This window comes from Trematomus bernacchii, unplaced genomic scaffold (genome assembly GCF_902827165.1).
Source record: "Trematomus bernacchii unplaced genomic scaffold, fTreBer1.1, whole genome shotgun sequence".
In the NCBI taxonomy this organism is placed as follows: Eukaryota; Metazoa; Chordata; class Actinopteri; order Perciformes; family Nototheniidae; genus Trematomus; species Trematomus bernacchii.
In genome coordinates this window covers 22,221,660-22,287,000 of record NW_022987739.1, presented here as the reverse complement: position 1 = coordinate 22,287,000, position 65,341 = coordinate 22,221,660, and the positions used below count along the sequence as shown (strand labels likewise).

The 65,341-nt window shown below is 40.6% G+C and overlaps 6 protein-coding genes across 19 annotated transcripts in view; 1 reads left to right on the top strand and 5 right to left on the bottom strand.

The window, feature by feature from the left end:
* Nucleotides 1-28,727: 28,727 nt before the first annotated feature.
* LOC117495630 (elongation factor 1-delta-like) lies at nt 28,728-38,718 on the bottom strand. 8 transcript variants are annotated; one of them, XM_034147010.1, is made up of 9 exons: nt 38,593-38,718; nt 33,166-33,385; nt 32,773-32,844; nt 31,880-31,936; nt 31,453-31,534; nt 30,434-30,546; nt 30,103-30,321; nt 29,781-29,975; nt 28,728-28,857 (listed from the first exon to the last, which is right to left on the bottom strand). In XM_034147010.1, the coding sequence occupies exons 2-9, from the start codon at nt 33,379-33,381 to the stop codon at nt 28,819-28,821; spliced, it is 993 nt and encodes a 330-aa protein (XP_034002901.1). In that variant the 5' UTR covers nt 33,382-33,385; nt 38,593-38,718; the 3' UTR covers nt 28,728-28,818. The 8 variants fall into 8 exon arrangements, with proteins under 8 accessions (XP_034002901.1, XP_034002903.1, XP_034002905.1 ...); XM_034147012.1 differs by having other exon boundaries at nt 33,181-33,385; XM_034147014.1 differs by having other exon boundaries at nt 33,241-33,385.
* LOC117495628 lies at nt 33,788-38,582 on the bottom strand. Of its 2 annotated transcripts, XM_034147004.1 has the most exons (3): nt 36,950-38,582; nt 36,757-36,870; nt 33,788-35,487 (listed from the first exon to the last, which is right to left on the bottom strand). In XM_034147004.1, the coding sequence occupies exon 3, from the start codon at nt 35,485-35,487 to the stop codon at nt 34,138-34,140; it is 1,350 nt and encodes a 449-aa protein (XP_034002895.1). In that variant the 5' UTR covers nt 36,757-36,870; nt 36,950-38,582; the 3' UTR covers nt 33,788-34,137. The 2 variants fall into 2 exon arrangements, with proteins under 2 accessions (XP_034002895.1, XP_034002894.1); XM_034147003.1 differs by having other exon boundaries at nt 36,757-38,582.
* A 2,800-nt stretch (nt 38,719-41,518) lies between the features above and the next one.
* pycr3 (pyrroline-5-carboxylate reductase 3) lies at nt 41,519-47,196 on the bottom strand. Of its 4 annotated transcripts, none has more exons than XM_034147007.1 (7): nt 47,060-47,196; nt 44,860-44,953; nt 44,710-44,774; nt 43,806-43,985; nt 43,506-43,718; nt 42,120-42,212; nt 41,519-41,985 (listed from the first exon to the last, which is right to left on the bottom strand). In XM_034147007.1, the coding sequence occupies exons 2-7, from the start codon at nt 44,945-44,947 to the stop codon at nt 41,803-41,805; spliced, it is 822 nt and encodes a 273-aa protein (XP_034002898.1). In that variant the 5' UTR covers nt 44,948-44,953; nt 47,060-47,196; the 3' UTR covers nt 41,519-41,802. The 4 variants fall into 4 exon arrangements, with proteins under 4 accessions (XP_034002898.1, XP_034002896.1, XP_034002897.1 ...); XM_034147005.1 differs by lacking the exon at nt 47,060-47,196 and adding an exon at nt 46,254-47,049; XM_034147006.1 differs by lacking the exon at nt 47,060-47,196 and adding an exon at nt 46,593-47,045.
* A 6,724-nt stretch (nt 47,197-53,920) lies between these two features.
* bmb (brambleberry) lies at nt 53,921-60,793 on the top strand. 3 transcript variants are annotated; one of them, XM_034147002.1, is made up of 14 exons: nt 53,930-54,055; nt 55,018-55,250; nt 56,105-56,233; nt 56,340-56,525; nt 56,605-56,827; nt 57,186-57,302; nt 57,416-57,595; nt 58,291-58,497; nt 58,583-58,715; nt 59,052-59,113; nt 59,219-59,313; nt 59,403-59,426; nt 59,475-59,497; nt 60,522-60,793. In XM_034147002.1, exons 2-14 carry the CDS (start codon nt 55,020-55,022, stop codon nt 60,649-60,651), a joined length of 1,740 nt encoding a protein of 579 aa, XP_034002893.1. In that variant the 5' UTR covers nt 53,930-54,055; nt 55,018-55,019; the 3' UTR covers nt 60,652-60,793. The 3 variants fall into 3 exon arrangements, with proteins under 3 accessions (XP_034002892.1, XP_034002893.1, XP_034002889.1); XM_034147001.1 differs by having other exon boundaries at nt 53,921-53,998; nt 59,403-59,497; XM_034146998.1 differs by having other exon boundaries at nt 59,403-59,497.
* An 88-nt stretch (nt 60,794-60,881) lies between these two features.
* LOC117495631 (GDP-L-fucose synthase-like) lies at nt 60,882-64,461 on the bottom strand. The gene is made up of 10 exons (XM_034147018.1): nt 64,403-64,461; nt 63,538-63,695; nt 63,319-63,433; nt 63,032-63,160; nt 62,865-62,938; nt 62,642-62,775; nt 62,238-62,369; nt 62,076-62,155; nt 61,484-61,583; nt 60,882-61,369 (listed from the first exon to the last, which is right to left on the bottom strand). Exons 2-10 carry the CDS (start codon nt 63,693-63,695, stop codon nt 61,314-61,316), a joined length of 978 nt encoding a protein of 325 aa, XP_034002909.1. The 5' UTR covers nt 64,403-64,461; the 3' UTR covers nt 60,882-61,313.
* Nucleotides 64,462-65,340: 879 nt separating this feature from the next.
* Nucleotide 65,341, bottom strand: part of LOC117496043 (leukocyte elastase inhibitor-like) — a 4,851-nt gene continuing 4,850 nt past the window's right edge. The window contains exon 7 of the mRNA XM_034147717.1: nt 65,341. This exon is cut by the window's right edge and continues 474 nt beyond it. The gene's annotated coding sequence lies outside the window, so the exon portion shown is untranslated.

Here is a 65,341-nt window from a genome sequence, read left to right as displayed (position 1 = left end):
CAATCCCGAAGAGCTATGGCCACACCAGCAGCATCGTGTTCCTCCTCCAGAGGTTCGAAGAACCGGCATTTCACAGACGAAAGCTTCCAAAACATTGCCCAGTTTGAGGCCGGATATGCACAGCTTGTTTGGACCGTTTGGAACAGGGGAAGATCTGGGTATACAACCTGTAAGTTTGCATTGTTATTTGTGTATTTATCAAACAAGACTGTTTAAATGTGTAAACTGTGTTGGACTGCTAAGCCATTGACACAGTGCTAACTGTGCTAACTAAGTTGCTAGAGTTTCCATATATCAACTCTAATATCAGCAGATGGCCTTGCATACATGTATCTCATAGCAGGAGAATGTCTGCATTCACACACAAAATACCTATTGACAGTATACTCCGGGTGATTTGCCGGTCAGTCGCGAAACGTAATTACATTATAGCTGGCGTAGCGATCTAACACACGGAGCTAGAGCTAGTTTTGGTCAGAAAAACATTTTTGTGATGCTACGTTGCTAGCGTTTAAATATATCAACTACAATGTCAGCAGATGGCCTTACATGTTTGTCATGGCAGGAGAATGTCTGCAGTCACACACACGGAATACTCATACAGTATACTGTACTGTGATTTACCGTACATTGTGACCGTACATATACTGCATGTAGCTAACGAGGCTAGCTGTATGCTAGCGCAAAACAATGTATTCATGCAAGTTACATTGTATGACCGAACGTAGCAGAATACCCGTATACGATTGCAATTATAAACACGTTATTGCTAGCCTAATATGAACCACTAGCTTTTGTTCATAGTAGTTTTATTACACTGCATTATAGTTGCCTTTCCTCCAAGCTAACGTTCATATCGTGTTAGCTACCAAGGTAAACAAAGCTAGGTTAGCATATTAGCAGGCAAGCTGTTCATTACACAACTACTACTAACGAATCTAAAACAACTAAGTTTCTCTAATATTTTGTGATTTGCATTTGATTTCGTCCAGCCAGATCCTGGCGGACAATCCATGACGGGGAAGGGATTCTACTACTACTGAGGGTGCTAAAAGGCACCGCACCGACTGTGCGCAGGCAAGATGCGAGGAGGAGGAATGGATGATATACCGTGTATATATGTATATTTATGTTCATTTTGTACATTTCTAAAAATAAAGTTTAATGGAAATACTTAGTAGGCCTATCCTTTCTTCCCTGAATTCATATATAGCAAACCATGATTTGATTTCTCATCAAACAGTAGTAGTTTATAACGGGTAAAAATAACTTACTCTTTGTTATGAGAGTAGCTCGTAGGCCACAACGGAAAGACAAGGAGACATACACGAGTTTACAAAACCACGGCACATTTATTGTGGTAAATGCAGAGACAGGTGGTCGAGGGGAGAGGGTCGCTCAGTTCGTCCTTCTGCAGCCGCTTTGGAGAGACTCCGGGCCGCTGGGATTAATAGCACCGGCTACGGAGGTGTCCGTGATCGCGCTGATTACCCTCTTCAGCTCCACCCCACCGTAAGACAAAGGCCCTGAGGCCGTCACACTCTTCTATAACAACAGTTAAAAATATATATGTATATAAAATATACCGCTGTACCGACGCCATGATAAGACTGATGTTACGCTGAGAGCAGCCGGGAAAAGCACTGACATGGGCGCAGCCTCTCTGGTGGTTGACTAATCAGAACGAGTGGCCGAGCTGACCAATCGGAGCACACTAGGCTCACAGGGAGGGGGGGGCAAGAGCTCCAACGAGTCGTTTAGTGGAGAAAGTGAATACTGCTGAATACACATGCTTGACAGAGATGCTGTATGCGAAACCAATGTGAGTTTGGAAAATTGCACAGTATAAATCTATTTTAGTATACCTCAACAATGTAATTATGATCAGTGGAAATGGCCATGACATGGGCCCTTTAACTCTTGGACCTAAACAATGACAATGGACGGTCAATGAACAAGACATGGTTTCTGACATTTTTTCTTTGGGGAAAAGTAAAGTGGGACATGAAGAAAACAACATTACTGAATATATTTATATCATAAATATACCTTCTTTTATTTACATTTAGCAGTGTCTGGAATTATCAATATGGCTTAGTATATTTAAGTTTCATTACATTTTTGTTTTTTAAAGTAGTTTTCAAAATTATACTATGGCTTTATTTTGAGGATATTTACAATATCGAGGGGTGAGAACCAGAGGGGCGCAAGTGACATTTTGGTCAAAAATGAGTTATATATACACTGTCAAATATTACCATGATTTCACAATATTTAGCTGTAATATTTTACAATAAATTACTGTTTTACCACTTTACAGTCTTTACCTGTAATGTTCACAATATAATACTGTAATTTTGAATTTCACAGTGAAATCAATACAGGCACAGTTAATTACTGTGAATGTACAGGATACATTATTACGAGGATTTCACAACATGTTACTGTATTATTTCATAGTAAAATACTGTATTCAGACCATCCTGGCCCTAGGCTCTGGAACACTCTGCCCCTCCATGTGAGGTCGGCCCAGACCCTAGGCGTTTTTAAATCTACACTAAAAACACACTTCTTCTCTCTGGCTTTCTAGTTAGAGCGGAGCACGACTCCTGACTTTTCCTTGTGTTTTTTATTTTTATTTTATTTTTTTATATATATCTGTTGTAATTTATTGTCGTTTATTGTGATTGTAGTAATGTGTTTTTATTACATGTACAGCACTTTGGCTCGACCAAAAATCGCTTTTAAATGTGCTATATAAATAAAACCTGATTTGATTTGATTTGATCCTCTGTGATATCACAACAAATTACGTGATTTTCTTTTATCGCTCTTGCTTGGCTTTAAATACTAATTTCTTTCTTTGGTGCAAGTTTTACTTAAATTGAAAGGGGCACCGCTGCATGTGCCTTAAAATAAACGATGCAACATAATTATAAATCTATGTAAAATTGAAATTGTTGTCTTGGCTTATTGTTTTCAGGTGCTTGGGCATTAATCCTGAGACGGGCTCGAAAGCCAAAAAGAGGCATGGCAATTTAAAGCCCCATGTCAGCACATTCTTCAGAACAATTGTTGACTTCGAGTGGATGTCTGTGTAGACATGTGTTACGTGCTCCCCTCCTTGTTTTCTTTCTGTCTCCCTGCTGCACAGGTGCACCTGGTCTGCCCCTGGCTCCGCCTCTGCCCAGGTGCACCTGGTCTGCCCCTGGCTCCGCCTCTGCCCAGGTGCACCTGGTCTGCCCCTGGCTCCGCCTCTGCCCAGGTGTTCCTAATTCCACTCAGCCGTGTATATATAAAGAGAAGCTGGAGGAGAAGGATGTCTCGCCTATCCTGACGCCGGGAGACACTCTCCTCAGAATACCTCTTTGCCATTTTGAGCTGTAGGCCATATTTTTGCAGATGTGTTTATGTTTAGCCGGGAGGACCTGGTAGTCCAGTTTTCGCGGCTTTATTTTGTTTCCCATAGGGTTTATAATTGATTTCTGGTTGGGGGGGGGAGCTCTGGTTCCGGTCCGTGGTGTGGCTGGCTCGGGTTCCCTCCTTCTGCACTTAGGTCCTTTTGGCCCTGAGAAATGTATTATGGTAAAGCCTTTGGATAGCACTTGAGTCCAAATGGCTGACACCACATGTAAGCAAGTTAGGTCAACCATGAGAAGAAAGCTTTTCACTGCTGAAGAAGTGTTACTAAGCTTATAGGGCGGTGGTGGCAAAGTCCACAGGGACTTGGCTTGGCAACTGGAAGGCCACCAGTTCAAGTCCCGGAAAGACCAAGTGCTACTGAGGTGTCCCTGAGCAAGGCACCGTTCCCTACACTGCTCCCCGGGCGCCGTACATAATGGCCCGGGGAGCCACTGCTCCTAGGATGGGTCAAATGAAGAGACTGTCCGGCAGTGGCTCAGTCAGTAGGGACTTGGACTGGAAGCCGTAGGGTCGCTGGTTCAAGTCCCCGAACAGACCTAAATAAGGAGTGTGGACTGCTACTTGGAGAGGTCCCAGTTCACCTCCTGGGCCCTGCCGTGGTGCCCCTTCCCCCCTCACTCCCATTACTCCCCGGTGTGCAATAGCTGCCCACTGCTCCCACTACTAGGATGGGTTAAATGCAGAGAACACATGTCACTATGTGTGCTGTGTGCTCTGCATGTGTGACCATTTAAAGAGGGTTTCATCCCTCCGATTCTATCTATTCTATTCAAGATGCAGAAGAGCTTGATGAAGATAATTAAATCCAGGATTCAAATTCAATGACAAGGAAACTTAGTTTCTACAGATCCATCTTCAACAGAGAATTCAACTCATCAGAGATCAGCACATGCATGTTCCAGTATCTGTCAACTCTTTCAGGTACTGAGCTGTACTCTGACACATGTGGTGGGCAGAACAGGAATGCTGGTTTTAGTGCCATGGGTCTCCATGCAGTTAAAAACTTGCCCATCTTCATTATTGACCATACATTCATGGAGTCTGGTCACAGCCAGATGGAATGTGACAGTGTCCATGCAGCCATTGAGACCGCCAGAAAAAAAGTGCCTGTAGTCCGGAGGGGTACTACACTCTTGTGAGGATGGCAAGGAGGAACAGGCCATACAAGGTGATTGAGCTTGGGCACAGTGACTTTCTGGATTTCAAGTCCTTCTCACAACACACGGTCCGAAACAGAACCAAAGACACAGAGGGACAAACAGTTTGTTGGCAGAAAATGAAATGGCTGCACTACACAAAAGAGGATCCGAAAGGGATTCAGTTCAAATATGAGCTGTCCGACCAAGCTGCAAGTTGGAAAGCAGGAGACCAGAGGTGCTCATGCAATTGAACCAAAGAAGATGCACACAGGTCCACCTGGGATCACTGCTGTGAAAAAGAAAGATGTACTCACACAAATGGGAGTATCCCTCAATCCTATGTGGACTTCTACCAGTCTTTGCAAGTCATTCAGGAAGAGTAGGCTAGTATGTCGTTTCAAATCTATCTGAAACGTACATGATCTGCATGAAATATGCTGTTGTTGTATATAATTATATAATGATATGGCTATATTTGACATTCCCAATGTTCTAAAGTCTTTTTTGATTTGCCAAACAGTTATTAGGCCAGGTTTAATGTAATGTATTGTTATTCAGTGAAATCAATTGGTTATTTGGGGAAATGGCTAAACAATTAACTATTTGGCAAAATGGTTATTAATGTTTTTTTTTTTTATATAATTACATTCAATTAACTAATATGTTATAAGGATATTTTTATATGATATTTTTATTATAACAATTGATTACTGTTACTTTTCAACTCATAAAAGTAAAGCCTTTTTCCTATTTGTATCAGATACGCCCTTTTTCTTAGTGTATATGAGATACAATCTTAGTTCCAAAAAGGCGCATGTGACTTTCTTCCGAATAAAAAAAAGATAGAAGTATATTTTTTTCAATGAATGTCAAAATATCGTATTGTCATCCACATGTTTATAACGTTTTCATATTAAAGATTGAATTTGATAAACAAAGTCAGGACAAAGTATGGTCATTTTTTGTTTTGTCACTTACGCCCCTCTGGTTCTCACCCCTCGATATGTTCCTTTTCTTTCTTTACTTTTTGATAATTAAACTGATATGCATTAAAGAGTGACGGCTCTCTCATCTTACCCCACTGAGGCTCATTTTAAATCAACACTCATCATTTAATTCTTAGCAGACAAACAACCCAGTGAGGTCTGAACCAGCAGCCTGTGGCAGAAAGACATGAACTCACCTCAGGCTGCAGTCTGAGGAATATTGTCCCACATGAAGTCGACGGGAAGGTCGAACAAGTGTCCCCGTTTTCCCTCCAGACGCACACTTCTTATAGAGGAGGTACCGGTATCTTGACTTCTACTGTTTTTTTTATCTATCACCACTGGATGTGACAGCCGCGGGGACGTTTTATTCTGGTGTACAGTGACAAATTATTTGCTAAATGTTGGATGCGTTTTAACAGTCGGCAGGAGATATAACACATTTCTAATATATTTCCTTGGATTTATTGTAGTCTAACAGTCTGTTGAATCTTGTATGATGTATAGTTTTTATTTCACTTTTGGAAATACGCTAATTAAAGTGGAAGCGCACGAAATTCCTGCTTACTGTAATTGTTGCGTAAAAGCCGCGCAGCCCGTAAATGAATGACGCGTTGTGCGTTTCGCCAGTGAAAGCTGTGTAAGTTTTCAGAGGCACTGATGAGGTCCTTTCTGACGGAGACTCTGGCATCAGAGGGAGCCTGTTGGATTATTTAAAACCCCAATCTGTTTGTTTGAGAGGCGACAAGTTTGGAGAGTTTTGTTCTTATTCTGGTGCGTCCGCGGTGGGATTTTGCGCCTTGGATATATACCCTGCAGATTCACACCTGTCTCCCTTCCTTTGGTGATTACATACATGGTAGAAGAAATGTTTTTATGTAACACGAGTGCCATAAAGGACTGGAGTTTTTTTCTGTCTCAGATATTGCCTCTGATGAATAAAACTACACGCTTGGTTAACATGGACGAAGGCGAGGATGTGACGACCACCATGGTGACCGCTCTGCAGCCGGACAGCGTAATGAGCGCCAGCAACCCGCCTCTCAACTCCAACCATACCTCGGGCATGGAGCACCTCTTTCAGTACTCTTATTCCGAGAGTGACCTGCTGCACACGGACTACCGGACACCGGCACGAGGCTCCATCCCGCTGCCCAAAGCCATCCTGTACCTTCTCATGGCCGCGCTGGTGGTGGTGGCGGTGGCGTACGCGATAGTTGGACACCTGGTCAAAGATGTGGTCAATGAGTTTGTCGGTATGTGACCCCTAGTGTGTGTGTGTGTGTGTGTGTGTGTGTGTGTGTGTGTGTGTGTGTGTGTGTGTGTGTGTGTGTGTGTGTGTGTGTGTGTGTGTGTGTGTGTGTGTGTGTGTGTGTGTGTGTGTGTGTGTGTGTGTGTGTGTGTGTGTGTGTGTGTGTGTGTGTGTGTGTGTGTGTGTGTGTGTGTGTGTGTGTGTGTGTGATGAATTGTGGTAAAATTGTGGAATGTGCCCCTACAAAATACAGATATGAAACCTGAAAAAGAGCCTAATATGGGTCCTTTACATTTCCATTTGGTCTCCCAGAACCCTCTTTAGTGACTGTTTCAAAAAAATATATAGTTCAAGACTTTAAACAATATGTACAACAGTGTTTCTGGTAAACTTCAATTAGTAAACATGTGTAAACTGCTTTGTCATCCCTCTATCAAAAATCCCAAATGTGAAAATCCTTAGCTCTGCTGAGTCAATGACCTTGTGAAGAAGACATTCTGACAAACTGCACTACACTACTACACAGCAAGTGTGCGTATGAGAGAAATACAGAAAGGAGCTGCCGATTCTCTATTTTAGAAGAGCGTCCTGTGAGCGATACATAATAAATGAATGACATCTATTTTTAGGACACGTTATCAACTCAGAAGTGTTGACTTGACCCGATTGTCAGCTCATTACTTCAAGTGACTTAAAGCAAAATAGTATATTTCACTCAGTGAGGTTTCACTGTTGGTGGATCAGTACAGGGAAACACTAACTCAGCAGCTGCAGGGGCCTTTCGGGCCACCAGGGACCCATAAATAATTGGAACATAAAACTCCTTGGATTCATTCTATTATCTCACTAAACAATCCTTACATTTGTCCATAATAGAGCGCCAAAATCCTCATTTATACAATATGTGTTACACAAAAACAAAAAATGTGACCAATTTTGAGACATTTTCGAAAACATCGCAACTTTTTAGAGATAGGCTACTATGCCAAACAAATGCTTAGGATTTGTGTGCACTACACCTTTACATTTGGTGACATAATGATACCAATTGTTGATGGGAGATATGTCACATTTGGGGATTTCGTTGTTGCAATACAACACAATTTGAAATTGTGACACATTTTAAAAATAAATGTAGGGGTCCTTGTTATAAATGGTTAGGCTCTGTGAAGTTAGATCAAATTCTGAAGTTGTTTTGCGGCCGTAACAACCAGATTTGGAGGTATTGATCCACAACAGACTTAGAGTTTGGGGTGTGACAAGAATATTTGTGTTAACGACAACAGCATTAAAGGACATTTTGGCCTATTACCAAAGATTTTGGATATGTTTAGGATATTAGGGCTATTAATTGTTAGGACTACAGTAATTGTTGATATGAACAATGTTAGGTTTTTCGAACATAAAAATACATTTGTAAATCACAAAGTATCGACAAATGTGCATTGTTGATACTTTGTGATTTTGGCAACTGATTTTAAGGTGAACAATTTTAGGATTCTGGCTTTTAACACTAGAACCGCCAACGGGTCAATTTTACCCGCAGCTGTTTTTTGATTGTATGTAACTTTTTTTCAATAAAATATTCAAGTCTCCCAGTCCTTGACTTTTCCTGAAAGTGTGTTATGTAGCACCCTCTGTTGTGAACAATTGTCAATATGAAGTCAGATTGAAAAAATCGCCCAAAAAAATGCCATTTATACCTATATCCGCCAGCGGGTAATATTTACCTCATAGAACATGCAGCGTAAACATGACGTGTTGCTATAGCAACGCCTTTTGTCTACTGCGGTTCCTTATAGATAGAGAGATAGATAGATAGATAGATAGATTGATAGATAGATAGATAGAGAGATAGAGAGAGAGAGAGAGAGAGAGATAGACAGATAGACAGATAGATAGTTATAGATAGATCGATAGATAGAGAGAGAGAGAGCAGAGAGATTTGTACTTAAACAAAACACAAGTCTAGCACCAAGCGTTTAAATCAGCACTGTTAGCGATATTTTATACTTCATGCTATCTGCACAAACACATATTCTATTGGTATAAGTTTCATCCCTGTGCGATCAAAACTCACTGTTCTACATGATAAATAAAAGAACATTGTACCTTGAAAATCAATAGCGGGTAAATTTGACCCGTTGGCGGTTTTAGTTATATGCTACAGCGACCTCTGGCGGTTCTAACACATTTTGGGATCATGACCCCATTGTTGACCATCTCTTTGGGTGCTGTTATGAATAATTGTATTATGACAGCTAATTTCTTAAGTAATAACACATTTGGGGCCTGGAAACCAACTTAGGGTTTATCTTTTGAAGGTAATTATATATTTTTCTTAAAAAATACATTCAAATAAACTGACAGATGTCTGTTAAAACTGTTTTACAGAATGCCACGAACACAGTTGTTCTGCAGTAAAATTAACAATAGATTGGTTTTATTGTTGTGTATGGGAAGAGCCTTCAAATTTAGCATTTTACCTAATGGAGGTAACATTATAACACCTGTCTACTGGTGTGATAATGACTTGTGTTTCAGCCTTCCTGCTTTGTCCTTATCATATTCATAGATGTAGTCACTAACATGCTGGTTGTGTTGCTCCCTGCTTGTAGGTGGAGGCAGGTCTATGGTTGCTGAAGGTGACAGCCATGGAACCAGTGAACCAGGTGAAAACCATAGCTCACATGGGTCACAGTCGGCAGCACTTAGCTTTGCCACAGAGACTTCTGCTGTTCTGTCTGTCTACCTGCGCCTCACCTGACCTTCCCACCTTCATATGAAAACTCACACATACACATTCACACAAACACGCAGGCAACAAAGTGTTTGGGCTCCTGGGCATTTTGCTGAGGTGTAAATGTGGAGGATGTGTGTTTTAAGGCTGCTCACCAGAGAAAGCTGGAAAAGACATTGTCAAGCCTCCTACTCACAGCCTGATGCTTCACTCTTCTGACTGGGTGTAACATGAGAAAAGCAAAAGCGTATGTTAGGGTTCACATAGAAACAAAAACAAATATAGTGGAATGAAAACTGAAAAAATACAGAAATAAAAGGGAAAACTCTGAAAATAATAATATGTAAGATGTAACAATTTGGATAAAACCTTATACTCATGTGGGTATATGAAACTTGCTATTTCTAATAATGTCGACATCATTAATTGTATTAATAGTATAAGTAGTAGTCATGAAAGCAGAAAGAAAATATTTTATAGCCCAATTGTGCTTTTGGGGTTTTCCCTTTCCTGTAGTGTGTTATATATATATATATATATACGTAGGGCCACTTTAAATAAAAATTAAATATACAAAAGAAGAATTAAGAAACGTGAGGTGGTCCCAAGTGGTCATGTATCAGTTCTGTCAGTCTGGAGGAATCCCGTTCTGCCTGCCGTCTGTTCTTCACACTCACTACTGTCGGCCTTAATCTAAGCTGCTCATCTGACAGAACAATGATTGATGTGTCCCAATTCAAACAGGCTCCACCGCTCATGATGGGGCTGCTGCGCGGCAGACATCTTCCCCAGAAACAATTTTATGGTGCTTTGCCTCTAATGGAATTACAGAGGCCGAACCCATCCTAACTTTTCTGTCAGATGAAGTTTGCAGACTTGTTCTGTGCACGTTCTAAATACGGAGTTTGCTTGTTTTTGCATCGTGCATGAATGGGCCTCCGTTTCCTCTGAGGCTGCATCTGTCAGGGCTTGTTTGTGGAAACTGTATACAAAGAAAAGTGACTAGATCTATAGCTGAAATTATTAGTCAATTTAAGTTAATTAATAACAAACTATTTTCATAATTGATTTTGTACAAAAATGTTAAACGTTTGCTTGTGATAACTTACTAAATGTGAGTGTATTTTGCTTTGTTTTACGATGTGTCAGACATAACAGGCAATTTGATGACTAGCCCTAGCTCAATCTGTCGCAAAGCATCAAGCAAAGGAAAACATATTTATACTCTGTTTTATCTCATGTTGAATATAACATTTGATATGTAAAGTGCAGGAAAGAAGTCTCAAAATGTAAAAACTAAATTTGTAAGCTACCTTGATTGATTTTGTTGTTGACTCTGATCCCTTCTGAAACTATTAGCCAGCACAGTGCATTTTCCTTATTCACACTTCCTTAGTCTGTATTGACAAGAGAAAAAGTTACCCCTATGTTATCCCTCTATCTCTCTTCAGACTGGGTATTTAACTCTTGTCGAGACACGAGCCACAAAACGGAGATTAACTGCATCACCAACAATATAACCGAGGTGAGGGAGTTGAACGAGAGGCCCCGGTTGGTGGAGATGAGCTACATATCCCTGAACCACACCAACTGCCTGAGCTCCAACAGATCGGAGGACACGGTGATAACCATAGATGAGACGTTACAACAGCGACCTCCGGACACTCACTCTGGGACCTAACCTGTGACCTTATGACCTTCCCTGAGAGAAATAAAGCTGTTCGCTTTTCTTGTTCAAGTGGATTTACAAGTCTGTCATGAGTTGAAGCTCTATCCACTGTTTTATCACCTGCAGGCTGGTTGTTATACCTGCGTAATGTTTGGCCAGACTGCAATCTGAATTGTCAGCCTGTGCTGGAACATTGGAGGTATTGGATTATGGTATCTGATTGGACGCCTTTCTGCGGAGGAAGGCTACCGTTTTTTGGCAGAGAAAGACGTTTTTTTTTGTCTTCATTATACTGCCCTTTTTTTCAAGACTTAATGAGTAAAAACACTTTGCAGTTCACAGTAACCACAAACAGTATGTAATCACTGTAACGCTGATCAGTGCTTATTGTAATATTGCTAGCATGGTTAAACACCTCCTAACCTCAATACACTCAATGACAGTTTATATTATGGTAAGAATTGTATAAAGCAACTCTAAGGACACCAGATGGCTAATGCTGAAAATGCCTGAGGCAGAAAACTCACAACATGATGAATAAATACAAGTATTTTGTAGTTTCTTGTTATTAGCTAGATGTGACCAGATTGCAAAAAAAATAAAGGTGCAATTACAGCTATTGTTATGTTGGACAAAAAAAACAATTATAGTTGAAGAAGATTTATGATTTCTTAAACTTTCTTGTTAAGTGTCTAACCGCACAGCACCACATTTGAAGCAAAAATGTCTGGATATCTATGTACTGTTTAATATTTCTTGTGAAATGGTTAAATGTCAAACCCTTTGTTAACCTTTCTTACCTCACTGTAAAGGGCTATGTTCTGCTGCTAATGAGTGTGTGACACCAATCAAAGCTACAACTAATTGTTTCGACATGCTTCGAAGTGGAGAAACAGTGAAAGTTGGTCGAGACACACTCTTTGTGGCAACTGAAAAACAGAATATAATCAAAATCTTCAACAAAGATTTTCGGGTTGTTCTACTAGAAGTTATTGATTGTTGGATAGATGATACTGTACCTATAGAAAGGTGAGGTTCCACTCTTTCAGTTGAATATGGGACTTTTATTCTGAAAACTATATGTTGGGTAGTCAATGGCAAGAGATACATAATTATTTGATCCTTTTGAATTGTGTCATGTTTTAGTTAATAAAAAATATATTTTTGGAATTCAAGTGAGTTTGTTGTAGTAACTTTTAAACTGTTGAGTTACCTGCACCTTTCGTGTCCACAATATACTGTATGTCACCAACACAGCCAATACCGTTACAGTTGCAGTTGCTAGCTAGGTAACTTAGCTATGTTACACAACTAATGTAACAAGCTAGGTTACTTAGCTATGTTACACAAACTAATCTAACAAGCTACTTAGCTATGTTCCACAAACTCATGTAACACAATAGAATATTTAGCCATGTTCCACAAACTAATGTAACAAGCTAGGAAACTTAGCTATGTTACACAACTAATGTAACAAGCTAGGTTACTTATGCCGCGTTTCCACTACACAGCCTCGCTCGGCCCCGCTCGGCCTCCTTTGGCCGCGCCCGGCCTCGTTAGGACCAGCTCACTTTGTGGCGCGTTTCCATTACAGTTTAGGAACCGGGTCAGTATCTATAGTAACAGTGTAGGCGGAGCGACGCTGCTTAAAACTGCCGTGACGTCATCTTCAATGCGACACAACAATGGAGATGTGAAAGCGATCGTTTGCTTGTTTTTTGCTGTGTGGTTTATTATCACAAGAAATAGACAAGTTGTTTCGAAAGAGGCGACGTATAGCAAGACGAGGTATAGAAGAAGCTGACGCGAGAGTTCGGGCAGTCCTCCTACGCCGCAGACTACAGGACGACTCGAATCACTACTAACTACAATGCTACTTGGTAAGCTAACGTTCGCTAACTAGCAATGTGTTTAGGCTCACTCTCCCTATACGACCAAAGTATTTCAAGTATTTAATTAATTGTAGCTACCACTTTTACGTATTAAAATATGTATGCTTTTGTTTGTGTATTTCAGAAGTTACCGACCGAGCTACCGAGTGGTGGAATGTGATTGTTCCATCTTTCACACACTCAGTGGAGAACTTCAGGATGCCTGAGGAAAACCTACGTGTAATACCTAAATATTCATTGTATTGTATTGAACATAAATACATCTTTTCTTTTTCACATACATGTGTTTGTCAAATTATTTAAACCAAAAAAATGTTATCAGAATTGACTATTTAGTAAATATTTGAATTTCAAGCACAAGTACTGCCCCCATAATAATAATCTAATAAATTAAGCAAATATCAAAGCAAACTATAAACATAAATACAAAAGTGTAAAACACAACAGAACTATATTCATAAATGCAAGTGTAAAAAATTGTTAACATGGATGGAGGCTAAAGTATCCACAGCATAAAATAATATGATTATGATGGTTTGTCTGAAAGACACAGCCTCAAGGTTCAAGGTTTTTTATTTTGTCATACGAACATAGCTAGTGTAGTTATGACAATGAACATCTTAGGTCACAGGCTCCTCCAACAGTGCAACACAATAACCCAGATCAACAGAAATATAGTGCAAGTAAATATTAAGCGCTGTGCACCGCTCTCTTTGTATAGGTGTTTTCTTTTGTTCTCTTCTCTTTGAAATATGTAAGCAATGTGTTTGAGTCTAGCACAACGAGGGTATTACAATTGAGTAATTTTTCTACATGTATTTATCATGTATTCTTAATACCATTATGTAATGTTATGTTTTAGAGGAGGACCTCAAGCTAGCAAACTCAATTTCAAACAGTATGCAGAGTTGTCCTGCTAAAGAGTTAAAATGTATTATTTAACCAAGTATTTATTCTCTTATTTGCTTTAATTGCAACAGATGATAAAGGTTTCACTGTGATAAGTATTCTCTTAAATCCATAAACCCCTGTACAGTGCTTTGTGGACGATGGTGTTTATGATATTTCTGACTGCAGAGGGACGCCTAGATGATGCCATCTTTCTGTGCGATCGCTGGTGGGTGCAATTATTTATCAACAAGCAATAAGATAAGACATGGCATTGATTCTGCTGGGCCAGTTGCCGTTCCTGCAGGGCCAGATCCTCTCCTCCTCGGTTTGTGCTGTTGATGCAGAGGACGTTGTGTCCTCCTCGCTGTTCCTCCTCGCTAGTCCCAATGTAATCATCTAGAACAGAAACATGACTTGTAAATTCCACAAACTACTGCAGCACAATACTATAAATAGCAACAACAACTATAGAAAAGACAAACTGAACGTAAACAATGGCACATATGGTGTTAGCAAACAATAGCTCTCGCTAATGCTATCTGCCTAGCTAGCCTTCGGGGCTCCATCGGGGTTGTCGAACATAAATGTAAGGATAAAATAGACTTATTTGTTAGAAGTGAGCTTTAAAACAGATAGGGACACAAAGCAGGGACACAAAGCAGGGACACAAAGCTTTCAAGCAAATAACACAGCGTTAGCAAAAACGTACCATGCAGACTCCAGTAACGCCGTTGGAGAGTCCAGTGTCTGTGTAGAGACCTCCTGAAAGACTTTGATATTGCGAGTTGTCCCGTCGAGCACCCGCTGGACCTTATCATCTGCAATATAATGGACGTCGTCACTTCCTCGACCGACCATGGTGTGCTTTTCTTTGCCATTGTTGTAGCTCCTCCGTTAACAAAAATGCTGTTTGTAAAAATGGATTATCTCGCGCGCAGATTGTGACGATTCTCTCCGACCAATCAGCAGCCGAGAGCGTTGACGTCACAAACACAGCCCGGTTGCCTCTGGCCCTGGCCCCACGATTTTATGAGGCCAGAAAAACTGAGAATTAGGACCAGCCGGCCGGTACTAGGCCAAGTGGAAACGCAACCACAAACGGGCCGCTGACGTCACAGCCCTCTTAAACCGGGCTGCGCGCTGTAGTGGAAACGCGGCATTAGCTATGTTACACAAACTAATCTAACAAGCTAGGTTACTTAGCTATGTTCCACAAACTAATGTAACAAACTAGGTAACCTAGCTATGTTCCACAAACTAATATAACGTTATCTTACCTGATCGTTTCATCCAGCTAGCAGGCATTGTAGCTTAAGAGAAAGTACACATCACTTCTGGGCGTGTTGTCTTTTTAAGTACATATTTTCACAGCCTTCTATTTCAAAGGTTTTTACAAAAAAACTCAGACTTTCTTGACCTTTAGTAGCCATAAAAAAGGCATACAAAATATTATTTGTCTCTCGCTGTTTACTCTACTTATTTTACGAAGTACGATCCCTTGGTGGCCTATCTGAATGAGCCGGTCTTTGACTCTCTTTTTTAAGGGCAATATAAGAATAAATGGTATTGAACTCAGCAGCAGTGATGACGTCCGAGATGTTAGGTGTAAAGGCTCACAATTTTTTCACCACCTTGAAGTCGTCTATTAATGGCAAAAGTGTTATTGTAAAAGTCTTAATTGATTTTATATCCAGTACAGACTTTGACCTCTAGGAATGTGCAGAGAGCATGAAAGTTAATTGTTGACCTTGGAAACAATCATTTGACAGGAAGAAAACACTTAAATAAGACCAATATATGGTGTAAAAATGAGATATAATTAAATGTGATATCTACATAACTTTGCTGAAGTTTGCTTTTCTTTTTAGTCGGATATGTTAAGGTTGGTTTTAAGCCCAGGATAACACATTTTATTTTCTTCACTTGCATTGCAAGGTTAAAGGGTCAATAGAAAACACATTTTATTTCTGTGGTGGCCTCCAAAAGTATTAAAATAAAATGTCCTTGTATCACAGAACTGAGGAGGAAAAATCACTAATGCATAGCTTGGAAGTTTTATTACAAAACCACAAAATCCATAGATGGAACTTGTGTGAAATGACCTTGAGGATGCATGCTTCAGTATGTTTTTCCTATATCCGCCCCTCCCTCTCTTACTTACAGTCTCAGAGGTTCTTCGATGCAGTGACCAACTGCTGTGAAGATGCAGTAGAAATACTAATGAGCATGGCACACGGCTAACACGTGTCATACAATATTAATGGAGAAAGGATATCTGTGTCATGAAATTCAACGGCCTCCAAACCATCTCAGGCCAACCCTGGTGGGAGGCCAGTAACTCAAACAAATAACTCAAGGTTGATAGAGTAGATTGCTGTACTATGGTACAGATATCCATGATGTCTAAATGGTTTAATCCAAATGACCCATGTGATCTGACTTTTCCAATAAGTCCACTTTTTTAATGAACTATCTCTACAATGATTAAAGGTGGGGTAGGTAAGTTTGAGAAACCGGCTCGAGATCGCTAGAATTTGAAAATACACAACCGGAGAAAATCTGCCACTTCCTTACAGAGCCCCTCCTCCAACACACACGAACGCGCACATGACCAATGAGGGCACGAGATAAGTTTGTGCCCCGATGGAAGGCTGACAGGCAGGTAGGCCATCCAGTTATTTTAGCCGGGCCGGCTAAAATGATTGGTCGTACTTTTTACAGTATTACGGCTTCCACAGATGACATTTTTTAATGGATTTTTTGTCAAAGCACTTAAGATATTCATTGCTATCGGGATGTTAAGAGCATTCCATGGAATATAACAAAAAGTGTATCTCGAGCCGGTTTCTCAAACTTACCTACCCCACCTTTAATTGCATTGCATCATGTTTTGGTTCATTTCACCCTTTAGAGGACTTTTCATCACTTTGGGGATACTCTGACTGTTCATCTAGTGCCGTTATCATGTCAACTAGACATTTCACTTTCATGATGCATGGGACTGCCTAGAAACCTATCATTGTGTGGCTTGCACTGCAGAAACTGTGCAGGCTCTCATTTGCTGTAATATTGTGAGTGAATCTGCTGTGGAGTTTATATTCTTACATATTTTTTTTGTAACCTTTGAGATATTTAATTGTGCTGATCAACTGGCAGATTACTTAATTTTTGTGATCGAATAATGCTTGTTGTACCTGCCGCGGTGACCAGCACTTTTGTTTATAGGGTCATATGCAGTGGCGTTTTTATATGTACAAAAGTGGTGGGGCACAAAAAACTTAGATGTCTATATATAAGCTTCTGCAGTGATGTGCAGTGAGGTTCATGGCTGGTGAGGCAGTTGACCAAACACAAGCAGAATGAAAACCCCTCCAGATAGAAGGTGAATGTAGAAGACAATGCATTTAATGTGACAGCACATGCATCAAACTAACCGCCATATACATAATTCATCACCTTAAAGGTAGGGTAGGTAAGTTTGAGAAACCGGCTCGAGATACACTTTTTGTTATATTCCATGGAATGCTCTTAACATCCCGATAGCAATGAATATCTTAAGTGCTTTGACAAAAAATCCATAAAAAAAATTCATCTGTGGAAGCCGTAATACTGTAAAAAGCACGACCAATCATTTTAGCTGGCCCGGCTAAAATAACTGGATGGCCTACCTGCCTGTCAGCCTTCCATCTGTGCACAAATGTATCTCGTGCCCTCATTGGTCATGTGCGCGTTCGTGTGTGTTGGAGGAGGGGCTCTATAAGGAAGTGGCAGATTTTCTCCGGTTGTGTATTTTCAAATTCAAGCGATCTCGAGCCGGTTTCTCAAACTTACCTACCCCACCTTTAAATCTTTTCTCTGTCTAAAGTAGTCCTACTTCGGCATTCTGAGGACAAACTCCAGCGTGCTGAACACTATTATTTTGTCACCTGTCAGCTGCCCTTTTCGTTAAAGAGGTGCATGACACAGGAGCTAATGAAAGAGCAGCAAAGATTGCCAGCAACCCTGCCCACCCAGGTAACCATCTGTTCCTAATCAAAGATCTCCTGCCACTTCAGCAGCTTCATCCCAAAGTAAATTGCCAAAATGGCTTACGGGAACCACTCAGCAACATTGTCGCCTCTCTAAAAAAATGTTTAATGTTTTACTAGTAGCCTATACTTGTTTGGATTTTCACGTTATCTTTTTCGATTAATTTAATACTATTCATCTGTTGACCGAAGTACTCTCCACACACTGCCCTTTATTTTATTACAATCCAACACGGTGATTGATATAAATGAGTATGAGAGAGGTAGGCTGTCTGAATGATGTGAAACATACACCTTGTCTACTACAATCCTATGGGTTCATTCCTCTTTATTGCTAATAAAACTGTTGGTACCCAGACTAGTCAATCTACTCTGCTAAACACTTCCATCTAGTGAGCAAGTGAAATCATTGCATCTTCAAAAAATTACGATCACAGAGTTAAATGTATTTTTTAACGTTAACAGTCCTTAAATCAACCGTCGTTAATAATAATTACTGTTCTAAAAGCACTACAATTAAAGTCTGAAAACGATTCATGGATGTAAATTATCATTGTTGTCCAGAACAGTTTCTCATCCCACTTTGAGGTGAGATTATTCTGTGGAATACTTTTTCTATAGTCAAGGATATCAGACCCAATTTCTCCTGGTGTAATTTCAGGTACATTTGTGAGTTAATTTACAGTTATGTAACACACCGTTTAAATTATGTGTGTTCAATAAACTTGTGACATAGGCCCTATCACACCAGGGGGACTACTTTCTGTCAGAGATATCATAACTAGAAATAAATTGCCAAAATGGCTACCTACCTCTATAACTCAGCAAAATAGTTAGCTATTATATTACGTTTAAAAAAAGTTGACGCTGGAAGTGTCTTTGAAAGAAATCCTCACTGTTATGTAGTAGTGAATGTGAAACAGAGTAATATTGAGAAAGAGCAAATCTGACCTCTTCCTATTCAAGATTCAAGATTCAATGTGCACAGTGGCTATAGTGTAGATATGGCAATGAAAAACTGAAGTCACAGGCTCCTCCAACAGTGCAACATGAATATATATAGGACATAGAACAAATAAAACAGATAAAATAGTGCAAGAGAATGTTTTGAGTTGTGCAAGTAAATACAAATAAAATTGAAATAGTGCAAAAAAAGTCTATATACAATTCAATGGAATATGATATATTAGATAAATAATTAGCAAGATGCAAACAGATAAATGTTTTTGGATGTTCTTTCAAAAGTCCAGGTGTTTAATAGTCTTTAATTTTAACTTAAAGGGGACCTATCATGCAAAATGCACTTTTGTACGTCTTTTATACATGAATATGTGTCCCCGGCATACTTGCCAACCCTCCCGATTTTCGCGGGAGACTCCCGATTTCATTGCCCTCTCCCGGTTTCCTCCCGGGGTCATATTTCTCCCGCATTTCTCCCGATTTCTGACAAAATCAGATTTACTCAGGACTCTTTCCACTCGGACTTTAATACAGCTACACCATTGTTTGGTTTCCATGGTAGCGTAGCGCGCGCAACTGAAAGTCTGAGAGGGTGAGGAAGATAGTCACAGCAAACAGAACAAGAATCGACAATTCTACCCTCTGCTCACTCCTTTCCTGTAAAATACAGGTCCAGCCCACACATATGGTGCTACAGGTCGCAAGGCAGTGCACTTACAACTACAATAAGCATGTTAATGTTAATCTAATACAGCTCCCCCCCGCGGTGGTTTTGGAAATGCTCCCGATTTCTGAAGTCTCAAGGTTGGCAAGTATGGTCTCCGGTGTTTCAGGGAACTCACCAAGTGTCAGAAAACACAACCCTCTCTATTTTCCTCCATACCCAAATCTCTAAAAAAGGGGCTGCAACGGATCTGATAAAAACTGATCCAGATTTGAACACTGTCCTGACGTCAGGACAGTGGCGCTACGGCTATTGGGCCAACTCCACCAATCAGGAGGAGACAGTCACGGCCATTGCCGTTCGAAAGCGCTGGAGACGCTGTAGTACATATGCCAGGCCTGTAGATGGTGCTGGTTTGCCCTTATCTGCCCTTACAAACACAGAGCTAAAAAATGTCAAATTGAGCAAAATGAGGCATGGCTAAAATGCATGATCTGTTTGGTATTTTGCACAAAAAAAAGTATAAATATGCCTTATATAGGTATGGTCCTACACTATATTATTCAAATATAGCATGATAGGTCCACTTTAACTTATTTTTAATTTAACTTATTAAACTAGAGCTTTCCCTTGTAATTCTACACGAAACAGCACATTTGCAATTTACTGAAGATATTAGAGAGTAGAAAAGTTCTGTATAGCAGTGCCTCCAACTTCCATCCCACTAAATGCCCAATAGTATGAAGCTGCAGCGTCGGAGGCTGCACTCTCAGGACCGCACTCACAGGACTCTAGTTGTTTTGCAACATCGCCACCTAGCGGATTGGATGACCGCAAAAGTAGACATTGTAATGCTTGTTATTAACCATCTAAAAATGCATGACTTCGCCACTCTATAGAGAGGCGAAGTCCCTCCCCTTCCGGTTGAGCTCCATGGGACCTTATTTCGGAAAAATTATGTTTTTTTTGTGAGAAACCGCTCAATGAACTACATCTCCCGTCTCGCACCACACACTAGTGATGGGAATTATGGCTCTTTGAAGGGAGCCGGATCTTATGGCTCCGTTCCTTTCAAAGAGCCGTTCAAAAGAGCCGTTCAAAAGAGCCGTTGTTTTAAAGGGGGCGGGGTTACTAGGTTTATCTGCGAAATAATCACCAGGATAATGATTGACTGCATTGCCAGACCTAATGTAAATAATCGGCATTGTAAACATGACACAAGGTGGCGCCATATCCATGTCATCATGTCAGTGAATATACTTTGAATTTACCCTCTGTATGTGATAAGTAAATAAAGTTGCCTTGCCTTGAATGAAATTCACGCAACTCTTAATATTAGATACTGTGTTTTTAAGTGGCGATGGAGATTATTTGTTGACCCTGCTTTAAAGGATATTTTGCCTTTACAAATGGTGCGCTTTATCACTGCCTGGGTTTTGGTTGAAGTGCATCCAAATGCTGCTGCGCTTTCACGTTTGGCTCATTTTCCATCCGAAAAACACGTGGTCTACCTGTCCTGTACCACTTGGTATGACTTCTCTCTCGCGCGTATTCCGTTAAGACCCACCCCATCTCACTCCTCGTGCTGAAACCTACCAATCAGAGTAGGGGCGGATCTTCACGGAATACGTTTGGGGAACAAAATCAAGCTTTTTAAAAGGCGAGTGCATGTTGGCAGGCAGTGAGTGCGGACCAACGATTGAACGATAACAAGAACGGCTCTCACCAAGTAGGACTCGGTTCCCCTCGTTCGTACCAAAGAGCCGTTCAAAAGAATCGGCTCGTTCGCGACCGACACATCACTACCACACACCAAGACGGCCCGTCACGTTGGTATATTTCACCTCTTTCTTTCAGAATGAGGCGAAAAGTATTAAAAGAGGTGAAAATCACTACAAGTCTGGGCATGTTGAGAGCTGTACATACACACAAGGGGAGTTAGTCGGTTCCGTAAGAGCCAGCGGAATTCTGGGATTTGTAGTCTTTCTAGTTGCGTATTTTTCATAGTCTTATATTTCAACAGTTTTACGGCAAACTGTGACTTTTTTGACATGGAAATTATTATTTAAAGTGGACCTATCATGCTATATTTTAATAATATAGTGTAGGACCATACCTATATAAGGCATATTTATACTTTTTTTTTTTCAAAATACCAAACAGATCATGCATTTTAGCCATGCCTCATTTCGCTCAATTTGAAAATGTTTAGCTCTGTTTTTGCAAGGGCTGATTCTGTGAGAACAGCACCACCTACAGGCCTGGCATATGTACTACATAGTCTCCAGCTTTCGAACAGCAATGGCCGTGGCGGTCTCCTCCTGATTGGTGGAGTTGGCCCAATAGCCGTAGCGCCACTGTCCTGACGCCAGGACAGTGTTCAAATCTGGATCAGTTTTTATCAGATCCGTTGCAGCCCCTTTTTTAGAGATTTGGGTATGGAGGAAAATAGAGAGGGTTGTGTTTTCTGACACTTCCCTGGAACACCGGGGACACATATTCATGTATAAAAGACGTACAAAAGTGCATTTTGCATGATAGGTCCCCTTTAAGATTGACAAACATCATATGTGTAATTTGTGGCACAATTCAAACGGGATCGAAAGATAATCTTTCTCTCTCCATTGACTTCAATACAAACTTTTTCCGAAATAAGGTCCCATGAGTCCCACCGGAAGGGGAGGGACTTCGCCTCTCTATAGATACTACCCCAGTTCCTAAACTGTAATGGAAATGCGCCATAAAGTGAGCCAGTCCTAATGAGGCCTAGCCATACCGAGCGAGGCCGGGTAGTGGAAATGCGCCATAACAGGCTGCCAGGAGGAGGAATAAGCCCTCCGCTTCCCCCTCCACCTCCGTCCCCCCACAGGCCATGCTGGAGGATGTCTGGCTGGATGTGAGTCCTTCAAATGTTTCGTTTAAAGCCTGCTTCTTCTTTTTGTGTCTGTGCAGCTGTCTAACCCTAATCCTCTCTTTCTGTGTGTCCTAAAGGTTCAGCCAGGACCCCTCCAGGAGCCTGTGGAGGGCCCCCAGCCTGACAGGGCCACAGCCCTGCCCCTCGAGCCCTCTGGTCTCAAGCCTGCTGCGTTTGATGCAGTGTCGGAGACGATCATGGCCCGGATGTCTCACACTCCATACAGCTGAGATATGTGAGCGTCCTGCAGGACACAGGGCCACTGCTGAGACAGTACCTCTCTCTCACACACACACACACACACACACACACACACACACACACACACACACACACACACACACACACACACACACACACACACACACACACACACACACACACACACACACACACACACACACACACACACACACACACATGCACACGTCTAGAATATAAAAATACGTAGGTTTTAAATATTTTAGGAATTTAAAAAGTATATAGTCATAGTAATCTACTATTAAAGGTGGGGTAGGTAATTCACTTCAGAAACACTTTTTGTTATATTCCATGGAATGCTCTTAACATCCCGATAGCAATGAATACATTAAATGCTTTGACAATAAATACATACAAACATTTCGTCTGAGGAAGCCGTGGCGCTGTAAAAAGCACGACCAATCATCTGAGCCGGCCCGGCTAAAATAACTGGATGGCCTACCTGCCTGTCAGCCTTCCATCTCGTGCACAAACTTATCTCGTGCCCTCATTGGTCATGTGCACGTTCGTGTGTGTTGGAGGAGGGGCTCTGTAAGGCCCTGACACACCAGGCAGTCACCAGAGAACTCGCCGACATCCGACACCGACAGATCCATCGACGAGTTCTCCTGCGTCTTGGCCATGTGTCGCACTGAAATACACCGCTTTACTACAGCCGAGCACGTACGAACTGCGCATGCATGAGTGGCAATAACTCTCCTTACCAGCAGCCGGCGGTAGTGTGTATTCGTCATTCAAAATAGGCAACAACCGGAAGACAGAGAAGAAGAACAGACTGGTATACAAACAAATAGCGGGTGCCGTTCCATTTTCACTCTAGTCCATCGAAAACATGTTTTAGAATATAAAAATACATGCATGATGAAATGAGCACATAAAGTGCAGACATACTATGAAATCACAGTTAATAGACCTGCATCTGATGATCGCAGTGTTCTGGCGGGTGTGTAGTTTATTGAGTCAGCAATGTAATAATGGCCACTTCTTGCTAAATTTACGATGAGATGAAAAACCGGACTTGACCAAACAAATCACGGAGCTCTCAGCAGAGGACAGCCGGGGACGCTCCCGCCGATATCAGAGATGTCCCTGCTATGTGTGGGAGGTAAGAGAGGACATTTAAGGGCTATGTTTGATGTCTTTAAGTATCACCTGCTGGTGTTTAGCTGCTGTCCTGTGCCTTAAATCGTTTGTTTACGTCCCTCACTTCCGTTTCGCTTCTCATTTGCTAGCTGAACAGCTGATCAGAGTGGTTTCTTGGCCCGATAGCTTGTGTCCGACACCCGGCCGATTCAACATGTTGAATCGGCCGGGTGTCGATCGTGAAAGGCCAAATAAGGCGTGTCACGGCCGAGGGTTCGGGACACACCAAATTGACTTTGGGCGACAAGGAACCCGTTTTCGCCCAACAACGCAAGACGGCCGATATCGGCCTGGTGTGTAGGGGCCTTAAGGCAGTCTGAAGGAAGTAAAGGGGCAGATTTTTTCCGGTTGTGTACTTTCAAATTCTAGCGCACTCGAGCTGGTTTCTCCATTCTTACCTACCCTACCTTTAAATCTATTCCATTAACCTGAGTTAAAACCTGAATTAGAAGATTCTACGTAACTTCAGCTACTAGAGGTCAGGAGTGCACAACACGATCATCACAATAATATAGTAATAGAAAAAATACAAAATAATGTCTTTAAAAGACCATATTATAGTACGTTAAAAAAAAAAATTGATGTCATAAATAAATAATAGTGTATCACAAAAATATATTACCACATAGAAAATGTATTGCATAGTATGCCATAAAAACATATTAATAAAAAGTTGTTCTTAAAAAAGTCGAACTATAATATGCCATAAAATTATTGTGTTTTTATAATGTCAAATTGAAGGTAGTCATAAATTGTTCATAGTATGTTATAATAAATGTATCATACAGAAAATCACTAAAAAAGTCCTATTATAGTATGCCACAAAAAAGTGTGACACGTTTTTTAAATAGTCATTGTAGTATGTCAAAACAATTATTGATAATATAGTTTGTCACTAAAAAGTCACAGTTTAGAACGCATATAAAATAATTTATAATATAGTTTGTCCAAATAATCATAGTATAGTAACTATAAATAAAGTTAATACAGTATGTCATTTAAAATTAATATTGCATTATGTAATTTATTATATAGTCAGTCTTTGCTCAGGCTTTAAATATAAATAAATAAATCTGTGAGATGTCTGTCTCCACCTTAGTGGTACATGTGCATCCACCAAGCAAGTTCAGTGCATGTACCTTTTAATTTAATTTGGATAGGTATATTAACACTTTTTTTATTCGAGTACCATAAACAAAAATCCTCTTAATTCCAATGTATTGAGGTGGATGGGGAGGTCTAAAGATCTATACAAAATAAACACAATTATCTGTGGCCCACCTAGAGGCAAGAAGTGTCATTTGGGAGAACTAATCCTTTTTTTTAAAAAAACCTTTATTTAACCAGGTGGTCATTGAGATCATCGATCTCTTTTTCAAGGGAGACCTGTCCAACATGGCAGCAAGTAGGTTACAACATGAACATAAAACAACAGATAACACAAAAGGACATCGTATTTACAGGGCTACATTTACATAACTAGAGACATTGACAAGTACCAACAGTATCATTGCACCTATCCGAGCTATAAAAACAGGCAGTGGAAACAATTTGCTCATTTTCAAATCTGTTTGAAGACTGTTCCAAGCAAGAGAAGCTGCGCACATAAAAGCTTTCTTACCAAAGTCAGTCCTAGCACTTGGCACATGTAACAAAGCCACATCATGTGATCTCAGGCAATAGCTACCTGCAACTCTCTGTGTGATCAGAGAGCAGATGTAAGATGGGAGTTTACCCAACATAGCTTTATAGATAAACATGTACCAATGACTGAGCCTCCGTACAGTTAGTGAAGGCAAACCTGCCCTGGCATACAGGGTACAGTGATGAGTAAGTGCTTCACAATTAGTAACAAATCTCAGTGCACTGTGATAGGCGGCATCTAACTTGTTCAGGCAATGGGCAGGTGCATTCATATAAAGCAGATCACCGTAGTCCAGCACAGGTAAAAAGGTCACAGTGACTAGCCTTTTCCTGGCCTCAAGTGAGAAACAGGACTTGTTTCTGAAAAAGAAACCTAGTCTAACCCTCAGCTTTTTCAGCAGATTATCTACCTGAAGTTTAAAAGAGAGGCAATCGTCAAGCCAGATACCAAGGTATTTATAACAGGCAACCACTTCAAGTACTTTTCCTTGCGCAGTACCAATATCCAAAGTGGTCTCTGGTGTCTTTTTAGCTTTTGAAAATAGCATTACCTTAGTTTTATCAACATTTAAAAGAAGCTTTAGTTCAGAGAGCTGAGTCTGAATAATATTAAAAACAGCCTGAAATGTAACAGGGAGGCGTGTGGTGCAGTGGGTTGTGGTTGTGCGTTGGTGTTGGGATCAGGGGGTCACAGGTTCAAACCCCACTGCAGTCAGCATGTCGTTGTGTCCCTGGGCAAGACACTTCACCCCAAATTGCTCCTGTGGGGATTGCCCACAGTATTGAGTATGTAAGTCGCTTTGGATAAAAGCGTCTAACAAGTGACATGTAATGTAACAGCAGCCTCCTTAATGGAGGAAGCTACACAATACATCACGGTATCGTCCGCATAAAAATGTAAAGTTGCTCCATCCACATTTTGACCTAAGCTGTTTATGTAGATGAAGAATAAAAGTGGACCTGAAACAGAACCCTGTGGTACACCATTTGTAATGTTTAACCACTCAGAAGAGAGCCCATCAAATTGAACACAATAGGCACGTTCTCACCAAGTACTTTGCCGTATTTAGTGGCGGCACTCAGTGCCCCGGCACTTATTACCCCAGGGCACTTAGTACAGATCGCGTTCACACCGGAATAAATTCCCTGAGGGAAGATTACGCAAATGAGCCGCTGACGTCACTTCGTCTTCTTCTGCTTTGGGTTTACTGGCAGGCCGCAAACAACTTCACAGCGTATACTGCCACCCGAAGTCCCCGGCCGGAAGTCCCCGGAGTTGGGGACTGGCTTCAGTAGAAGCTGCTGGGACTCCCAGCAGCTTCTACTGCAGCCTTCCGAGTAAATCGCCAGAACGCCGACACCTCCTCATCTCCACCGCTCCCATGTTTTATTTTGTGTTGCCATAAGTTAGTCTCTCTGCGTTTGTGCGCTGGGCGAATGCTAATGCTAATAATGCTAATGCGAGGATAATAAAATGGCGGCTCTACAAAACATTTCAGAGTTGTACGGGGCGTGGTTTGCAATTCGCCCAGCCAATCAGAACTGGGGCACTTTTTTCCCCCAGGAAAGTACCATCTCTCAGCAGGCACTAAAAATGGGGGTAAAAGTTCCCGAGATTAAGTGCTCTTTTTGGTGTGAATGCGACATAAGGGGTACTAACGGAACTAAACGCGAAAAGTACGGTGAAAAGTACTCCGGTATGAACACGGCTATTGGGACCTTTCAGAGAGGTAGTTCACAAACCACCCCACTGCATGGCTGGATATACCAATACTGGCCAGCCGCTGCTTCAGGATATGATGATCGACGGTATTGAACGCTTTGGAAAGATCAATTAACAGAGGTGCACAACTCTGCTTATTGTCTAAGATACCCGCAATATCATTCACCACTTTCATTGTGGCAGTGATGGTGCTATGTTGCTTTCTGAAGCCTGACTGATGTTTACATAGGATGTCATTTTTACATAAACACTTTTACCTGCTCACTCACTAGGCGTTCAAGAACCTTAGCCAGAACTGATAATTTAGAGATGGGCCTATAATTATTTAATAAAGTGGCCTCCCCTCCTTTTAGTAAAGGCAGGACATAAGCTGACTTCCATACTTTTGGAATTTTCTTAGTGCTGAGGGAGAGGTTAAAAAGAGAAGTAAGAGGTGGTGCAATAAAATCTGCAGCTATCTTTAAGAAGAAAGGTTCTACGTTGTCTGGACCAGCCGGTTTCTTAGGATCCAACTTGGTTAAGGTTTCATGAACAACATCAACAGTAAAAGGAGAAAAACTGAAGGGGTTTTCCAGACCACATTGTTCAGTCACCGACTGTGGTGTTCACAGAAGCAGTTAGAAACAGAATCAAACAGAGAGCCACAGGACACAAAACGCTCATTAAAACAATTTAACATAGTGGCCCTGTCCAATATAGAGCCAGATGCTGTGGTAAGGCAAGGAGGTAGCTCATTACAGATTTCACCGGTGGATATAGATTTAATGGCTTTCCAAAATGTTCTAGGATTATTCAGGTTTTTTGTGGTAACTGACAGATAATACTTAGAGCACTTTTGATTTGAGATGTAAAGCTATTTCTTAGCTGCCTAAAACGCAGCCATTCTACCTCTGAGCCTGATTTCCTAGCCTTTGCCCAGGCCTTGTTTCTCTCATGTAGGAGACTAGACAATTCAGCAGAAAACCAAGGATTGTCTCGTCCCTTCACTCTAAATGTACGTAGGGGTGCATGTCTATCTATAATTTCCATAAAACCAAGATAAAAATAAGACCATGCGGTTTCTACATCAGCACACAGATCGACTTTTCCCCAATCAAAACCAAACAGATCATGTACAAAACCCTGCTCCACAAAATGTTTTGTGTCTCTCTTTATAATAATGCGAGGTTTACCCTTTTGGACCTTTGTGTCCCTAATTGTGGCTACAACACAGTGGGCACTCACATCATTTGCAAATACTCCCACAGATGAGTATTTAGAATTTAACATTAGTTAAAATGAGATCAATTAAGGAGGATTTACTAGGAGACTTAATATTAGGCCGAGTAGGACTGTCTACAATCTGAGTAACATTTAATGAAATACAATTTTTTTTTTAATCAAGAACAAGAACAATAGTTTAAGTGCAAGAGTTTGTTTTTATTATTATTAACCGTTGACACATCAGAGAAACAAGGCGTGACGAAAGACAGAAAGGGACACACTGGAATCAGATCTTGTTGAAAGCTGCTATGTCGACACTCTGGATCTGAAATAGAGAAAAGGAGAAACTTAGATTAGTTTACAGAAGATGGCGTGTTTTGTCAAGACACTGAAGTAAATCTAATCCTCTCAGCTTCTGATGATGCTTCATGCTGATCCCAGAAAACTAGCAATGTGCTGTTGTTGTACAATTGTACGTCAATTGTGGAGCAGGGACATTAAAAAAAATGGCATTTAAAAATAAAATGGGGGCATTCAAATAAATATGTGGTTTTCAATTTTAACTCTGTATTGACATGAAGGGGAGGAGGCAAGGAGAGAGGACTATATAATCTGCATAATACGAATATAACTAAATATTTTGAGCTTGCGTTTAAGCGGAGAAAAACACAAGTAAGACTGAAAACAATGCTAAGAACTTTAACATCTGGTAGAAAATATATAAACGTTTTCATGTATTCCCTTAAAAAAAAATATTCATAATTTGTACTAGAAGGTGGACTCAATTCCAATAACATATTTTGTGTGTCCTAGTTGTTCAGTGTAGTAATAATATCTGGTACGGATTTGAGTCACTGACATGGAAGCTTTTCAAAAAATATATATATATATATATATTTTTAAGTATTGTGTCAAAATCCATTGATGATTATCAAGTGTAACACAATTTTAAAGTGTCACAAATGACAGCTTCTAACTAGGAAACGTAGCCATGTTCCACAAATGGTGTTAACCTCTAAAAAATAACTGGAAATCATAACCTCCATCAAGGCAGGATTTTTTCCTACATTAGTTTTAACTAGGTGTCGATAATAATCAGTGAGTCTGCAAACTGCTGCCATCATGTGGTGAAAATGTGTTGAGCTGAGATTAGTTTACCTGTCAGGAAATTGGATTTAAAAGGATGTTCACATTTTGCATTTCTGATTTTAAATATCAAGCTGAGAAGTCACGGCATGCTGTACTTACATAGTCTTCGAACTTGGTGATTTCTTCCTCCAGCAGGTCTGTTCCCACCTTGTCGTCCTCAACCACACATGCAATCTGGAGCTTTTTGATACCGTAACCCACGGCAACCAGTTTGGACGAGCCCCATAACAGGCCTTCAGCCTGCACCGAGCGCACGCACTCCTCCAGCTTCACCATGTCAGTTTCATCATCCCACTAAAATAAAAACAGAAAGGGATAATCACCTATTAGTATTTATAAAAGAGTTCTAAGTGTTTCTAACTCCCTGTATGTGATATCGTTTTTTAGGATTTTTGGGGAACCTGGTCTGAAGCAGACTTACAGGTTTGACGTCCAATAAGATGGAAGACTTGGCGATGAGGACGGGCTTCTGGGATTTCTTCGCTGCGTACGCTTTCAACCTCTCCTCTTTGAGTTTCTCTGCCTCTTCATCGTCCTCATCACTACCAAACAGGTCCATGTCGTCATCATCATCATCCTCCTCCTCCTCTTCCTCCTCGACTTTAACTGGGGCGCTTTTCTGCTGCTGGACGGTGGTGCCCTGAGCAGAGTGAAAATAATGACACGCTTACACAAGGAGTAATCGACCGGAGGTTGGATAAAACTAGAGCACAAGATGACTCCTTTGATGAGAACAATCTGTAAGAACTCACGTTTGTGTATGGTACTGAGGTAGCAGCGGCAGGGGTCCCTGCTGCAGGAGACTTCTCAAGAACTGCTACCCGACACTCCAGTTTGGAAAGTGCAGCCCTCAAGTCGTCCACCACTAGAGAAACAGGAATACAATCAGAATACTTTATTTCAGGGGGAAATTTTGTTTCACGAGAGTTGCTCAATTTGAGAAAGAAATACAAAAATATATATACACACACAAAGTTAAAGTAGAAACATTGTAAAATATATAGCAACAATAAATACTCAGAAACTATTATAAAACAATACATTAATCAAATATATGAATGCTGTATTGCACAGTTAGAGGTATTTAGCTGCTGACAGTGGAATAAGTCAAGTGTCAGTCTATTGACTCAAAAAACACCTTGGCAGTGTTGTGTGTAAAAAAGGGACAGGAATAAAAAGAGAAAATCATAAACAATGTATTCCAAACAAGCCTCTTCATTGGATAACAGAGAAATATTTTGTGACATACTAATATAGTGTGTTATTTTATGTTAGTTTTGTATTTAATAGTGTAGTATTAGGGTGATATTCTGTCTAAGGGCTGGCTGCAATTAGCGACATTGGACCCACCTGGGCTTGGTGTGCCACATGCAGGAGGCAGAAAGGCAGCCAATCAGAGGGCAGACCCCCATTTTATTATTTTGTGTTTTAAAAATGTGCTGTAGACTGCTGTGTTTCCTGTTTTTGTCCCAGTCTAAGAGCTTGGCGGCAAAATATGCCACAAGTCATAGTATAGTATGGCAAAGAAAAAGTCATAACATATGTAGAAAAAAAGTAATACCATAGGAGTGATCAAAGTCTTGCAGTTCATAAGAAAACAATAGTAATATGTTAAAATAAAATTATAAAAATACTATGTCATAAATGTCATAAAGGGGTCATAGAATAATTTCATAAAGTATGTCATTATATTAAAATGTTAAAAAATCCCTAATATATTTTTCTCTTAAGAAAACAAAATGGATTCATATTTAATCAAGGTTAAACCCACCTTGGTGTAAGCTATGGTTCTCCAGCTCCAGGCCCTTGATGCGACAGATGATCTCTCCTGTATCACCTGCACCGCTGACGCTCTGCAGAACCAAGACACAAAGACAGGAAATAATGGACATAGTTTGGAGACAGAGAAACATTTAATAACTAAACCAGAATATTATTCCTTTAAATCACACCATAATCAATCAGGCAGACCCCATATGTGAACACACACACAGAAAGTGTCCATCTCGGCAGGAAATGCATAGAAAGAGCGTGACAGAAATATGAGTGACAGGCAGCTATTTGGACAGGGGTCTGCAGCACTCCACACACAAATATAATATCTAAAAGCCGACTTAAGGTCTAACAAACTCTAACTCGAGCAAGGCCCACTGATTGGCAGAAGATTCCTGAGACACATGCGGCTTGGAGGCACTTACAAGCTGGGACTGTTGGCTCAGGGGAGGTTGCCCTCTGTTACACAGTGTGGTCTTCAGCTGGGGGAGGCAGGGAATTAAAGCATGAAAAAAGGGAGGAAACTGAGGGAAGCATGTGGAAAGATCGTGTCAGAGAGTTTCAAACCGGAAGCAAACGAGCAACAAAGAGAGCTGGGAGGTTAAGGAAGATTAAGGCACAAATCACAACTAGATGTTGAAGATTGGATGCTGAATACTTAATGAAGATCATGAAAAAAGACCAGGACAAGATAAAAGATTATTAAAAGATAACATCCACCCCCATTTCTGTAGAGTAACGTTTGTCTGGCATCAGCTGACCACCAAGCGTTTACTTTTATTAGATATTGCAGCTGGGAAAATTATTCCACTAACATTTCAGCAACAATTAAATATTAATGAAAGAAGCTCAAACCTATCAAACAAGTTGTTCAAAAGATATGTTCAATATACAAAAGCCTGATTTAAACCATCAACAAAGCATTGAAAAGTCTAGGTCCTTAAAATAAAAGTTTGGCTTGACAAGATTCAAATGTGACCAAAGATGAGTTTATTGGTATTGTATAATTCCCAAATGTGTCCTTTACAAAGAAAAACAAAAATAAGTAAAGGAGGGGAACCCTTAGGAGAAAAGATGCGACAACGTCCTGCAACTTTTGCCGCTGCAAGATTGTGCAGAATAACTTATTATTTATCACTGTAGTTATCACTATTCATGAAATTCAGTTTCGACCCATGTGTCTTTTCCCTGGACATTCTAAAGCCATGTGACAGGACATATGGGACGTTGTTTGCTCAGTCAATAGTACATGAGGTCCCTGAGTAAAGGGTGATAATGTGTGATAAGAGGCAGAACACCGCACAGAATGTGTACTTACTCCTGCTAGAGATTTCTGGATGTTCTCCCGGGCCCTAGCGATGTCCTGCAGAATGGTGTTGGATCCGACATCCTTAAAAGGAAAAAGAAAAAAAAGTCAACAACTTCCAAGTACTAAATATTAAAAGGTGCAATGCTCAGCAGTTCAATCATTTCAATTTAGCACATTTGACTACTTAATTCTATAACCTTGTGCATATTTGAAATTGAAATAGCAAGTCAGACTTTGTAAAAAAAAAAAAACTGTCAAATTCAACATAAATTTTCTTGTTACTACGTGTCATGTAATGTCACTGGTGTAAGATTTTCACAAAAAATGAACACAAATAATATCGTCTTGAAGTCAAATGGTCTAAAATCAGGATATAAACTCAGAGTGACGAGACTTGCATACCTCTGTTGAGCGTACCACTGTTGAGCGTACCTCTGTTGAGCGTACCTCTGTTGAGCGTACCTCTGTTGAGCGTACCTCTGTTGAGCGTACCTCTGCGGGCACCTCTGCGGTTTGTGAGGAGCCGTCTGTGCGCTCGTAGAAGCGTCTCTCTGCATCGTCATAGCGAGGTTTGTCAAACCAGATCTTCTCCTGGGCCAGAAAGTCCACGGAACTCATGGTGCTACAGAAGAGAGAGTAGAGAGGGACACGAGAGGGATGAATGAAGATAACAGAGAAGGTCAAAGACATTTATTTTATAATTATTAGAAATAACCAATAGGTTATTTATGATCACAATGATTTCTTAGCAGGGAAACAAACATTGTATATTAAAGGGGCCCTATTATGCTCTTTTTCAGGTTTCTTATTTGTATTGTGTGTCTCTGCTGTGACATGTCTCCATGATTTAATGTTCAAAAAGCTATTTTGTTCTCATACTGCAGCACCTCTTTTCACCCTCTGTCTGAAACCAGAGCCCAGTTTGCTCTGATTGGTAAGCTGGCTGGCTCTGTTGTGATTGGTCAAACACTTAGAGATGTCCCGCACCTTAGCCTATCACGTACAATGCGTTGGAGCGCTAGCCAATAGAAGCACAAGTGTTATGTAGTGATGTCACTAAACAAAGGACTACAATCAATGCATTTCAGGCCTTCATCTGAAGTCAAATTTGGGATTTTATTATTTGCAGAGCCTTTGCATGCACACGAAGAACTATATAAAACACTACAGCAAAGGGAGAGCCCCAAAAAGCATAACATGGCCTCTTTAAAATGGCTTATTGTATGTATTCTTTTAACTACATCACCACAAAAATCAACTTTAAATGAAGTCAAGTTGGCAACAATGGTTCATACGAACATCAGTCACACAGTCAAATCTCAAACAGACAACAAGGAATAAAAAAAAGGCATGAACCAACACAAATTAAAAAAATTAAAGAAAATGGGCACACATTCCAAAAAGAAAAGAGTAAAACTCATGATTATATAAAATAAAAAACAATGAAAGGTAAAACGGAAACATCTGGAGCGACTCCATTCTCCCGGGTTGGTCATACTTGTCCCTCAGTGGGGCGGTGGAGGCCGCTGATGCTGCTTCTGTCCGCCGACCCTTCTTCACCACCACAGCATCACTCCCAGTGTAGCCATGGAAACGGCTCTCTGCAGCATCATACCGCCACTTGTCCAACCACACCCGCTCGCTGTCTGGGTGAAGGAAGCAGCAGACCCCGGTCCCCGATGCTTCAATCTTCTCTTGGACCTCAGCTGGCTCCTCTTCCTCCTGAATAGGAAGCAAAGCGTGGAAGATTTCCGCTTTCCCCTGCGGGACCACACGTTTTTCCTCCACTGCCTCTTCCTCAGCTTCTTCCTCCTCCTCCTCCTCTTCTACAAGGCTTTGAGGGTGGTCGCTACTTCTGGAAGTGGAGGCGCAGGTGGAGCGTTTGGAGGAGTTGTTGCCATACAGGTTCTGGTAGAAAGTTGCTTCTGCGCGGTCGTACAGAGGTTTCTCCAGCCACACGTCTCTGAGCAGCTCCACTGGAATGCGAGGCAGTCCGTTGATCGACTGACGATTGGTTGGGGTGACGGCTGCTTGCTGGATGACCGGGGTTGCAGGTGTCGGGGCTAGAGACTGATATCCTTCATCCGGTGTTTGAGGGGTGATGGAGGGGTTAGGTGGGGATGTGAGGACCAGAGAGTTTGGAATTGGTCGCTGCACTGATTCTTCAGCATATTGGCTTTCTGCCTGGTCGCCATGCTGGCACACCGGTCCTAAGGAAGATAGAGCCACAGACGACTGAGAGTTTGAGTGTTTGCCGGGGGCTGGGGAGGAACGCTTTGACTTGGTGGCCCCGTTGGAGGAGCTCGCCAACCAGCACTGGTAGAGGCTCTCGGCTTGCTCGTACATGCTCCGCTCAAACCACACATTAGCACACTCCGACTGCAGGCCCATCAGCCCAGCGCGGGGGTCAGATGCTGGCTGGCTTGTCCGTTTGTCTGGCTTCTCTTCTTTTTTGGTCTTACTGTCAACCGTCCCCTCAGGCTGACTCTCAGGATTGGATGAACGCTTCTTGCGGCGACGGCTTTTCCCACTGCGCTTTCCATCTCCGTTTAGGCTGCCGCTCTCTGGGGACGATGATGCCCTATCTCCGTTTCTTTGACCTGATTCAGCCTTGTTCATACACGGCGAGGCTGCAGGTGCGGACCGGTCCACCTGACAGTGGCTGGCTTTCTTATCTATCTCTGACTGATCAAGTGCAGAGCACGAGGGATTCTTCTTAGACATCTTTGATCCGTGGCAGCGGAAAAAAGAGAATAACAGGTACAGGCTTTTGGGTTAGTAAGATAGACGCAGGAAGGTTTAGAGACACAAAGGGATTGATCTTTTAGACTCAGTCGTCCAAATGCAACAGTCAAAGAGCTGTACGTTTGAAACAGAGTCTAGAAATCAGACCCAGAGAAACACAGGAAGCATGCAGGACATTGAGAAGAAATCCATGCAGATTAACTAAAAAGGTTTAGTGAATGGAGTTACTTGTTGGTGAATTGTTAGTATTGTCAAAACTCATGCACAGGAGATGCTGACTAAGTCGTACCAAAGCTTGGAGAGCGTTCAGCTGAGTTTACATGGTTTAAACTCAAGAATATAAGTAAAGGGCAATTAACACTGGGGCCCGTGCTTTTTTAGGTCCGAATGCTTTTAAGTCTGAATGCCAGATTGAGATTGTCCAACTGAGTCCTTAAAATACAAAAAATCAAGTCTGAGTTGCAGTTTCTCCTGCAACACAATACTTAACCAAACCCACCCCCCCCCCCCCAAAAAACAATTTATTTAGCCAGACGGGGAAATGTCTGAGTGGCCACTGCCATTACAAAACTAGAGCTCATATTAACTATGCTCATCCCACAAAAGGCAATTTACCTGTTTTTTGATTAGGTGAATTTCTATGTATAGTAACCACAATCATGCAACTTTATATTGATCTGACACCCAAGAGACCCTAGTCCTTTGATTACTCAAAACATAAATAGCTGCAGTATTATTATAGTATACAATTATAAATGGCTTTTAAACATTCTTGAACAAAATAATGTAACATGTTTAACCAACACTTAATTTAGAGCAATTTTATCACAACTATTGTATATTGTTCTTGGAACAAGACTTGACCAATCATGACACAGCAACATGAAAGCATTCGACAACAAAAAAGTGTGTAACAAGTGTAGAGCAAAATATAAACAGGTTTAAACACTGACATTAATGATCAATTAAAAAGATGTCCATGCAAGCAAACTTATTCAGTCAACAGCTTTGGGTTTTCTTTCTGATACATTTTTTTTTTATAAATCAAACATTGCACAAGCCATGCTGTTTTTATGAAGTTACATTATTCTGTTGCAATACAGGAAATGCTTTCCCTTAATGTTTCAACATGTGGAGGTTAGTAATATTACGATGAATAGTGGCATACTGAAATGGATTTGGGCACCATTTGGGAAAGCATTTCCTGCTTAATGCTTACAAAAAATCTTATTCAAGCTCTTAACTCACCTTCCTTGGTAAAAATGTGTTGAGCTTAAACTATTACTCAAAGTCAAATGCTCAACACGTTCTTTTCATCCAGTTAAATCGCAAGCCATTCAAAAGAAATGTAACAATCACGACCTTGCAAAACAAAGACAAAACTATGGACGTACCACAACTCGAATGGGAAAATGTCAACAATATTATCAGGAGTACTCACTTGTCAAATTCTGAATGCAAGATGAGGGGAAAGAAGCTTGTGTTAAAATGTGAGTTTTCTTAATAAACAAGTTGACATGAAACTCTCTACTCAAATGGAAAATACTTGCACTATTTATCTGCTTTAGTTGATAAGAAAGAAAATCGAGCAATTACTTGGATACATCCCAAAGTTTTCCATTTGAAAGGCACCAGGGACCGTTTATTTTCTCAATTTCATCAAAAATGAAATGTTCTATTAAAGCAGCACTATCGAAAATGTAATCAAGCACATTAGTGGTGATATTTCAATTAAACAAATGTCAATCTTGTACACAGACCACTGCAACTACAAATGCATTAATATGCTGGGTTGCTAGGCTGCACCCCTTTATATGTCGCACTATGGACACTGGGACAATCTTTTATTTAAAGAACTAACAGGAGAAATTCTATATGTTGACTTCTCTACTCCGCCCTTGACACTCAGCATTTATACTACCATATAACATTAAAACAACAAAGGGTGAATAAGACTAGGCACTGCAGGTTTTTTTTACAAATGCCACTCAAACAGGGCTATTTTAAGCATCACTAGTGAGTATTTCTGGCAGCGGTAAGGTGTATGAGGGTACGATTGTCTTAAAATAAACTGCAATGCTCATGTTAATTATTATGAAAAAATGACCCTGGGTGCATCAATGTGGCATATTGATATTGATGTGTCATGTTAATGTACAACAAGAGTCAAATCAGTGTTTTATGTGGTCTTTACATGGAGTTTAATGATAACAAATACAAATTGCCAGCTTTACCCTTTCAATTTGCTTATGAGTGAATATCCCCTTTTGAGGAAGTCACCTCAAATAACCTCAGCCAAGTGTCTGATGCATTTAAGCACCCCAGTAAGGGTGAGGTACAGTGATTTGCAAATGCTTAACTATAGTAGGACTGATATACTTACTAATAATATTTTATTCTAAAGATTAAAGATAAAACCCACAGCTTACTAACAGGACTACGCCATCACCACGCCCTACAACTCAAAATAACTGCTTTATATCTGAAAACGTGCTCTTTTTCTATTGAGATAACAGGTCCTTTCTAAAATGACATTACATCCTAAAACAACGCAACACTTTCACCTAAGGTCAGAAAGGTGTGACTGTTAATGTCATGAATGAAAACCTGTCTAGCAACATATTAAACCATTTACGAAAAGCAGGAGCTGTCTTCAGAAGGTGCGCCTTGCTAACCTCAACATTAGCCATCTTTCATCTGTTAGTAGGTCCTAGCTGCGATGAAACGCCGTCAGTGGGTGGTTAATATTAAATGCGACACAATTACTACGCGTTACAATTCGACACTTAAATATTGTTTTCGTATGAGAAGGTTTACTAAGAGTAAATGTAAATGTACAACAGCCTCTGAAGCCGGTGTCCAGCCGGTGTGACAGCCACTGCGTTAGCACCGCGGATGTTGAGCACTAGCAAGCTGCTAGTTCAGCTAGCCGCTAGCTAGCCTAGTAGCCTAGGCTGCTAGGTGTGTACCCACGCCGAGCCCCTGCTGAATCTCCATTCATTGCCCAAAATGTCTCTCAAATGATTTCAGATATTATTCCCCAGACTGAAACCCCCAGCTGTCAGTCAGCGTTAACGTACTTACTGCTGTGTATTTTTGTCTTGTCGGTGTGAAGGCAGGCCGGTGGATTAAACGCGTGTTTCTCCGGCAGTCGGTGAGTGTGAGTGACAACGGGAAAGAGGAGGGAGGGAGGGAGGAAGGAAGGACAAGGAGCACCGGTGATTGTGTGATCTAAAAGCATGGGGGAGGGGGAGTTATGAATCATTAATAATTTCCTCATGGCCCCATTTTCAAATCTCAAATTTGTTGACATGCGATCAGATTAGTATAATATTATTAGAGTGGAGTCATTTACATAACTGAGACAGAACAATGTGTATTTGGTTTAAATAACTAATACCCCAATGTTCAACCTTTGTCCTATTACAACAATCCCGAACTCTTTATGACGTTATATGTTATTGTATAAAACGAAATCCCACAACCTTGTTTTGCAATGGCAAGTAGGACCAGACAGTGAGCAAGAAGTACTCAGACTTTTAGTAGTAAAAGTCATCCATTTAAAATCTGATTTAAATAAAAGTACACAAGTGTTTTAATATATTAGATTATGATTAGTAATGCAATAGTGTGTTCATTATTTTAATGTTGCAGATGGTTAAGTTAGGGCTTTGGGTTTTTTTTTGTATACACTAGGGCTGCAGAAAAATAGTAAGTTAGTAGTAAGTATGTTAAAATGAATGAAATGTAGATTTCCTGCTTTTCAGTATTTTATATAGCACTCTTACTCTTACTCTTTAACCTCTTAAGCCCTGAGCCTGTTTTTCAGGTCTCAGGCTCGAAAATGACATTCCCAGAACAAATTACCATATCTTCCCTTCTAAAAGGGTTAAATTAATAATCTTTATTCTCAAAGTAATGATAAACCTGTGAGTTGGATGTAGAAAAGTCAGAATCAATATAGATGTTTTTTATTTTAAAGAAAATTCAGATTGATTGTCCGTCCAAAAATTCTTTTTTACTTATAGTGAAAACTACCCTTGGATGATGGGTTAGTAGACTAAAAACTTTAGGAATCCAAAGTACAACATATAATAAGTACCCTGTATCAAAATTGATGCAAAACAAGTGAAATTTGACCTTTTTAGAGAGATTTAGCCAAAAACCCCCACTTCTGGGGTCATTTGGGTGGATTTGACCTATCTCTGGCCCTCCTTGCTCGATTTTGATGAATGAAATCTCTTTATAACCGCTAGAGCCAATGGAATCGAGGGAAAGTTATATACACACCAAAACGTTAACAAATAGAGTGGCGAAGTCCCTCCCCTTCCGGTGGACCTCCATGGGACCTTATTTCGGAAAAATTATGTATTGAAGTCAATGGAGAGAGAAAGATTATCTTTCGATCCCGTTTGAATTGTGCGACGAATTACACATATGATGTTTGTCAATTTAAAAGATAATTTTGCAAGTCAAAAAAAAAAAAATGTGTCGTAAAACTGTGAAGTAACATATTTGTTTGTGTGAAACGCTCAATGAACTACATCTCTGGTCAACAACACACGTCACCAAGATGGCCGTCACTACTGTCTTGTCAACAAAACGATTGACTACCCTCACTATCACCACAATGAAACACGTCCTGAAGAATGTCATGCAAAGCTGCCTGCCTGCCTTCCTTTGATTCTCTCTGAACTGCCTGGTCGTTTTAATGTTTAATGTCAACCATTTGTGCAGATAGCATGAAGTAGAGAAGATCGCTAGCGTTAGCGTTAGCATTTCTCCCCCGGGCTTAAATTGTGTATTATAGAATGATCACACCGGTGACAGTACTCTTCAAAGGGTTCACGAAATATGACTACTACTCTTACTGTTTAACATTGTGGGTTACTTAATGTTACTTCATGTTAAGGCTAATAAAAATGACAAGGCTGTAATGCTAACTAACGTGCTAGCTACTAGCTAGCTTGATCCAGACACTCCTGGTCCTTTCATCAGACGGGAAGCGAAAGAACGAGCAAGACCCATTGCTGGTATAATAACAACCTGGTACTAAGCACACAGGCATCTTGTTAAAGTTATCTTATCTTAGCCAGCGCCATATAGATAGATTATATCTATATGGCGCTGATCTTAGCTATCTCTTATCTCAGTGGAGGAAAACAATTGTGACATCACTTACGCGACTCTGAGATTTGTAGTCTTTCTAGTTACGTATTTTTCATAGTCTTATATTTCAACAGTTTTACGACAAACTGTGACTTTTTTTACATGGAAATTATTTTTTAAGATTGACAAACATCATATGTGTAATTCATGGCACAATTCAAACGGGATCGAAAGATAAGTTTTCTCTCTCCATTGACTTCAATACATTATTTTTCCGAAATAAGGTCCCATGGGGCGGAAGTAGATGGGCGTGACTTCGCCACTCTATAAGGAGTGAGAGTGACGCGTTACCAAAACCAAAAAAGTTTGTGTGTGTGCTCAGGCTGAGTTCAGGCTGAGTTTCGCGGTGTCTCACTGTCTCGTAGACCCCACGCAGCAACCAGGAAACGACACCAGTAAGCCAGCTCACACTGTCGGCTCCTCGAGTCTCAAAGAGCAGAGCAACGAGCCCCGCAACGTCCCGCCAACACGGCACCCAGACCCCACGCAGCATTCTCATCTGTTTGTCATTACTGGTGTCCTTTTCTGGTTGCTAACAAACGCCGTTGTAACACATAAACACACATCAGAACACAGTGGGCTCATAGGGAGGGGAGGGCAGGAGCTCCAACAAGGCGTGTAGGACAGAGAGTGAATACACCTACTATACAGAGATGCTGTATGAGAAACCAATGTGATTTTGGAAAATTAAACTATGTAAATCTATTCTAGTAGACCTCAACAATGGAATTATGATCAGTAGAAATGGCCATGACATGGGACCTTTAAGTTAGGATGGCGTCTTCATTCATACACAGGACCACCATTTTTACAAAGCCAAGAAACGACAAAAACACTCAGGCATTCTTAAGGGCCATCACATTTTTTATGTTACCTGAAGGCCACTGTAGTTTCTCTGAAAGGGAGGGGTGAGTGGAGAATCTGTCAGTTGGTTGCAATCTGCATTCTCACTAATTGATGAGAAAGGGAAAGAAATGAACAAAGAAAAGATGACAAGTCCTGCTTTGTCTTTGTGTTCCATGGTGAAGTTGAGCCAAAAAGTCAGTTTGTTGCAAGGCTTGAATTAAGTCAATGGAGCAGTAGTAGAAAGGCAAAGAGCAGCCGTTATTTCCTGGATCTTTCTGCTCACTTTCGGCCGAGCTCCCTGGCTCTCTCAGTGGCAGATTCCACGGCGCTCATGGTCGCCGCCCTCAGACCGCCCTGCTCCAGGGTGTGAAGCCCGTAGATGGTTGTTCCACCCGGAGTGCAGACCTCAGAGCGGAGCTGAGCCGGATGCTTCCCGGACTCACGTAGCAATTTCCCAGCACCCTGCATCAGATGGAATAAAGACCAAAATAATTATGGTGGGTTCAAATATTTTGCTGTCGAACAAACACAGTATTTCTTAGAAAAGTGTTTATGTTGCTACAGAGAAACGGAAGCACACACGCAATAGAACTGACCAGAACAGTTTGAGATGCGATGCTGTGGGCCAGAGCACTTGGCATTCCCATTTTTACAGCTCCTTCTGCCAGCGCTTCAGTAAACAGATACACCTGCAGAGAGGGGGTCACATGCATCAGCATCAAAAGGTGCACAAAATAAGTGCATCAAAATAAAATAAAATGTGTATGAATTTGTATTACTGCAAAGTAATTAATTGTCACATATCACAATAGTGTTACATTCAATGTTTGCATTAATGACCTTTGTTTGATTTTCTTTTTCAATTCTCAGACTTGAAACATACTTCCAATAGGTTATTCATTACAGGGACCATCTTTATAAGTCCTATTAATACAGGGGTAAAGTGTAAATAATTATATTTTGTACTTTATGTTACTTAAACTGACTGGATATGTATTTTAACTGAGGATGCAATGCAGAGCTTTCAATGTGTGCTCATGTAAATCAGTAAATCAGAAAATCACTTTGTATTCTGCACGAGTCCCAGTAAAACACTGAGATGAATATAAAGTCTGCACAACTTTATGTCAACTCAATTCTTGGATTCACATGCTTAAGAGGGCATTTAAAAACGTCCATAAATATTCTGTAGTAATGTGATGCAGACTTATTTTTATCAATAATAATTACCTTTTTACAATAGTGGCAATAAAAGCCGCACCAAGATTTATTGTGATTATTTAACGGGGGGAACTTTCGAGTCTCTAAAAGATGAAACCTGATAAATTCATTTTCAGAGTAAATATTCCTAATCTTATTGTACTTCCACTCCCACTGCTATTTATTTCATTTTTACTTTATTATTTTGTTTGTTCACAGCATGTAAAAGCGGCCTTGGGTCCCTTGAAAGGCGCTATAAAAATGTAATCTATTATTATTATTATTCCTTCTTGTGTATATTTATATATTTTAGAACTCTATGTTTGCTACTTTGTTTACAACTGAATCCCTCTTACTGTGTGTTTGTATTTGCCATTATACACCACAGCAAATTCCTTGTATGTGTGAACCCTACCTGGCAATTATCAGTACCTGGCAATTTTAAGGAACATGTTGTGAATTACAGGTTTCTATACTTTCTGTCTATTTTAACTTTAGTAATAAAATGGTCTGATCGGACCAAAAACGGAGTGTGGACTGCTAGCTGGAGAGGTGCCAGTTCACCTCCTGGGCACTGCAGAGGTTCTCCTGAGCAAGGCATCCGTGCTTGTGTGCACCTATATACCTATGTGTATTTTTACTGTGTGTGCATAAACCAGAGTGGAAAACTGAATTTCCCCCTAGGGGGATCAACAAAGGTTCCTTATCTTCTTTTTCTACTACAAGAGTAGGCCAGCAATTATAAGGACTTTAAACAAAGCATAAAATCCTGGTCCACTCACAAAAGCAACTCCGCTCCCGCTCAGTCCAGTGTGGATGTCGATCCAGGCCTCCGGTCCCTCCTCCACCAAACCACAGCGGTGCAGCAAAGAGCGCAGCAGAGCTCCGTCTTCCTGTTTTGCATGGGATCCCCTGGCAAACAGGAGAGCTCCCTCCTGAACCAAACATGGGAGATTTGGCATCAGCCTGATGGCGACTGAATTCTCTGGCAAGAGCTTGAGATCGGAAGAGAAAAAAAATGTTAGTCATCTTTAGATCAACACAATTTTAATTTGAAAAACCATTTCACATTATGCTCTCACCTCTTCTAATGTTGCCAGTGTTACCCCCGCTGCCACAGACACAATAATGTGTCGCTCTGTGACGTGTTCTGAGATCTCAGTGAGAACAGGTGCTACCAGGTGAGGTTTGACCGCAACAAAGACCAGATCTGACCCAGAGACCACCTCTTCGTTGGAATGAGTGACGGCAACACCGAGCTCCTGAAAGACAGAGGAAAGGAGGTTACTGACACAAACACAAAATCACTCTGTGACAAGAATGAACAGTTCACATTGTGTTAGAGGTATAAATAAAACACAGCACACAGAAAAGATAACGATGAGAGAGGCATATGTTTAGTTAAATCATTGGCACGTTACATTCTTAATTTGGGTTCAAACTGAATGATAATTCATACACATATTCTTTAGTTGAAATAAATGTAAATGTAATAAAAAAATAAAGGCAACTGAAAACAATTTTGATATCAGATTATATATCATTTTCGACAAAAAAAGTGTATACAACAGCTTCCCTAGTCAGTTTTATGGTAGGCCTTTTTCACCGTTTTCTCACATTTTATAAACACCAAAAAAAAAAAAATCAAGAAAAATGATTTGCAGACTTTTTATAATGGTAACTTAACATTTTATTTGTTTATGTTAATAAACAGCAGGGTCAACATAACCACTGTTTATGTAAAAATGTAATTCATATCTTAATATTCTGTAAGCACACAAGTTTCAAATTTAAGGACAGTTACTTATTTGTACCCTGTAATTGTTTAACTATGTGCACACATTCAAAAAAAGTGACACCTACCCGACTCATCAACAACAGAACAAATCACTGTAACTGATCTTACAAACAGTTACCATCATGCTCACTGTCCTGCAATCCATCCCATCCTACTGAGAACTGATAGAGAAGTAAAGTAAAACGTACCTGAAAGCGTCCCAGGTTTCTTGAGGATGGTGCGCTAACTTTGATGTTTGCAGGAAGAGCATTTCCTTTAATGGGAACAAAAAAGGGACAGTTAACACCTTTTTTTGTTTAAAACCTCTGTGCAGTTTCAACAACTTTATCATATCTTACCAGACAAGATGCCCTTTGCAATGCCGAATGCCATGTTCCCTGCACCAATAAAACCGATCTTCAGCTGCGAGTCCATCTCGGGGTCCATTTTGATCTAGAGAAAACAATTGGAAACATCAAAGAGTTAAACAATTGACCAAAGAACTGAGGAAGTGAATCACGAAACAACTTATAACACATTTCCAATGATGACAATGGTGTCAGACATTATCACAAATATACATCAAGATTATGCTAGACCCCATGTGTGCAAGACAGTTAAAGCTGCAACGATTAGTAATTCAATTGATTCATTTATGGAAAATAATGGAGGCAACTCATTTAAATTATGTTATTGTTCAAGGTATTTTTTCAAGCATATACACGCATGGACAAGTAAATTATTTGATCATGACCTTGTTATTTCGTATGAGGGAAATGTGCACCAAATTTCGAATAGAAGTTGGGGGTTATCGTTATTACAGTTAGATGCCAGACACCATTAGTGTGATTTACCATAGAGATAGGCAATGCAATTATTGACTGTGTTCACATCGTCACAAGTAACGTCAGGTTAAATGACGGAAAGATAACTTGTAAACTCCTGAGTGACAGTCATCAAATGTCTTCACTTTCAGTGTAGTTGCTCTGTCCTGGGTATTTTTGTCCTGCAACTGCATCGCTTACTCAGATTAGAGTTTAAAGGGCTAACACAGAGCTGGCAGCTGCAGCAGAGAAAGTAAGCAGTAAGTCTATCTGTAAATCACATGTCTTAATATTTGAAAGAAGCTTATACGGTAAACAAATAGAAGGCATCATGGTATTGATATTTGTCTACCGACAGAAAATGTTGATACTTAATACATTTGCAGATAATTTCTAATGCTAAAATCCCTGATTCAAACTGGTACAATTGGTTGTTAATTTGAGAGATTGCAATGGGCATTATTCACCCTAACTAGAAAATAAACAATGAAACAATAGCTGGGAAAGTAGTACTACAGACCAATTGATAGGTCAGAAAAACGTATATTGTGTACCATACTACACCAAGTTGCCAGTTTATTATGTCACATTCAGTTTAAATCAACAGTCCTGCAATACATCTTACATGTTTTGTAAAAACTGTGTTATTCAAGAGTATTGTGATTTTGACGAAAGTAGATTTTAATGAATTGCCTTATGCTCACACTCAAGATGTTTCTTGTGCACATGTTGTCTTGTGAATATGAGATCTGAGCTCAATGAGACTGCTTGTTTAAATAAAGATACAAATCAAAACTGTGGAATCACACTGAGTTATAAGAGTATGAGACATGTTCACAAGCGGTTGGGTAATGAATGCATGCATCACATGGCAGAAATGGTTACGATCTGAAGACAAGACTACATCGCATCCACGGCATCACCCCTACAATTAAACCCAGGTTCTGGGCGGTATTGTCCGGGCAGGGCTGCGGCCAGTGCAGCATCGATGCTTCTCCATCCGAGTCTTCTGTCACTTCATCATTCCTGACAGAGTTGACACCAGCTCCTAACAAGGGGTGTCTGGACTCCATGATAGCTATCATAGTCTTTTCATACCGCCACCAACCTTGTATTTTGGTCGGTGCCGGGAGGTTCGGTTCCCTCTTGCACTTATAATACGCACTTTTGAGAAGTTTCCAGCGAAACTTTAATTGGTCCACAGTTCTGTGATAACCAGCCGCTGTCATCCTCCTGTGTGCCACCTTAAACAGTTTATTATTCCTTACTTTCCTCCCGTCTAAGCATTTTTTCATGTCCAAGTCCTTCAGTATTTCCAGAAATAACTCGGTCTCCTTCACGTCCCAATTCTGCTTCTTTATACCGGGGTCGTCCATTGTTATGACAATGTAGCCACACTAGCTTTACGGCTAGTTAGCCCAAAGGTAGATTATCCACACGGCTAGGTTGCTAATGTGGTGCTAGTGTCATTTATGGTGTGGCAAGGGAAGAGTGGTACTGTAGCTAGCTTACATTTTAGCTGAATAAAGACTGCCGGTCGCAAAAATGCGTGCCAAAATGTAAAAAATCCTGCTTGCTAAGGAAAGCGACAAAATAATCCAGCACCTATTAGCAATACAATGCACGTGTTACTTGTTGACTGGACAACCATAAAATAACACGGAGTGACATAACACGTTGTCAGGCGATGCTGTAAATAACACCGGCTGACGTTGGTGGAAGGATATTTATTCACCTGATATGTTTCAGATTTGTTGACGTCCAACGTTTAGTGAAACCCAAACTGTAGTTTATTCAAACTGTCTGTCAGGTCGGTAACACCCGGGGCCGTTCTCATTTCATCAAATTCCCCTCCTCGACTCCTATCCTCGAGATTTAGTCCCGCCCACAGGAGATGCGAGCGGAGGAGCCGAGGAGGGGAACCGAGGAGAGAGGAGGGGAAGCAGCAGGCGGTTAGAGAAATGAGAACTCCTCTCCTCTGAGCGGTCATTTTAAAGAGACGTCCATTAATGATGACAGGAGGCACAGCAGCCCTCTGTCTGATGGACAGATGTGTTCATGACGACTTATATATTTACTTTTAATTCATTGACAGTGCGGTATAATGAGACAATAACAGGCTACAGATGCGGGGACACGGACACACGGACACACACACACACACACGCACACACACACACACACACACACACACACACACACACATATATATATATATATATAAAAATATATACATATATATACATATATATATATATATATATAAAAATATATACAATTTCAGAATCAAACAGGGCACTCTCATAATAACGTAACACTATCAGAGACTGGATATATCCCCCCCCCCTCTCCCCTCTCTGGTCGCTACAATGAGGAAAATAAATTTACGGGCCAAAAGTTTTATTTACAAGTATTAAAAGTAAGCAGAGGACACCAAACCAACTGAGACCTGTCTGTCCGCTGCATCTACCCATACACTGTACCCAGGGTTGCCAACTTTGGGTACCTGGCTGGAGTGAGATTTTGATATCATGGGTTTAATTCGGTTTAATTACACATATGCGCACGAAATGACTGCTATCGTGTCAGCAGCGAGACCTTAGCATATATATAGGATATATATACAATATATACAAATACACAATAATGGACACAGACTATAAAGGGCACACAGTTTCATTCACTAATGAAAGTCAAACATGTTTGTTTCCACTATTTTATTGTGTGCCTGTCGCGATAAGCAATTAATTGACTTATCGTACGATAAATAAAAATGAACTCGATAACTTTTCTGACCTCGATAAATTGCCATTTACATGAGGATGTGACTAGCAGTTTGAAAGGATGTACTTGAATTATTATTATATATTATCATTATGTCAGTGGTCTAAAATGGTCATACAACGGTGCCGACAATATTATCGTTTATTGCAATAATTTCCGGGAAAATGTATCCAACAAAATTAATTATCGTGAGAGGCCTATACATGAAACACACACACACAAACAAATCTACAGACTTACTCCAAACTGCCAAATATATTAATTAACACACTCTCACTCTCATATACTCTTTGACTCTATTTTGGCCTAGTAGAACAATAAGCAGCAGACTTTTACTTTTTTATCATTTCTACTGGATCTTAGATCTGCAGTTGCAGTTGCGGCTCCAGAGTATTTTTGTTGGGTAATCTATGGTAGGGCTAACCCATACAGTGGTGGGGCTCAAGTCAGTATTTGCAATGTAATTACATACACGCTCCCCCCGACAGTGAAACGCCACGCGTGAGGTTTAGATTATTTCCCTGTCTCTCTCAATCCAAATTGAACTGTATGAAATAAAAAGGCACATTTGTCTTGTAGTAAATAAAAAGGGCGACCTGGAGCCAATCCTGCAATTTCCCCACAGGTGAAAGAGTAGACATGCTGAAAACCCAACCCCTGCAGGGGGGTCTGGGGGGATTCTCCCCCAGGAGATTTTTTTAAATACTAACATCAAATACACATTCTGGTACTCTCTTGAGAAGAAAAATAAATAAATCTATTACTACATATTTAAAAAAATGAATGCCATTTTAGTTTTGTGTTACTTTGTTCTGAAAGCTGAACCTGCTGCTCCTCACAGAGAGAAGAGGGAAGAGGCTGTGTGAATTACTTTACATTGTGGATAAGGGTGGATAGCCCCCATTGTTCTGTGTGTCAAAATGAAAGACAGCCCACACACCTATCAATGATCAAACCGTGGGGTCTTATTTCATTACGTGTTGATTTCTATCAACACGTAATGTTGTATCGATGATATGAGATGTACTACCGCAAAAGTATTCTCCGTCGGGACTTCCTGCAACAACACCACGCCGTTATCGTGATTCTGATTGGCCAGAAGACATTATCAAAGATGTTCTAATGAGAAGACGATCACTACGTGACAAAAGTTTTCAAAACCGTTTCTAGTCTTCGTATTCTTGTTTTTGGCGTGAGAATAGTTTGGGCAGCGTGAGAGCGTGAGATTGAGAGTGAAAGCGTGTGTCACACGCCAGATGCGTGAGAGTTGGCAACCCTGCTGTACCACACACACATACACCACACACGCACCTACAGCTCCTAAAGCATATAATCAGGCTACAGCCGTTGTGTATTTTATTATGTGAAGCACTAAATGGTTTTAGAAAAATATCGACTCTTTGTTTGTAGATATCTACTAAACTAAAGCAAATAAAGAGAGTAGGCCTGTTATACTGAGTGATATATATTATACACACTGCTGCTTTCTGCACGGACCTCACAGCTGTTCTCACTGTAAACATTGCGTCGCGATGAAAGCAGTTAAAGCTCCCATGTCATGCTTTTCCGGTTATTACCCGTCCCCTTGTGTGTTATGAAGGTTTTTATGCATGTAAACGGTGTGCAGAGTCAAAACCCTCAAAGTACACCCTGTAGCGAGTAAAACTCTAACACAGAAAATACCTCCCCAAAACGCCTCGTTGGAGATACGTCACTGCCCATTTGAGTCTTCCATTTAGTTCCGGGTACCGCCTGATGTCATGCGGTACCCGGAACGAAATGGACCAATCCCGAAGAGCTATGGCCACACCAGCAGCGGCGTGTTCCTCCTCCAGAGGTTCGAAGAACCGGCATTTCACAGACGAAAGCTTCCAAAACATTGCCCAGTTTGAGGCCGGATATGCACAGCTTGTTTGGACCGTTTGGAGCAGGGGAAGATCTGGGTATACAACCTGTAAGTTTGCATTGTTATTTGTGTATTTATCAAACAAGACTGTTTAAATGTGTAAACTGTGTTGGACTGCTAAGCCATTGACACAGTGCTAACTGTGCTAACTAAGTTGCTAGAGTTTCCATATATCAACTCTAATATCAGCAGATGGCCTTGCATACATGTATCTCATAGCAGGAGAATGTCTGCATTCACACACACGGAATACTCATACAGTATACTGTACTGTGATTTACCGTACATTGTGACCGTACATATACTGCATGTAGCTAACGAGGCTAGCTGTATGCTAGCGCAAAACAATGTATTCATGCAAGTTACATTGTATGGTAGCAGAATACCCGTATACGATTGCAATTATAAACACGTTATTGCTAGCCTAATATGAACCACTAGCTTTTGTTCATAGTAGTTTTATTACACTGCATTATAGTTGCCTTTCCTCCAAGCTAACGTTCATATCGTGTTAGCTACCAAGGTAAACAAAGCTAGGTTAGCATATTAGCAGGCAAGCTGTTCATTACACAACTACTACTAACAAATCTAAAACAACTAAGTTTCTCTAATATTTTGTGATTTGCATTTGATTTCGTCCAGCCAGATCCTGGCGGACAATCCATGACGTGCTAAAAGGCACTTCTACTACTACTGAGGCGTCGTGCTAAAAAGCACCGCACCGACTGTGCGCAGGCAAGATGCAAGGAGGAGGAATGGATGATATACCATGTATATATGTATATTTATGTTCATTTTGTACATTTCTAAAAATAAAGTTTAATGGAAATACTTAGTAGGCCTATCCTTTCTTCCCTGAATTCATATATAGCAAACCATGATTTGATTTCTCATCAAACAGTAGTAGTTTATAACGGGTAAAAATAACTTACTCTTTGTTATGAGCGGCTCGTAGGCCACAAAGACAAGGAGACATACACGAGTTTACAAAACCACGGCACATTTATTGTGGTAAATGCAGATAGGTGGTTGAGAGGATCGCAGAGTTAGTCTTCCTGCAGCCGCTTTGGAGAGAGACTGGGGCCGTAGTGTCCAGAGGTGTCCGTGATCGTGCTGATTAGCCTCTTCAGCTCCACCCCATCGTAAGACAAAGGCCCTGGGGCCGTCACACTCTTCTATAACAACAGTTAAAAATATATATGTATATAAAATATACGGCTGTGCCGACGCCATGATAAGACTGATGTTACGCTGAGAGCAGCCGGGAAAAGCACTGTTAGACATGGGCGCAGCCTCTCTGGTGGTTGACTAATCAGAACGAGTGGCCGAGCTGACCAATCGGAGCACACTAGGCTCACAGGGAGGGGGGGGCAAGAGCTCCAACGAGTCGTTTAGTGGAGAAAGTGAATACTGCTGAATACACATGCTTGACAGAGATGCTGTATGCGAAACCAATGTGAGTTTGGAAAATTGCACAGTATAAATCTATTTTAGTATACCTCAACAATGTAATTATGATCAGTGGAAATGGCCATGACATGGGCCCTTTAATAAAATAATATCCAGGGGATGCATGCAGAGCTGTCATTGGCTGAGATAAGTCCGGCCGTGCGTCACGACCATAGACTGTATACAGTGGCGGCCGGTGGTCTTTTTTTTTGGTGGGGCTCTTGACGTACCGTAAGTGACCTACCCGGGGGGTCCGGGGGGTTTCCCCCCGGAAATCTTTTTCGAGAAATGACCCCTTAAATGATGACTTCTGGTGATGTTAGAGGGGGGGGGGAAAGGAGAAATCGAGGCTTAAAAATATGAGAAGACTGATCAATACCTCCATAATCTTCAGTGTGGAAAATATTATTTATCAACCTGAACATCTACTACTTTACCAGGAATTTGTGTTCTCAGAACTGGTCTGTTTTTTTCTTTCTTAAAACTGTTCATGTTTTATGAACCAACACCTTCACCAAGTAGCTTTACAGTGAACTGCATGTGAGATATAAAATTAATAGCATCTTTTCAGTAGCATTAATTATAAATATTTAAGTGGTTCAATACAAGTCACTACAGCATTTCAAACTGAACTGTGAATAAATGCAATTTAAAAAAAATAACCACAGCACAAAATGTCATAAATTGTGTTTTTTCTTTGTTTCTCTGAGGATTATTTACAAACAGGCTTATTTACATATAGCAATAACTCAGAAATGAAAAAGCTACATCGTCTAACACGAACAACCAGTTAGCATAATGATAATATATGTGTTATGTACAATGTAACTGGCAAGGCTAGAGCAAGAAAGAACATAAAGTTTGCAAAAGGTTTAAATAACTTCAAGTATCTGTCTTCAGATTACGTGGAGGTTTTAGTCCGATGGGAAGCAGATTTTAAGCGACACCGAAGATAAACCAAAAATGTGGTGGAGCTGCAAACCGTGTAGTGTTGCTGGGACAGAACAGGAGCTATAACCGTTGGAAAATACATCACAGACAATGCAACAAACGTGGAGACAGAACAATCACTTCTGTGATAAATGCCCACTTATTAATAAACTTCTAACAACCATGGGAAACCTCCTCTCTACATATAAAGTGATATCCAAGCATGGGAAACAAAAGACAGCATTTACCTGTTTGCATCCAGCTAGCCAAGCCTTTCTTGTGTACCAGCTACTTGTGAAGCCTCGTGTATAAATGTTGTCTTTTTCACGAGATTGCTGCGATATATTCAAATCGGGTTGGTCCGGTGCAAGGTCTTTAAGCAACAATTTATCTGTCAAACTTCTCCTTTCGAAAGGATTGGAGATTAGCTCTTGAACAGAATTAGGCGGGGACCGAGGTCCGGAGACTCCACCTGCACACGAAGCCATCCTCATCAACTACTGCGTCAACCGGATACGAGTCACTGTCCAAACTACTCACAGACTGCACTGGGCGCTGACATTGGCGCCCGGTGACCGTCATCTTTGACGACGCTGATTGGCTGAAATTATATTTTCGCGGCATAGTTTACACGTTACAGATAGCAACAGTCAGCTGCTGGTGGCTGCTGCTGCACTGGTTGAAGGCTCCTCTCTTAGCGCCCAGACGAGAGAAGGTGCATGGGCAAGGCCAGGCAGGAAACATGTGACTTATCAGTAACTTTAGACATCGTAACACAATTTTAAACGAGATTTTATTGTAGATTATACATTTTACTGATACCAATTATATAATATTTACCTTGTTCATTAAAAATAAAAATAAAAACATATATATTTTTTTAAACATATATATTTTTTTTAATTTTAATTTTAATTATTATTTTTTTTTTTTTTTTTTTTTTCAATATGGGAAGAGGTGGGGCGGCGCCCCTAGCGCCCCTATGGACCGGCCGCCACTGACTGTATATATAAAGGTCACGACTCTTTGAAACATCTCTGTTCCCGGAAATGCATCCACGAAGGAGCCGTGGAGGACCGTGGAGGACCCATCAGTGTATCCTCGGTTATAGCTCCTCCAGAGAGCCTCCTCGACGCTCGATGCTCGGTCCTCGATGTGCATTTAGAGAAATGAGATGTCCTTCAACATGGCGCGCTAAAATTCATTTCCGGGTCACTACCGGAGGACCGAGGAGTCGAGGAGTCGAGGAGGGGGATTTGATGAAATGAGAACGGCTCCCGCAGTATCCACGAAACTAACCACCTCCCAGTGAACTATTGGTGAGTTTGTTTTCTACCTCCATGCTGCTGCACCAGGTGGGCGGAGTCTACAGCATCCTCAGCTAAACATTTCCAACACATGATTCCGCACCGTTACTATTCCATTTCAGCCGTGACTCACATCTAACATACCCAATGTCCGTCCCCCCAAAATGCGAGTTATTCCATTGGCTGTGTCCTCCTCCTATAGCGCGGACGGGGGCTGGACAAGAACAAATTAGCTGTCATTGCAATCAGCTGTGTGAGGGAGACAACTCCAGAAAGAATCTGCACAATTGTACAACAGGTACACGTTTAAGCAATATTTTAATTTGTTTGTTTAATCCCGTGTGCATTGACTAAGGTAAGTCATAGTTTATTATGTTTTTCTTTTACTCGTATATATTGCTGCAAACAATGTCGCTGAGTGTTTTAAATGTGTTTAATACAGTTTTAAATATGTTTGCAGTTGTTCAGGGTGCATAGGTGATGGGCTCCCCGGTGCTTTAAACCGACGGGCAATTTAGATTTAAACATGCTAACTGTTATATATATATATATATATATATAATATATATATTATAATGTGTGTTGTATCATTTAAACAAATGATCGCATTTTTTCAACTCATACTCATAAACAAGGCTGCGGCAGATGCTGTGTTGAAGCGCTTCAGCAGGGCAGACATGCCTGGGCAAGCCTCCGTGTGGTCTCCATCCAAACATATGGTTAAATACATTTTCGAAATTGGTGACATTATGCATATAGCTTTAACCATTCGGTATGGTCGTTTATCACCACATACAAAATAAACCAGATCAGGAATGTTGCCTATACATTTTCAAACAATCAATCAAAAATAATGCCACTGTTGTTGTCGCCATCTAGTGGCATCCTAACCTTTTTAGGGACACCTTGTCCTGCGAATGAATGCTGATATATTATATATTTTATATATAATCAAAGGACAAGGTGTTGTAACTTAAAATACAGGACTATAATATATTTAAGCAATAGCTCACGACAGGCCGTGGTATATGGCCATTATATCACAGTTAAGGGGCGTGGTTCGGCCCGACGCGAAGCTGCAGGCAGTTTGCTTTTCAGCCCAACTGTATACAGTTTTTCTCAGACGCGGAGGGATACTGACTTGTTGTGAAAAGTATATATACGCTCAGTACCACGGCTAAGAACCAATCAGATTGCTTGATTTGACTTGTCCGTTTTATAATTATTTTTAGCTGTTATTTAGTGTTGCAAATCGCTCGCCTATATATATATTTGGGTGGCAAATTGACAGTGCATTCATATTCTGTTTTGTTGCAGACATGGCTCACCTCTACCTGCTGATCTGCATGCTGGCCTGTTATTGTCCTGTCAGCGGGCTGTTTGATTGGCTGAAGGGAGGGTCGGCACCTAAAGCAACAGCAGCACCAGCACCAGCACCACCTGCAGCAGCAGAAGTCCCAGCACAGTTTGAGATGGTAACTGCAGATGAGAAGTTTTTGGCTGAAGCAAAGCAGATGGAGATCAGCCGGTTAGACGGCTGCCACTACAAGGTGAACAAATCAGGGTTTGTTTTAGTCTGTTGCTCAGAATTCACCTATGGTAACTTTTGTAAGAACAGGGTCACAATTGAATAATTGATATTCATGTTATTTTATATGTAAGGCTGCAGCCAGTATTTGTTTTTATTGATTTAATCTAACAGTTGCATACTTGATACATTGATTTGTCCAAAAAATTAAAAACAATAATTTCCTTAAGGCTAAAGAGATGCTTGTGTTTTTTTTTTAATTGTTTAAAAGGGGCCTTATTATGCGGAATTCAGGTTTCATAATTAGATGTTGTGCCTCTGTGACATGTCTCCATGCTTTAATGTTCAAAAAGTCTTTATTGTTATCATACTTCCTGTGCTGCAGCAACTCTTTTCACCATCTGTCTGAAACCAGATTGGTTAGCTGGCCGGCTCTGTTGTGATTGGTCAACTGCTTAGAGATGTCCTGCACCTTAGCCTGTCATATACAATGTGTTTGAGCGCTAGCCAATATAATCGCGAGTGTTACATAGTGATGCCACTATATCGTGGAAGTAAACAATGGACTAAACTTGAGGTGTTTTAGGCTGGGGAGAGTGTGTGGGAGAGAAACGACCTTAGGGATTTTGGCCTTTGCAGTCCATTTACATACACAATAACCTGTATAAAACACTACAGGAAAGGGAAATCATATTAAAGCCTCCTTTTTAAGACTTAAAATCACATGAAAACCTAACATTTTTGGGATCAATAATATACTCCAGAAAGGTTGAGAAACAACATTGTGAAGCCTTTCCATCTTTTATCATGATGGTGTTAGAATGTGTCCACTGGTTTATCCTTGAGATGTAAACAAAGCGCTATCCTCTTGTATAGGTTGTTGCCCGGCTGAAGGTGAGCTGTGAAAACCTCCCAGAAGAAGAGCTCGCCAAACTTGGAGTGGTTTTGTTTAACTGCCAGGCAGAGGCTGAGGGGCGTTGCACCTTCCCATGTACAGAGGAAATGGTAAAACATGATCCAAATTATCCAAATGTTTTATAATTAAAACAGGGTGTTTTTAAAAAAAAAAACTTTCTGTGGAGCCATTCCTGATCTTACTTTAATGTTTCAGACGATAAAAGAGTGTACAGCAGACATGGATTCAGACACATGGAATGCGTACCACATAGTGAGCAACAGAGCGCACTCCGTCTGCTACGCCACGCGCCAGCAGCTGTTCCGGCGCAGAGCAGAGCACACAGTCAACGCTCTCATCTCCACGGCCACCAGCCAACTGGATGCAATGAAGGACCTGAAGGTAGGTCTCAGTTCAGTTTTGGCCTTCACGTGCACAGTATGCAGGTTGGTTCTTCTTTGATCGTGGTGTTTTATAACAGGAGGGCCAGCTGGAGCTGAAGGAGCTGACTGCAGCATCCCTGGACAAGGTGCTGGACGGTCACAGCACCCTGCAGGCCCAGCAGGGGAAACTGTTTGAGGGCCAGGGCCAAATGGAAAGCTCACTGAAGGACAACCTGGACCGGCTGGGCCAGGAGAAAGCCCTCATCGCCTCTGGACAGGAACTGGTAGCCCTGCTCATTCAGGGCATTACGAAGAAGATGGGTGAGAGCCGTCATGTTGAGAATTTAGTTCACTGCTTAATGAATTGTGTTTACATTAAATGTGGACAAAGCCAAGGCTGCACTTCTGCTTTGCATTGCTGTGATTTCCTTTTTACTGGCATAAAAGTGTGTGAATTATGATAGAAAATCCCAGGAGCTATACCTCCTTACACCTTTGTGCTCTCTTTTTAAACACTTTTTAAAGGGAATTTTCCCAAAAAACTTCAATTCAAAAACGATTGTGCTATAATTCATGTGTTATTGGACATAAACTCTCCATCTAAACCAGGGTTTTGTCATCATCTTTTATGAAATGTTATTTATTACCTGCTGCCTGCATTCCCTTCATTTTTTTAAAGAGAATGTGAGTGAGCATCTGCAGACCCAAGGCTCGGAGGTGCAGGACAGCCACAAGGCGATTGTTAAAGACCTCGCAGCCGTCAGGCACCAAGCTCAGGACATCCAACAAAAAATTGGTAATCAAAACGGAGTATTGCAAATAACTTAAATTCCTTAGAAGCTTTGAAAACGTGTCCTTCAAAGGAATTCTGTCTTATCTTTTATTTCATGTGTGCCTGTGTATGATCAGACCACAGCGTGTCGGAATTCCTGCAGTACCAGGACCAGACCTCTCAGTACTACACCGACCTGATGAAGAAACTGGAGCACATGAACGGCACCCTGGGAGCCACGCTGCACTTCCTGGACAAAATGTATAGCGGCATCGAGGAGAATCTTCACATGATCCAGAGCTACCTCCGCTGGGCAGGTGGGACAGTACACTCTCACTGAAGTATCCAAATGTGTTCACGCGTCATCTTCTCTGACTATAACAACAAACATTGAGCTTAAATGATGAATTGATCAACAGAAAATGGCAAGTGGTTCATTCTAGTATCCAAGGTCAATTTATAAATGAGCATGAACTAAATATCTTTGTTTTGTGCTGTCAAATTAAACAAGCTTTTTGAATACATCAATTAAAGGTGGGGTAGGTAATTTTGGAGCAACCAGCTCGAGTGCGCTAGAATTTGAAAATACACAGCTGGAAAAAATCTGCCACTTCCTTACAGAGCCCCTCCTCCAACACACACGAACGCGCACATGACCAATGAGGGCACGAGATAAGTTTGTGCACAGATGGAAGGCTGACAGGCAGGTAGGCCATCCAGTTATTTTAGCCGGGCCGGCTAAAATGATTGGTCGTGCTTTTTACAGTACTACGGCTTCCACAGATGACATTTTTTTTTTATGGATTTTTTTGTCAAAGCACTTAAGATATTCATTGCTATCGGGATGTTAAGAGCATTCCATGGAATATAACAAAGTGTATCTCGAGCCGGTTTCTCAAACTTACCTACCCCACCTTTAAGGCTTTTTGAAATGATGATGGCCAATTCTGACATGAGGTGTTAAATATGGTGAAAATAATATTGATTAATCTTATTTACCTCATGGTTACAGGTTTGAGCCTGACGGCCATGTGGACGTGTATCGCACATGCGAGCTACTTCCTCCTGTCTGCTGTCCTGCTGACGTTCCTGCGTTGTCCCGGTTTCTCCCGAGCCATGCTGCTACTCACCGTGCCTCTGAACGCAGTCTGCGAGATGAAGCAGCAGCCGGCGCTGGATCTCACCGGCCTCAGCCTGCTGCTGCTCCTCCTCTGCCTGGGTACACACTGAAAGTTATAAGGCAAATACAAGGTCTCCATTCCTAATGTATTTGTCACAAAATAGTTTTTGTTTCATATCTGCAGGTCACTGGTTTTTAAGCAAGGTGTGGGCGTGCTCCCAGATTAGAGGAAAGCCAGCGACCCCGCTTGCCATTGAAGAGCCCCTGAAACCAGATCCAACCTGCGACTCATATCCAACGTCCTCCACCCCGCGGAAGTGAGTCAGCAGAGTTCCTTTGATACTGCACACTTGGGCTGCAAATCACTATGGATATGTATCATTTATTTGAAATACTGGTTTGTTTATTAAATGTCCAAAACAATGCTCAATATGCTTTCAAAGAAAATCTAAATGTCATGTCCAGCTGACCAAGATAATTAATTTACAATTATATAAACAGAAAAATAATGATGTTATTATATTAGGCAGATCCTGATTCAAAACGTATAAACATTTGCTACAGTAAAACAAAATCAATTCAACAAATGGATGAGATCAGCACTTATTTGTGTAATTTATTTGATGTGGTCCATCTTGTTGTTTTATCCTCAGAAATACATCTTATGGTTTCATGGAAAAAGACGACCTGTTGAATCAGGAAAGCTTCATATCAGGTTTGAAATACACACAGTAGATTAACTGTAAAATGTATTGCAATGAATTCCCCTGAAGTGACACCCTGCTAGATTTAGTTATCACATTTGCTCTCACTTATACAGGTAACTTTGGGGTATCAGCAGTGTCCCCCACTCCGATCATTGGGACACCAAATTACTCTATCCCCAGGCTCGGGCCACAGCCACTTCTTTCAGCGGTGAGCAAACTGAGAGTGTGTCATATGTAGGATAACCAGAGTACCTTTTAATGAATTAAAAGAAATCCTCATCCATTTACTTTGTTTAGGCTTTGTTAGCTGATAACCCCCCAAGGAGCTTGGGATGTTTTAATGATTCAGGGAACATCTCACGAGGTGCGACCCCGTCACTAATCAGCCAAAGGTCAGTTTTGTGTTTTTCCGATCACACCTAAAGTGCCTTTTTTAAAGGGGACCTATCATGCAAAATGCACTTTTTCATGTCTTTTATACATGCACATGTGTCCCCTCTGTGTAAAGACATTCTGAACATTTCAGGAAAAAAGATTCGCTCACTTTTTGTCCTGATCCATTTATATAAAAACCTGTCTGAAAATGAGCTGATCAGATTGTGGCCACTTTATGATGTCATAATGTTTTTTTGGCTTGTGTAACCATTAGCCAATTACCAACCAAGGTAACACCCCCCCACCTTATCACCTGAATCTCTTCCTAGAGCACCATTAGGCGCATTCACACCGCAGTACTTTTCCCACAAAGGTTAATCAGAACTCTTTAGTTCTCATTAACTAAGTACAGATCGCGTTCACACCGGAATAAGTCCCTGGGGGAAGGATTAGGCAAATGAATACTATGCTAATGCTAATGCGAGGATAATAAAATGGCGGCTTCACAAAACTTTTTGGGAGTTTTACGGGGCGTGGTTTGCATTCCGCCCAGCCAATCAGACATAGGAACCTTTTTCTCCCACGAAAGTACCTGCTCTCTAGCAGGGACGGAAAACTGACGGAAAAGGGGGTAAAAAGGTTCTCATGAACTAATTTTAGTTCCGGCTCTTTTTGGTGTGAACGCGACATTTCGGAACTATATCGGAACTAAAGTGGGAAAAGTACTGCGGTGTGAACGCACCTATTGTGTTCTTTTTAACCAAATATCTCTGAGGGGCGTTGGGAGTGGCTCCTTATTTTCATCTAAAATAACAGACAGAGAATCAGCTCTTTTGAAACAGGGCTGAAACAGAGGGGTTTATGGGATGCTACAATGCATGATCTGTTTGGTATTTCCAGCCAAACACTTCAGAGACATGTTTTGTATATATCTGAGACCTATAATATATTGATGAAAAACAGTATAATAGGAGACCTTTTAAATGAAAACTAAATTTGTATCTGGATTTTTATGTAAACTGATGTTTTGTTTCGTGGCAGCTCTCTATCAGGCCGTCAGCTGTGCAATGGAGTCACAAAAACAGGGAAGGCCTGTAAGAAGAGAGCCGTGCCGGAACAGGAGTACTGCACGATCCACAAAGGGGGGTACACCTCCTATGTTGCTAAATGAGCACTCCTTTTTTTTTTTTTAAGACTACAAAGGTTTTTTTTAATGTATTTGATTGCCTTATTTTTAACTGTTATTGTGATGTCATTGTAAGTTCTGCCTGCGGTTCAGTTTTCACTTAATAAATGATTTCTTTACATATAAATCCGTCTGTAAGTGTATTTAAACACCAGTAGTAGCATCAAAGCTGAATTCACAACCTACATAATGATTCAGGAAAGACACACAAGATATATTATAGGTATAAAATATTTATTCTGCTAACACATAAAAAAACATCCAAGCCACCAGCTATATGGCCATTCCGTAACCCTATTCCTCTTTATTTAAATAAAGTAAATCAAAGCTTGTAAAACCTTCAAAAATGAAGGTAATTCAGTGGCGAAATTGTTGAAAAATAAATGTATAATAGACAGATAATTTAATGTACCAGCACCTGGATATCAAGATTAATGCAGTCAATTAAACATTTTAATGATTAACACTAGCATAGTGAAACAAATCAACATACAGTTACACAGTATGGTGTTGCAGAGTTGATTTCAAAGTGAGATATTCATTCCAGCTCTGAGTAACAGACTCAAACTGATGGATTCATTCTGTAACATCTTCCTTTGTTCTCCTCCACATCTTCCAACAGAGGGGGCACAAACTTGTTGGTGTTTTCACTTCCGCGCTGAGTCATAGTTGGCAACAAACCAATCACAGGTTTCTTTTAAAGCTGTAAGTGAGAGCAGGAAGAATGAAAACAGGGAACAGATGTAATCAAAATGTACTTCATGTAAAAATTCTGCATCGATGGCATCTAAACGGCCACTCCAACGGTCAGTCCCACCTTGTGTGAATGGTGTGAAGGTGAACTCTGGCAGGTATCGGTGCAGCTTAGCATTGCTGGCTGTCTTTTTGAATTGGCCGTCTGCTTTACTGGTATCAAACTAAAGGTCAAAGATTAAGGCAAGTATACAGAACTGATGAGACATATTTTAAGCGATAGTAAATGGTTAAAATTACACACAAGTCTGTAAATTACATGATAGTTGAACAGCTAATATTACAGTATTTTATTTTAAAATTAATTTGAAGAGAACCTTTAAATGACTGCAACGAGAATATATTTCTCAGTGAAGAAATGTGCAGCTTTTATTTTTCTCATAGTAATTTAAGAATACATGCATGGATGGATAATTGACTGAGATGGGATGACCTTTGTTAGATTGCATTGTGAATTGTATGGTTTACTTTGATGGGCAACAATGCTTAATATTGGCAATTTGTACCTGTAGTGTCCCCACCAACATAAGTCTGAACCAAGAGGAAGGTTTACAGATGAATCCAAACAACCTTGCTTGATTAAAAACTGAAACTGCTGCACATCTGGTGTGCAGACTATATAAACATTGGTTAACTTGGCATAATTAAAAGGATACCACAACTTCTCCTTTAAAGTCCAGTGCTTGCACAACTGCTTCTGCTGCCTCTTTGATGGACACTTCTTCTTCCTCTCCAACTGGAACCAGTGCACAGGACACAGGCATTAATCAGGATTTTATTCTGCCTTAACTACTTGTATGCTTTGAATGAGAACTCACCTGAGAGAATGACTGGATCGACCTCTGGATACTCCCTCAGGACCCACAGGAAGAGACGAGCCAGGTCTAAAGAGTAGATGAACTGTCTTCTTGGAGATCCGGAGCCCCAGACCACCAGGGGCTTCCCCTCCTCTGATCATCGGACAATTGAGAAAAGGATTTATATAGTTCCATGTATCCCCACTAAACCCGTAGCATCAGCTTCATAGTCAGATAATAAATACATTGCAACACAATCAATTTTCTAAAACAAAACAAATGTTATACAATTATGAATCTGAAATGAGCATAATAGGGCCCCTTTAAATAAGACAAAGGGCAGCAAAATATTTGGTATTGTCAGAAATAGTTGTGGTGTTATATCAACAGGGAAACGTTACACTATGTAAGAGAATGTAACTTACTTTGAGCAATGTAAGCTTTGTGTATGAGGCCTGGCAGCACATGGCCGTCCTCAATGCTGAAGTTGTCATGGGGACCAAACACATTTGTGGGAATGACAGCTGTAAAGCAACGCCCATACTGCTGGAAATATGCCCTGTGAAACATACACACAGTTTAACAAACAACTCTTATTCATGCGATAGTGGTAATTTACTAAATAGTACAAAATATACAAGTTCCCACCTGTTATGAACATCAATCATCCTCTTTGCATAAGCATAGCCGAAGTTCGACTCATGAGGTGGACCGTTGTGGATCTTGTGCAGAGAAGTAAATTCAAGTTAAAAGTCGCCATTGTCCATACTTGCTGATACATGCTAGTTAACAGAACACAAATAGGGGCTTATCACCATGGTTTCATCGATAGGGTAGATGGTCTTATCAGGAAAGATGCAGGTGGACAGACAGGAAACAACTTTGACCGCGCCGACTTCATGTGCCGCCTGCAGCACGTTATCATTGATGTAGATATTGTTTCTCTGAAAGGCACAAAATATATATCAGTGACATCAAAAACACATCTGTAAAGAAATGTTAGAAAACAATCTACAATACAACAAATTCTACTTTCAACACATTTCAAACAACCACAAATCTGTGCTACTTCATTAGCAGTGATTGCACCACTTCTTCATACCCAAAAGTCCAGGTTGTATTTCATGTTCTTGAAAAGCCCCCCAACCATAGCAGCCAGGTGAATGACGTGTGTTGGCCGATGTTTTTCAAACACCGCCCGTGTCTCCTCCATGTTCCTAAAGAGAGAGGCCACAATAATTCAGAATGAGAAAAGTGCACAGACATATTGTGTTTTTTTGTTACAAGACACATGTTTCAGGCTAGAGGAAGTATGCCTTACATCAGGTTGGCATCCTTGGAGGAGAGGAATATCCATTCTTCCCCCTCCTTGGCTTCCCCCTCCTCTCTGACCACATGCTGTATGGCCCTGCCCACCAAGCCAGACCCTCCTGTCACCAACACCCTCAGAGGAGTGGAGTGATCACTCTGACAGTTCATCTGGAAAAAGCAAGGCACATGAAAACCTAAAGAGCTGAAGGCATTATACAAACAAACAAGGTATGAGTATCTGCATATGATAGTGAGGTTATACACCCATGAACAGTTAATATGCTTCCTATCATGTGTACAGGTGGGCGTGTTGCAGGTGAATGCCACATCATTCAGCAGGACATTTGTCAATATGTGTTTTACAAGTCCAAATACATGTTCTTACTTACAAAGAGCATTTAACAAGTTAAGAGTCTTGGTCAGCATACTAATGCAAGACAAATAAAATGTCTAACAAATTCCTCGTATGTGTGAACCTACCTGGCAATAAACCCGTTTCTGATTCTGATAACTAAATGAAAGAATATCTAACTTTCTGTAGCTATATTAGTTATTCGCTTGGATCTATTTTAGTGCATCCCAAGACAAGCTTGATTTGTTGTTACCTGCTTCTCATAACAGTTAACCCAGTCTGAACAGAACTATGCTGTGCAAAGACAGACAAGCTAACGTTATTAGCCAGAGTTGAAGTTAGCTATGCTAGCATGTAACCGCTGTCATATTTAATCCTGTGTTGTGAAAATGTAGCAAAAATAAAACTAAACCTGAATGTGGCAACTCTATCACAAGTAACAGGTATTCATCTTCGTTCGCCTAATGCAGTGAAGCACACCAAGTCAGATCCAAACAGACATGTAAAGTAGTAGTTTTGTTACCTGTTAGCTGTAAACTACACAGACTGAAGGAGCCGGTGTAAAGAGCATGGATGGTAAAGAGTGGCAGATGGAGAACTCGGCTTCCGGTCAGAACTTCAAAATAAAGTTTCATTGAGGAGCTGGGTCGTTTTCCTGCCACAAATAAATTCAACGTAAATCTCTCTCTCACTTTGAATTATTGCAAATGTGACAAAAACAAGAAACATTCAACACATTATTACGTTTTATTCATTTATTGTGTTTCTCATGGAATGTTTATATGATTAACTTTTATTTTGACATGTAAAAATACGCTTTTTTTACATGTCAAAATAAAAGTTGATTACAGCACGTTAATTTGATCTTTGTCATGTCTTTTAATCATTTAACTGCCCATCCTACCTCATATGCAAGAGCAAATCTACTGTATTCTATGTCTTCTAAAGTAGAACACTGAGCATTTAAATGACTATAACTGGTTTCTGAATAATTTATGATTTTGTTTTAAATTTGGTCAAAGTAAATATTTTAGATGAGCTTCCGACCAGGTTCATGAAGCAATAATTGCTTCACATTTTGTGTCGAAATGAGTCTTAGAAACACATTATAAGCAGAGACTGATTATTAGTTATCACAGCCCCTGTGTGGACAGTTTCAGCTTCAGTTTGGTGATTGATTTTCATTTTTTTTTTTTTTTAAATAGGAGTTATGCAATAGCATTTATCACATTTTTGTAAAAGATGTACTGTCTTGTAGATTTATAATCAAACCAGTATAATGTACTGGACATCTAATCATTGATAATTATTATGCTTCATCCTTTTCAACCAATCCAGAAAAATTATGTTTTCATTCTTTTGGCCAAAAATAATACTAATCTTGAAATATACAGACGTGCACAATAACCAGATAGCTACATATACAATTTCAATGCAAAGCCAGATACAAAAAGTCAGTCCT

Coding starts and splice junctions, on each gene's coding strand:
- LOC117495630 (XM_034147010.1), bottom strand. CDS start 33,381: ATGAGTTCCGTGGACTTTCTGGCCCAGGAGAAGATCTGGTTTGACAAA. Junction 29,976..30,102: donor TCTTATTGGACGTCAAACCT/GTAAGTCTGCTT, acceptor TTTTTATTTTAG/TGGGATGATGAAACTGACAT. Junction 28,858..29,780: donor TCACCAAGTTCGAAGACTAT/GTAAGTACAGCA, acceptor TCTCTATTTCAG/ATCCAGAGTGTCGACATAGC.
- LOC117495628 (XM_034147003.1), bottom strand. CDS start 35,487: ATGTCTAAGAAGAATCCCTCGTGCTCTGCACTTGATCAGTCAGAGATA.
- pycr3 (XM_034147005.1), bottom strand. CDS start 46,700: ATGGACGACCCCGGTATAAAGAAGCAGAATTGGGACGTGAAGGAGACC. Junction 44,954..46,253: donor CCCAGAACCTGGGTTTAATT/GTAGGGGTGATG, acceptor TGTTTTCTCTAG/ATCAAAATGGACCCCGAGAT. Junction 43,719..43,805: donor CACTGGCAACATTAGAAGAG/GTGAGAGCATAA, acceptor TCCGATCTCAAG/CTCTTGCCAGAGAATTCAGT.
- bmb (XM_034147001.1), top strand. CDS start 55,020: ATGGCTCACCTCTACCTGCTGATCTGCATGCTGGCCTGTTATTGTCCT. Junction 56,828..57,185: donor GGGCATTACGAAGAAGATGG/GTGAGAGCCGTC, acceptor ATTTTTTTAAAG/AGAATGTGAGTGAGCATCTG. Junction 57,303..57,415: donor GGACATCCAACAAAAAATTG/GTAATCAAAACG, acceptor GTGTATGATCAG/ACCACAGCGTGTCGGAATTC.
- LOC117495631 (XM_034147018.1), bottom strand. CDS start 63,695: ATGAACTGTCAGAGTGATCACTCCACTCCTCTGAGGGTGTTGGTGACA. Junction 63,161..63,318: donor AATACAACCTGGACTTTTGG/GTATGAAGAAGT, acceptor TGTGCCTTTCAG/AGAAACAATATCTACATCAA. Junction 62,370..62,641: donor CAAAGCTTACATTGCTCAAA/GTAAGTTACATT, acceptor TCCGATGATCAG/AGGAGGGGAAGCCCCTGGTG.